Source organism: Pinus tabuliformis, chromosome 7, assembly GCF_031772625.1.
Source record: "Pinus tabuliformis cultivar Carrire ecotype Pingquan chromosome 7, CPIR1, whole genome shotgun sequence".
NCBI lineage: Eukaryota > Viridiplantae > Streptophyta > Pinopsida > Pinales > Pinaceae > Pinus > Pinus tabuliformis.
Window position 1 is genome coordinate 1559648245 of NC_142293.1, and position 72089 is coordinate 1559720333.

The 72089-nt window shown below is 37.5% G+C and overlaps 1 protein-coding gene and 4 pseudogenes across 1 annotated transcript; 2 read left to right on the plus strand and 3 right to left on the minus strand.

Annotated features, from left to right (window-relative positions):
* The window catches only part of LOC149253960 (13-hydroxylupanine O-tigloyltransferase pseudogene), a 564-nt pseudogene extending 530 nt beyond the window's left edge, over positions 1-34 (minus strand).
* A 3967-nt stretch (positions 35-4001) lies between these two features.
* Positions 4002-4853, plus strand: LOC149253961 (heat shock 70 kDa protein, mitochondrial-like; annotated as a pseudogene).
* Positions 4854-41392: 36539 nt separating this feature from the next.
* LOC149253962 (13-hydroxylupanine O-tigloyltransferase pseudogene) lies at positions 41393-41755 on the minus strand (annotated as a pseudogene).
* A 97-nt stretch (positions 41756-41852) lies between these two features.
* Positions 41853-49470, plus strand: LOC149253963 (glucan endo-1,3-beta-glucosidase 14 pseudogene; annotated as a pseudogene).
* Positions 49471-52858: 3388 nt separating this feature from the next.
* On the minus strand, positions 52859-54295 carry LOC149253964 (benzyl alcohol O-benzoyltransferase-like). The gene is made up of 2 exons (XM_089454642.1): positions 53864-54295; positions 52859-53773 (listed from the first exon to the last, which is right to left on the minus strand). Exons 1-2 carry the CDS (start codon positions 54293-54295, stop codon positions 52859-52861), a joined length of 1347 nt encoding a protein of 448 aa, XP_089310768.1.
* Between the last annotated feature and the right edge of the window lie 17794 nt (positions 54296-72089).

A 72089-nucleotide genomic window follows, 5' to 3' on the forward strand; every position in this document is an offset into this window, starting at 1 on the left:
GCTTTCTAGTGACCTTCATATTCAAAGCAACCATGAAAACAAAGGTATCGAGAATCAATGAAAAACTATTACGCAAGCACACAATCGAAGATCAACAGAGCAGGATGTAGTGCGTTGCAGACTTGTTTCGAGATGGGGAAGACGACAAAGCGAGTGTTTGGTGCGATATATATAACCGTAGGGAATGAGGTCCTTACAAATAGTTATGGGTCATTAGACTCTGAACTAGTGCTTGCAATACAGAACATTCATTCTAGTTTGGTTTCTTTACCCTTGGATGACAATATTAAGGTATCTACTCCACACCATATGGCTATCCTTTCAAGTTCCTTTCCTCCTTCGACCTCCACATTTGCTACTAGTTTGCTACCAATTATGAATCCTCCCCTCCAATTCTTGGATGATATAGGTGTTCTATTCATGTTGAATTCATATCCTTATTTTGCAAACAAAGACAATCCCAAAGAAGTTTCAATGGACTATGTGATGTTTGGGTAGTCTTTACGGGTTTTAGATCCAAAAGGGTTCACCTATAACAATATGTTAGATGCTCAAATTCATTCCATTTACTCTATTATGGTTGCTTTGGTTCACAATGACACTATCCCTATAACTGTCTCTGAGACTGGTTGGCCTTCTAAAGGAGACCTAGATGATATAGGATTGAATCCTAAGAATGTTAGAAATTATAACACCAGAGTCATCAAACATGTTACTTCCAATGAAGGAACTCCAATGAGGCCTATAGAGTCATAGATACCTTCATTTTTGCACTTTTTAATGAGAACCATAAACTAGGGCCAGCCACTGAGAGGAACTTTGGGCTGCTAAACCCGGATGGTTCAAAATTATATGATGTAGATTTGAGTTGTGGTTGGTGTGCATCTCCTCCTCCACCATATTTTCCTCCTACAAGCCCACCACCTAACATGATTTATTTATTCTCAAGACCACCAAAAGGTTCAAGGGGAGGCCTTGGCAGTGTTTTTTATTGCATTGCCAAACCAAGTTCTGATCCATCTGTTCCTCAAGAGTATTTTGATTTTTCTTGTGGGACGGGTAGTGAAAATCGTTCTTCAATTTGTCAAGGTGGACCTTACTATAATCCAAATATTGTTCATGCCCATGCTTCATATACAATGAATAGTTACTATCATATTCACAGCAGAAACTACTAGAATTGTGATTTCAAAGGCACTAGTATGGTCACATTTACCGATCCAGGTAAGGATTATTCCACTCATTTTATCTTCTAGGGAATGTCTTCCTTTAATTTTTCCTTTTTTTTTGGCTACTTGAAAAGTATGATGCATTATTTTTTTTTGTGCCTCATGCTTAATATGATTCCATACATTAAATTTCCATATATTGGGAATTGGACATGGAAGTATTCTTCTATATTCCAATTTATGCACTATAATCACCCTCATAATGTATAGTTCAAATTTTTAAACCAAAATCGCCATGAAGATACCAGTGTGCAGGTCACTAAAATTTTCAATATAAACTATTAAAATGAGGGCCTGACTGGTTAAATCATGTGTTGTTTTGGTTCAAGCTATGTATCTTGTCACTATCCTCAAGAATGAGCATCCAATAAAATTGGCAAGGTGCTTTCAGTAACTCAATCTCATCCATTCCTCTTGGATATCAAAGATTGTAAAAGCCAATCCTTTTTCCAGAACATTGGACTGATTGTAATACTCATTATCTGAATCATTTGCTCATTGTCATGGTGTACTTACAAATGATTTTGGAACCCTGAGGAATTTTAGCAGGTTATCCAAAACGTGATTTAAACTTAATTGTCACATGTACTAATAGAACCATTTGGAGCTTATTCGACATATTTATTTATAGTACCACTTCCTAGATATGAAATTCAGACAACTTATTCTGCTTCTCTAGTGAAGCTTTGTGTTTATGTTTTTGATGCGCTATAGGCTAAAAACAGGCTATTGCAACCCAGTGGATTAGATAATTTTGTATTTTTTTGAACGTATGGAGTAGAATGCTTATATTCCGTGAGGAATGAGAAGGAAATTTTGATGTGGTGTCAACTTTGTATATTTTAGAGGATACATGAATTGATATATACGTGATGTCTGTAATTGCAAGATATATTTATTGTACTGGCTAATGTTTGACACATTCTCCAAATGGGTAGTACGGCCTATATAGAATTGTAACCTTAATACAAATTAGGACTTCCATTTTTCTAGGAAACTAACTATTTAGTTTCACTTGTTAAACATGGCTTATAATTGAACTTCTTGTGTATTATCCATGTTTTTTATCAAATGAGTGGATCTACCCTGAAAGAGTGCTTGAATTCTTCATTGTATTTGTTTGTGGAGATTCTCTTTTATGTAAATTCCAAATGGTTAGTTAATTTTTTTATCAATTTAAACCATCAAATAAAAATTAGTTCATACTAACATGACTTGACTAATATGAAGATATGAATCAAAACTAGGTTTTTGTGATATGACTTAATTGATATGAATCCAATTCAATGATGGGTGACTTGTTGTGTTGATGAAATATAGTAGGGATGTTAAATTTAATGGGCCATTGTTGAATCACTAAACAAAACATTATTTCATCAACTTTACAACTAATGCACAATGATGTAATAATCTGCTTCTTCAATGGGTGGTTGCTTCAAAAATCTTGCTTTGAGTTTTCAATTTGGTTCCTTTGTTGGGGTTTTTCTATTCAATTTAAGAAGACTATAGTGGAAATTTTTAGGGAACCTATGGGTTTTATGCCATTCCCTTACATCCACAAGAACATATCTTTTAGTTATGCTTTATGTGTTCTACATGCGATTTTGGTTCTGAGGTATGCTACCCATTATATTGTAATGAAATTGGTTCATGTCATTGATTGAAAAAGATCATTGTAACATTCAACAAAGTTTTAGGGATAGATGACTAGAATTGGACACGACAAATCTTTATATGTATCTAAATTGGGTCATAGCAAAGCATTAATTATATGTTATTATGGAGTTGCTAACTTCCACTTTTTGGTTCATATTTATTCCTCATGGATGCAATAGGTACATCCCAAAAATGTTCTAACTACCTGTAAGCTACTGGTAGGGCAACAATGGATTTGTTTTTTTAACTTTACAAAGTGTTCAAACTATATTTGATCGTAAATAATGATTGATACTAAGATGGAGTATGGAATGCAATATTTGCATGTATCATGTGAATGTTAAGCTACTATCTATTTTGGTACTGGTATAAGACATTAGGATTTTGTTTTGTATCGGATGGGCATTTGTACATATCATGTGAATGATTGTAACATATTATCAATATTAAGACAGAGTAATAACCATGATTGAATGTTTTTTTCCCTGATGGGAAAAGGCATTTGTACTATTTAGCAAGATACATGCTAATCTTGATAGCTTATTCTATAGCATCACATATATACAAATGTTGGGATTTATTTACCAAATAATCTTTTGAATAGGAATTTTGATGTACGTAGTAGCCATGAACATTGAAAAGTCTAAGTATGGTTGTGGGTGGCCTTGATCAGAAAGTGAGGTAGCGAAACATTCATATGGAAAAGCATAAGTACAATAGTATGGATCAACACAGACATCATATAGTGCAACATATAGTTTCAACGCAAAGGCAATAAGTGCACAATAGTCAAATAACTAGATAACTATTTTATGAAAAGGATTGTTCATCACATAGAAGACACGTGTGCTCTATTTTTTCCATTTGTTTTCACTGTATCTCTTCAATTTTGCATTGTGCATTAGTCTACATTTATCTCTACACCTAGTTTTTCTTAAACTGGGAAAAAAAATTGTCGAGGGTTACCTTGGAAATATTGTCTAGAATGCAGTCATTACTATGCCTCTCTATTTTAGTGATGCTGAGTGCTAAGCAACGAAATATGTTGGTAAAATTACAGGATTGGATGCAAAAAGAATTAGCAATAAGCCTACTCTAACAACCCTTTCTTATGGCATGAATGAGAAGGAGGGCCTAGTTGCTATGTTTAATCTTGGTGGGGGTACTTTCGATGTAACAATGCTTGAAATATCCAATGGTGTATTCGAGGCGTGTTCTTCCCTTGAGATGTTAGGTTATTTTAAATTGATTATTTATTTCTTCTCCTTCTCTACTTTTTCACACAAATTATTGTAACCTTGTTAGCTTTTTCTTGCAAGTCAAGGCCACAAATGGTGATACTTTTTTGGCGAGTGAGGATTTTGATAATGCTCTCCTTGAGTATTTAGTTGTTGATTTCAAAAAGACAAAAAATTACTTATTCTAGGATAAGATAGCCTTACAAAGGCTTCAAGAGGCTGCAGAGAAGCCGAAGGTGGAGTTGTCATATTCTTCTTAGATAGATTAATCTACCATTTATCATGGAAGATGCATCTAGTATAGAGCATTTGAATGTTACATTAACTCATTTGAAGTTTGAAATCTTAGCAAATCACTTAATCGAGAGAACAAGAATCCCTTCCAAGAGTTGTAAAAAAAAAGAAGGGATTACGACATTGGAATTGAATGAAGTTATTCTTATGGGAGGAATGTACCGGGTGCCAAGGGTTCAAGAGATTGTTGTTTAGATTTTTGGAAATATGCCAAGTAAATGTGTTAATCCAAATGAGGCTATAACAATGGGTGCTGCCATCCAAAGCGGAATTTTGCAGGGTAATGTAAGGGAACTTCTTATACTGGATGTGACTCCACTTTCTCTTAGATTAGAAACACAACGCGATTTTCGCAAGGTTAATAAGCAGAAATATAACAATCCCAATGAGTAAGAGTCATATATTATCAACTGATGCAGATGGTCAAACTCAGTAGATAGACCATGATGTTATAAGAATTAAACCCATTCAAGGAGGAGAGTCTTCATCATTGGGAGGAGGCCGCAAACCTTTAGTTGTGGGCTTAGTATCAGCTATCCATAATTGTCATGTGTGGGTTCATCATGATGGATAGAGCAATAGTAGGAAATTTGTCGAAGTGAGAGACCACTTTAGGGTTCTTGTTGCGGGTCAATTCCTTTGCTTCTCTTGACACTCTCTTACAACTTGACTTCCTTATGTTAATGTTGTTGCTTGAAGGTTGAGAGTGTGTAGTGTGCTAGAGAATATCCTTGAGGTGACACTTTGTTTATTGTGCATTATCTAGTAGTCCATTAACTCATGTAAGTGGATTATTTCCATCCTCCCCTCCACATTTTTGCTTGGATATGCAAACTCAAATGTGCACAAATGAGAGACCCTTCTTGTTAAGTACATCAACAATATGCTAAAAATCACTTGATACACATATGTTTGTTGTGTTCCAAAGATATAAGATACCAATTCTAATCTAGTGTTGTGTTGTGTGAAAATATTTGGCCCAGGGTAGAGAATCTCCCAATACGGAAATATTTTAGGGAATATTAGATGAGAGCATGGAGGGGCTAACCTTAAAATGAGCATATTTTCAAAACTAAAACAAGTGCTTCAAGGTTTCATTCTTGCAACATAGTGGGCATTTAAGGTGTAGAATTAGTAGGTGTTCAAGCTCATGTTATTCTTCTCGAATTTATTCCTTATGGTGTTTCATTTGTAACATCCGGTGTAATTGTTAGTAATAATATATTTGATTTTAATGTCACGTCCAGAGACCAAATTGGTGTATGAGAGTCCCTTGTTTGTGGGACAAGGGATGAACCTCCCTTAACTGCTAAAGTCTTCAAAGGCATACATACTCTACCCCCCTCCTGGTTGTGACCTCTTACTAGGAAACACATGCTCTTAACCATTAGGCCACTCAAGTTGTATAATAATAAAGCTATAATTTAATTAGTTTTATGATTTTTTAATTTTAGCAATGTGAGATGTGTCATGTAATAAGTTTTTTGTTACCTATTATAGATTAATGTCTATGGGAATTTACCAACCGCTTAATTTATATGGTTGTGTTAGGTGGAAGGACTTAACCTCCAAGGAATATTCTAGAATATTAATAACAATATACACAAATCAAATCTTGAGATTTATCTCCAAAATAATTATGTGTTATTTTTTTCCCTTTTAATTAAATTGATTAATTAAAAAATGACATATAAACAAGTGAGTTATGGGTTTTTTGGGGCATTAGTATTAATAAGCCATGGTATTAACCCATGACATTGTAACAAATCCTATTTAAAATTTAAAAATCTCCATTGCAAACATCAACAACGGAGGAGGTAACTCTAGATATTGTTCTCGAGCAAAAATCATCTTCCACTAGTCTCTATTCTTTTTGTTAGTTGTATTTTTTTCTATCTTGTTATTTTCTATTGATGAAATGTGTTTGGATTATAGACTATAAATTGTTATAGTATTATTTTCTACCTTGATTTTTATATCTCCTAAATAATTTATTAATAATAATCTAATTTTAATTTTAAATTAAAAGAAAAAGATTTTATTTTTCATATGGTAAGCCCCTTGTTACTATGTATATTTTATATACAGTTTAAAATACAAAATACAAAATTAATAATAATGTAGTAGTATTAATTGATTTTTTTAAAATAAAAATACTATAAATTTATTTTGTTTCCCTAATTTAAATTATCTTAATTATTTTCTTCAATAATTTAATATTTAATTTCCATTTTTTGTATTTAAATTTCTCACCTACCACTCAGCTTAAGGAAAAATAATTTTTAATATTTTAATTTTCTATTTTTCATTCCCTTAAAACCAAAAAATAATATTTAGTTTTTCTAGTAATATATATATATATATATATATATATATATATATATATATATAATTTTTTTATATTTTATATAAGGAACTTAGGACTTTTAGGAGAATATTGAGTATGACAACAAAGACAAAGGCTAAAAAGAGAATAATAAAATTTATCCCAACTACCCAAAATATATCCAATTCTAATGTTGAATGGAGTATGACAACAAAGATAAAATCTAGGAAGAAAATAATAACATTTATCCCAACTACCCAAAATACATCTAATTCCAATGTTGAATGGAAAAACGATATACCCATTGCAATGAGGAATGCATCAGTTAAGCAGTAAATACATTTTGAAACGTAAAATGAGGCCCAAGAACAATGAAAGAAATATTGCTCATTGGATAGGATGAGCCGTGTGAACGAGGGGATATAAAAAACCCTCTTTTTTTCATCTTCACATCATAGAGGAGATGTTGCTTGCTTGAGGATTCTACTAGATCTTCTCACCGGGGTGACCACACTATGCTCCTCATCTCAACTACCCTCCTTTCGGATGATGTCCACATAAGTTATAAAGCTTTCATAAGAAGTTGAGTCTGTGGAAAAGTTTGGTGTAACTGCACATTCTTCATCAGTTGCAGAGGAAATGTTGTTTCCTATTCTTGACCTCCTTTGATATGTCCGAGAAATAGTGTCATATGCACTTGCTCTACTGACTATACTTATATCTGAGCTGCTCATCTTTGCTGGAAAATACTCAACAAGTAATTCCACATGCGGCGGAGAAAGCCCGAAATTTACTCGCTTCTCTATCCTCTTTCACCGGGATGATATAAAGTGCACCCTAGAATATGGGGAGTGGTAAATGTATCCTGGTTCTTTCATTGCTTTAATTGATTTCCCTCCAACTTCACTAGAGATCTTAGAATTTCTCCTAGAGGCAGAAACAAAATAAATAACAGCTAATGTAGTAGCTACTAGAATTGACAAACCTATAGTTGCACGAGGCAGAAGCTCTCTTACTGCGTTCTTTGGAAGGGTGGAAGCATTGACTCTAGAACCAATGAAGTCTTTTGTACCAGATGAAGGAGATTATTTAAGTTCTCTTTTTTCAACTTGGGAAATCATAGAGTCAATCCTCTCTATGAATTGAAATTCCTTCACAAGGTACTCACCATCTACATTTGAAGGAGAAGCACAGTAACTTTCATCTTCAACAATCACATTATCAAGTTTTTGGTTGTCCATGTCTAATGCCTCAGATTCTCACTTTACTTTTGAGTTTCTCTGTGAAACCAAAGGATCGAAAGGTTCACTGACTTCTGAATCTTCACCGACAACTCATACAAAATTCTGGTCATTGTTAGGAAGGACAGTAGTTTCAGGAATCTCATCAATGTTTGCTACTTCAGAGGCATGTTCATTGATATTACCTGCTTCTTTAGAACAAACCATAGGCAAAGATTCCTCAAAAGCAACAAATATATCTATTCTATATGAAGAACATGAGAACATAGATTCCTCAAAACCCTTTTCTCTACCATATATATCATTTTCATCATCTATGTCAGAGTAGGAGTATAAAGGTATGTCTAAACGAGGAAGGATTTCTAGAGAAGATAATGGCATGAAGTCTCCATGTTCATGTGATCTAACTTTATTATCTTTTTCTTGAATTATAGAGGATGATGGGTTCTCAGATGCACTGTGAAGATCAAATTCAAGCTTAATATTCTCCTCTAGAGCATGCTCTCCCTCCCTTGCATTGACTGTTTGGGTGGACTTCATTATGAACTGAAGAGGAAACAAACTAATCAAATCACTTCAGAGTGGCCTCTATGCTACTCCCCTTCTCCAATAAGGTCTAATCGGAGGAAAGGTTATGGTCCTTGATGTCCCTTTCTACAATAGTTTCCAAGCCATGATGATTACCCATTCCTTCAATACCACTTCTATGGGTATTCTCAAAGGCATTCTCCATGATTCTTTCCATCATAGAATTTGTTAGTGCCTTTAGCTTGGTTAAGGATGAATCAACCTAGAACTTAACATTCTCTATAATAACATCAAATTTTATCCTTGAATACTATAAAAGATAATGCTTCATATCTTTGATAGAATCACGTCTTAGAAATACTTCTATGTCTTTAACAACATTCACTACCGAGGCATGAAACTCACCAGTAGCCAATGTATTGTTTTTCATAGATGGTGGCAAACGATCAAGGCTTCTGGATCCCAACAAAGAAACTGAAGCAGACATAAAAAAAAACACAAACGACAATGACATTTTCAACCATCCAGAAGGCTTCTCCTCCTCATCTTCATCTTCATCATCATACATTGCCTACTCTTTTTCAAAAATTTTCAACCTGGGTTGAAAGGCGACACCACCAGCGTTGCAAGGATTTTCTTTAGATTTATCAACTGATTCTATTTCTTTTTCTTCAACCTCATGGATTTATCTACAATCAGTGGATAAACCTACAAAATCCATTTGGTCTCCCACGGACTATATTTCTTAATCTCTGTGACATTGGTAAGTCCACTTTCTGATCCAAATTCAAAAAACCCATGGTCCCCACAAGCTAGTCCCAAAACATCCAACTCTAGGTCTCTTTCTGGACGATAACAGAGAAATTGAGGACACAGAGATAGATAATTAATCATAGGATTATAGGGTGGAAGGATTGTGGGCTCGTCTCCAGGATCAGGAAACTGAGCCAATAAAGCTAATGACTCACCTTCCTCACTTAATTCAAGGTTAGGTTCCTTTTCCTTGTTGGGATTGGAAACAACCCCAGCTTCAAAAAGAACCTTGCAGGCTTTGCTTTTAGGCTGTGGCGTGGATTGAACCTCGTCCACCTCCATACAATCCACTGAAACTTCTTCATGCTCTAACATGGGGGCTACCTTGCATCATAAGCTCATATAGGGACAAATTTTGGGGTTTCAACATTGAGGGCGATTCCACCAGGACTTTGCTCGGTGATTGCGTTGAAGAAGTTGTATGCCCAATAGTCTCATTTGCCTCCATAAAAATCCTCTTTCTGGATTCAACAACCTTGGAAGCAGCTGAAAACATTGGGGCCATGAAGAATTTCATGCCTTTGGGTGTGGGCGACCTTAGGCTTGCAGATTTATGAGGCCGGATGTTGTCAATCCCATTGTTCTCTTTGATCTCCTCCGATTGCCTAGAATATGAATCCTTGAACAAATACGGTGCTCTCTAAGGATACTTTCTAGGGCTATTAGTCCAAGTGGAGACGCGAAGATTCTTCGCAGGAGCCTTGGGATGCACATTAACATTGAATCTCTTTCAGAGGCCATTGCCATTTCCTGGGCTTGTGAAGGTAGTCTTAGGCCTGTCCAGAGTAGGAGAAAGAGATTTGAATGGAGATGCTATAATTAGACTCTGAAATCGTTCTTTTCCTTCAATAGAAGCAACTTTCTCGCTTTCATACTGGACTTTACTATGCCGATAACTCGAATTATTTCCAAAGTAGGCAAGGCAGTCATACTACAATAGGAGAAATCTGGCATGTTAAATTTTGATGGAATAAAATGACGAAAATGGAGTGAGGGGATTGGCTAGGCTAAACAGTGTTTTCCCATCCAACGTCATAAAGAAAACGCATTTCGCAGTAAAAATATGATTCAACGAAAATTTGTTTTCAAGCCTAAAATAATTAGACAGCATATCAGGAAATAGGTCATATTAAATAAGAAGATGAGATTAAAAAATGGCTTCGAAGTGCATCAATTGACTTCTCACTTGTAATCTGATCCCTTGTTGCGCCAAGAGGTGCATTCTACAACCCAGTGTGACCTCGATGTGTAAGTATGTCACGTTCTCAAAAAATAATAAAAAAAAATTTAGCTAATGTCGGCACATTTTAAGTTATATATAGCTTTTTAATCTTATCAATGGACTAAGATTATTTATTAAAATATAGCTATGTATTTGAATGGACAGTAAATTATGTCATGATTTTAGTAATTCCTTTATGATATATGTGAATTTGTTTGGATCATAAATTTGCCTTCAACAAAAAAAATTACCACATTAAAATTCCAAATTAAGTAAAATTTTAAACGATTTTACTCTTTATTAAAATAAATGGCATTTCTTAAATCAAAGGGAAAAGATTAATTCAATATAAAAAAATTACCACATTAAAATTCCAAATTAAGTAAAATTTTAAACGATTTTACTCTTTATTAAAATAAATGGCATTTCTTAAATCAAAGGGAAAAGATTAATTCAATACAAAGAATTGAAAATCTTGCTCCAAAATCTTTTAATATTTAATATGTAAACCTAAACATTTAACATGTAATGTTTAACATTTAACATTTAACATTTTTAATCTAATATTGGCCGGATTTAAAAATCAATCTAATTATTATTATGTATAAACACAATAAAAATTTAAAATATAAATAAACTTGAGGTATGGTATATAAACAAAACCTCTTTTTATACTTACTCCAGAGGTACTCCATAAACCTCTTTATATTTACGAAAACTCAAAAAAAGTTTTATTTAGGTGAAGCTTATGGGCTAAATACCATTTTAATGCCATGGGCTAAATATCATTGTCCAAATACCATTTTTATAAAAAAGGTATGATAAATAAATAAATATAAAAGAGGTATGGTAAATAAATAGAAATATATCAATTGGATTAGAAATCAACATCTAATTATATACCAAACCTATGGGCCAAATACCACTGTAAATAAAAGAGGTATGGTCAATAAATAAAAATATAAATAAACCTCTTTTTATATTTACTCTATGATCCACTTTATGTTTATGTACACTCAAAAAAGAGGTTTTATTTAGGTGAATCCTATGGTCCAAATGCAAAAAACATTATTAACGGTTAATATTAATATTAAAAGTTTATTATTATTATTATTATTATTAAATCTAATATTTGTATTAATATATTATAATATTAATATTATTAAATTTAATAACTTTAGATTAATACAACATTAAATTTGTTATATATATATATATATATATATATGAACTTTGGATATATAGCGTGATAGAGGTGGAGAGATAGGGGGAGTCACAAGAGAGAGATGAAGATTGATTAAAGGAGAGAGGAGAGGAGGAATCAAGAGAGAGAAAAGGATAAGAGTGAGAGAGGTAGAGAAGGGTAAGATGGAGAGGGAGACATAAAGATGGAGAGGGGAGAGAGAGAGAGAAGGAGAGAGCGGGGGAGATAATGAGAGGATTGGTGGGTAGAGAAAGAGAGAGCAAAAGAGAGAGAGAGAGAGAGAGAGATGGGGGAAGAGAGAGGGAGGTAGGAAAGAAAGGGAGATAGAGGAAGGACAAGAGAGAGGAGGAGAGAGGGAGGGATAGAGAGATGGAGTTGGAGGGGGAGAGAGGGAGGGAAGAATAAAGACATAGAGAGCAAGAAGTGGAGAGAGAAAAGGAGTGACAAGGGAGAGATGGAGAGAGAGTGTGTATGTTTAGGGGTGAGATAAAGAGACAAAGAAGGAGAGAAGGAGAGAAGGGGGGGAGAAGGAGATAGGGATGGATAAATTAACCTAGTTGGAGAGAGTGAGAGAGAGAGAGAATGATGGGGGAAGAGAGAGGGAGGTAGGAGAGAAAGAGAGAGAGAGAGGAAGGATGAGAGCTAGGAGGAGAGCGATGGGGGAAGAGAGAGGATTGGAGGGAAAAGAGAGAGGATTGGAGGGAAAAGAGAGAGAGAGAGAGAGAGAGAGATGGGGGAAGAGAAAGAGAGGTAGGAGAGAAAGGGAGAGAGAAGAATGATGAGAGAGGGAGCGAGAGAGTTCCAGAGAGGGATGGATAGAGAGATGGAGTTGGATGAGGGGGCGAAGAGAGGGAAGAAGAAAGACATACATAGTGAGAAGTGGAGAGAGAGAGAGTGACAAGGGAGAGATGGAGAGAGTGTGTGTGTATGTTTGATGGTGAGAAAAAGAGACAATGAAGCAGAGATGGAGAGAAGGGGGGGGGGGGGAGGAGAGAGGATGAGAGAGGGAGGGATACAGTAACAGAGGTCGAGGGTAAAGTGAGAGAGAGAGAGGTCCGAGAGAAAGGGAGAGAGAGGATGTGTGAGAGTGGAGAGAGGGAGGGAAAGAGAGATGAAGTTGGAGGGGGGAAAAGAGGGAGGTAAGAAGAAATACATAGAGAGAGAAATGTGGAGAGAGAGAGGGAGTGATAAGGAAGATGGAGAGAGAAGGAGAGAGGACATCAAGAGGAAAGAGAGAGGAGTGGGGGATAGGGAGAGAAGGGAGAGGAAGAGGAATAGGGTGGGATAGATATATAGATTGGAGAAAGAGAGTATGTATTTGGGGTGATATAGAGAGACAAAGGGAGATAGAGATATTGATAGAAGGTGAAGAGAGGGAGGGATAGAGAGATTGATAAATATGGAGTGAGTGTGTGTGTGTGTTTGTTTGGGGGGGGTGAGATAGAGAGACAAGGCAGGGATGGAGGGGAGATATAAATACATATGGAGGGGGGAGAGAGGGAAGAAGATTTCTTACACTTGATGCATTGATTTCAGTGTGGATGGCGATTTCTAATCCTATTAGATTGCTTGCACTAGATGCATTGATTTTAGTGTAGATGTTGATTTCTAATGATATTTGATTGCTTGCAATAGATGCATTGATTTAAATGTAGATTATTTCTAATCCTATTTAATTTCTTGCACTAAATTCATATATTTTAATGTAGATGGTGATTTCTAATCCTATTTGATTTCTTGCACTGGATGCATTGATTTCAATGTAGATGCTAATTTCTAATTATATTTGATTGCTCGCACTAGATGGATTGATTTCAATGTAAATGATTTCTAATCCTATTTGATTGCTTTCACTAAATGCATTAGTTTAAACATAGATGGTGATTTCTAATCCTATTCGATTGCTTACACTAAATGCATTGATTTCAGTGTAGATGTTGGTTTCTAATCCTATTTGATTATTTGCACTAGATGCATTGATTTGAGAGTAGATATTGATTTCTAATCTTATTTTATTGTTTACATTAAATGCATTGATTTAAGTGTAGAAGTTGTTTTCTAATCTTATTTGATTGCTTGCATTAGATGCATTGATTTCGGTGTAAGCACAAAAAATTATTGGCAATGTACATTGATTTTTGTGTTATAGTAACTCAACTTATTAATATTGGAGAGCAAGAGAGACAAGGTATGATGTTTACTACAGCAACGCGAGCTAAAGATTTAAATAGTTTATGATTTCAATTGTCCTTTTCATATAATCGATATGAAAATATGACAAAACTAATAAGGGTGACAATAAGAATAGTAGAAGAAAATAGTTTGAGATTGATCACAATAAAGTCTATTTGTAATTAACTACATTCTTATTATTCACATTTTCTATCATTCAACACTATTACATTGTCACTTTGCATTCAAATTTTTTATTTCATCATTTTTCATCATTAAAGTTATTAACAATATTTATCATCTCAACAAACTGAGGTAACTAAGAAAATTTAAAATTAAAATAATCTCAGACATTTTTAGCATATTTAAAATGATTATATTAATATTACATGTATTTACATACTATTGATAAAATTAATCATATCTTTGATAAATTTTCCTTGGTCGCACACTAGATCCATCTTAACTTTGGATCTGTCAAATGTCTCGAGGTGTAAACATTCCTCACGTTTTTAACTCAAAAAAGAGGTTTGCATCTCGAGAGATTTGATCCCTCTCGGCACTTGATAAATCCGGCATGAAAACAAAGCTGTGGAGAATCAATGAAAGGATATTAAGCGAGCAGGCAATCGAAGATGGAAGAGACACCAAAGCCTGTGTTTGGTGAGATATATATAAATCGAAGCCCACCTTTTTCTACTGATATGACCAGTATAACGAATACCATCCGCCATGAAAGACTAAACATGAAAGATGTACAACAAAGGTGACGTCATATGTTTTTATGGAATTGGATTCTTAAATTTTTATTTTTATAATAGTTTTTATTTTATTTCTTTAAATTCAAGGAAATGGCATGGATATGATTTTTTCTAAATTTTCTAGAATATTAGTATAATATTTAGAGTGATATATAAGTCAAAAGTTAAAATTTATGAACATTTTTTTTAATTAAATTTATTAATTAAAAAAATTTCATGTTAAATACTATTATATAAATTCAATTATGGTTGTTTTTTTAAGTATGTGGTATTATAAGTCATAGTATTAGCACATAGTATTGTATATATGTCAAAATTTATATAGAATATTTGGAGTTATATACATAAGTCAAAAATTGAAATTTATTTTCAAAGTAATTATTATTTTATTAATTAAAAAATTCTCATGTGAAAGAGTATTATATAAAGTCAATTATGTGTGAGGTAAAAAAGCCATCGACATTGGCATGAGGTAGGTGGGATCTCTCAGAGCGAACCCTAACCAGACGCAATGGCTCCCTACGTCTCTCAAAATCTCGGTGAATCCATCTATCCAAAGCCCAATCCCGCACGAAGTTCAGATGCGCCGTCAAGAGAGGGGTTGCTGAACCGATTGCTGAATTTGGAGCTGCAAAAACGACCAGATCTGGAAACCTGGACGATTCCTCTACTTTCCGATCTTTCTAAATTGGAACCCTACACTGGACGAGCATTGATTGGAGTTAATGAGGCCGTTCGGTAAAGGAAGGATCTATGGATCGGGTGATCGACTGTTTGCTCAATGGCAGTAGAAAATGGAGATGAAATCGCCGGTATTTTGGATTTTCAAAAGTTGTTGCAGGTTTTTTATGTTTAGTAGTGAAGATCTAGCTGGTGAGTATGAAATTTATAAATATATACGAAAATTTCTTAAGCACAGATGGTCTTGGGTAACCCATTAACAATAGAGTGCCTCTGTGAGTTAATGAGTCATGTAGAAAGACAAAAATATAAGCTATTTTCGTTAAAAATAAGGTCCTGTAGCAAGACAAAAAGATAAGCTATTTTCGTGAAAAATAAATAATGTATCAAGACACGACGTACAACATTAACAGAGCTATAAGGAGAAGATCTAAGACAAAAACCATACTAAACATAATGAAAAAAACTCGATTATCAATCTTGTATAAATTGGTAAGGAAAAGATACCTTCTGATTTAATAAACAAAATATTGTACAAAAATAACCAGAAATGGGAACTTTCTATCTCACTATAGCCAGACATTTGCAATACATCCATCCAAAGATAAGTTACAAAAATACCCTCTACTAATTTTGATTCATTGATGCGATAATGCACAACTAACCGTTATATCCCTCTATAGTACCAGAATCATAGAGTTTCATCCTCATAATTATAAAATCCCCTCAAACGCTAAATACCAACACAAAATTCCTCTACCTAGGTGAGGTCGATAAAGCCCAGGTGGTAGTGAACTTCTCAACGAAGAAAAAATAATATAAGGTAGGAAGCAACACCTGCAAGTTCAATAAGATTGAGCCGTAAGTAACCAATGATGGCATCTTCCCCATTGGGCCAATGATGGCATCTTCCCCTAGAGGCAGAAACAAAATAAATAACAGCTAATGTAGTAGCTATTAGAATTAACAAACCTATAGTTTCATGAGGCAGAAGCTCTCTTACTGCGTTCTTTGGAAGGGTGGAAGCATTGACTCTAGAACCAATGAAGTCTTTTGTAGGAGATGAAGGAGATTCTTTAAGTTCTCTCTCTTCAACTCGGGAAATCATAGAGTTAGTGCTGTTTATGAATTGAAATTCCTTCACAAGGTACTTAGCATCTGCATTTGAAGGAGAAGGACAATAACTTTCATCTTCAACAATCACATTATCAAGTTTTTGGTTGTCCATGTCTAATGCTTCATATTCTCACTTTACTTCTGAGTTTCTCTGTGAAACCAAAGGATCGAAAGGTTCACTGACTTCTGAATCTTCACCGACAACTCATACAAACTTTTGGTCATTGCTAGGAAGGACAATAGTTTCAGTAATCTCATCAATGTTTTCTACTTCAGAGGCATGTTCATTGATATTATCTGCTTCTTCAGAACGAACCATAGGCAAAGATTCCTCAGAAGTAACAAATATATCTATTCTATATGAAGAACATGAGAACATAGGCTCCTCAAAACCCTTTTCTCTACCATATATATCATTTTCATCATCTATGTCAGAGTAGGAGGATAAAGGTATGTCTAAACGAGGAAGGATTTTTGGAGAAGATAACGACATGAAGTCTCCATGTTTATTTGCTCTAACTTTATTATCTTTTTCTTGCATTCTAGAGGATGATGGGTTCTCAGATGCACTGTGAAGATCAAATTCAAGCTTAGTATTCTCCTCTAGAGCATGCTCTCCCTCCCTTGCATTGACTGTTTGGGTGGACTGTTCATTATGAACTGAAGAGGCAACAAACTAATCAAATCACTTCAGAGTGGCCTCTATGCTACTCCCCTTCTCCAGTAAGGTCTAATCGGAGGAAAGGTTATGGTCCTTGATGTCCCTTTCCACAATAGTTTCCAAGCCATGATGATTACCCATTCCTTCAATACCACTTCTATGGGTATTTTCAAAGGCATTCTCCATGATTCTTTCCATCATAGAATTTGTTAGTGCCTTTAGCTTGGTTAAGGATGAATCAACCTAGAACTTAACATTCTCTATAATAACATCAAATTTTATCCTTGAATATTATAAAAGAGAATGCTTCATATCTCTGATAGAATCATGTCTCCAAAATGCTTCTACGTCTTTAACAACATTCACTACCGAGGCATCAAACTCACCAGTAGCCAATGTATTGTTTTGCAGAGATGGTGGCAGAAGATCGAGGCTTCCGGATCCCAACAAAGAAACTGAAGCAGACATCAAAACAAACACAAACGACAATGACATTTTCAACCATCCAGAAGGCTTCTCCTCCTCATCTTCATCTTCATCATCATACATTGCCTACTCTTTTTCAAAAATTTTCAACCTGGGTTGAAAGGCGACACCACTAGTGTTACAAGGATTTTCTTTAGATTTATCAACTGATACTATTTCTTTTTCTTCAACCTCATGGATTTATCTACAATCAGTGGATAAACCTACAAAATCCATTTGGTCTCCCACGGACTATATTTCTTAATCTCTGTGACATCTATAAGTCCACCTTCTTATACAAATTCAAAAAACCCATGGTCCCCACAAGCTAGTCCCAAAGCTTCCAACTCTAGGTCTCTTTCTGGACGATAACAGAGAAACTGAGGACACGGAGATAGATAATTAATCATAGGATTATAAGGTGGAAGGATTGTGAGCTCGTCGCTAGGATCAGGAAACTGAGCCAAAAAAGCTAATGACTCACCTTCCTCACTTAATTCAAGGTTAGGTTCCTTTTCCTTGTTGGGATTGGAAACAAACCCAGCTTCAAAAAGAACCTTGCAGGATTTGTTTTTAGGCTATGGCGTGGATTGAACCTCGTCCACCTCCATACAATCCACTAAAACTTCTTCACGCTCTAACATGGGGGCTATCTTCCACCATAAGCTCATATAGGGCCGAATTTTGGGGCTTCAACACTAAGGGTGATTCCACCAGGACTTTGCTCGGTGATTTCGTTGAAGAAGCTGTATGCCCAATAGCCTCATTTTCCTCCATAAAAATCCTCTTTTTGGGTTCAACAACCTTGGAAGCAGCTGAAAACATTGGGGCCATGAAGAATTTCATGCCTTTGGGTGTGGGCAACCTTAGGCTTGCAGATTTATGAGGCCGGATGTTGTCAATCCCATTGTTCTCTTTGATCTCCTCCGATTGCCTAGAATATGAATCCTTGAACAAATACGGTGCTCTCTGAGGATACTTTGTAGGGCTATTAGTCCAAGTGGAGGCGCGGAGATTCTTCGTAGGAGCCTTGGGATGCACATTAACATTGAATCTCTTTCATAGGCCATTGCCATTTCCTGGGCTTGTGAAGGCAGTCTTGGGCCAGTCCAGAGCAGGAGAAAGAGATCTGAATGGAGATGCCATAATTACACTCTGAAATCGTTCTGTTCCTTCAATAGAAGCAACTTTCTCGCTTTCATATTGGACTTTACTATGCGGATAACTCGAATTATTTCCAAAGTAGGCGAGGCAGTCATACTACAATAGGAGAAATCTGGCATGTTAAATTTTGATGGAATAAAATGACGAAAATAGAGTGAGGGGATTGGCTGGGCTAAACAGTGTTTTCCCAGCCAACATCATAAAGAAAACGCATTTCAGCGTAAAAATATGATTCAACGAAAAAAAAATTTCAAGCCTAAAATAATTAGACAGCATATCAGGAAATAGTTCATATTAAATAAGAAGATGAGATTAAAAATGGCTTCGAAGTACATCAATTGACTTCTCACTTGTAATCTGCTCCCTTGTTGCGCCAAGAGGTGCATTCTACAACCCAGTGTGACCCCGATGTGTAAGTATGTCACGTTCTCAAAAAATAATAAAAATATTTTTAGCTAATGTCGGCACATTTTAAATTATATATAGCTTTTTAATCTTATCAATGGACTAAGATTATTTATTAAAATATAGCTATGGATTTAAATGGACAGTAAATTATGTCATGCTTTTAATAATTCTTTATCATATATGTGAATTTGTTTGGATCATAAATTTACCTTCAACAAAAAAAATTACCACATTAAAATTCCAAATTAAGTAAAATTTTAAAGGATTTTACTCTTTATTAAAATAAATGTCATTTCTTAAATCAAAGGGAAAAGATTAATTCAATACAAAGAATCGAAAATCTTGCTCCAAAAGCTTTTAATAGTTAACATGTAAACCTAAACATTTAACATGTAATGTTTAACATTTAACATTTAACGTTTTTAATCTAATATTGGCCCGATTTAAAAATCAATCTAATTATTATTATGTATAAACACAATAAAAATTTAAAATATAAATAAACTTGAGGTATGGTAAATAAATAAAACCTCTTTTTATACTTACTCCAGAGGTACTCCATAAACCTCTTTATATTTACGAAAACTCAAAAAAAGTTTTATTTAGGTGAAGCTTATGGGCTAAATACCATTTTAATGCCATGGGCTAAATATCTTGGTACAAATACCATTTTTATAAAAAAGTTATGGTAAATAAATAAATATAAAAGAGGTATAAAGAGGTATGGTAAATAAATAGAAATATATCAAATGGATTAGAAATCAACATCTAATTATATACCAAGCCTATGGGCCAAATACCATTGTAAATAAAAGAGGTATGGTCAATAAATAAAAATATAAATAAACCTCTTTTTATATTTACTCTATGATCCACTTTATGTTTATGTACACTAAAAAAAGAGGTTTTATTTAGGTGAATCCTATGGTCCAAATACAAAAAAATATTATTAACGGTTAATATTAATATTAAAAATTTATTATTATTATTATTAAATCTAATATTTGTATTAATATATTATAATATTAATATTATTAAATTTAATAACTTTAGATTAATACAACATTAAATTTGTTATATATATATATATATATATATATGAACTTTGGATATATATGGGAGGGAAGAACAATGACATAGCGTGATAGAGGTGGAGAGATAGGGGGAGTCACAAGAGAGAGATGAAGATAAACTAAAGGAGAGGGGAGAGGAGGAAATCAAGAGAGAGAAAAGGATAAGAGTGAGAGAGGTAGAGAAGGGTAAGATGGAGAGGGAGACATAAAGATGGAGAGGGGAGAGAGAGAGAAGGAGAGAGGGAGGGAGATAATGAGAGGATTGATGGGTAGAGAAAGAGAGAGAGAGAGAGATGGGGGAAGAGAGAGGGAGGTAGGAGAGAAAGGGAGATAGAGGAAGGACAAGGGAGAGGAGGAGAGAGGGAGGGATAGAGAGATGGCGTTGGAGGGGGAGAGAGGGAGGGAAGAATAAAGACATAGAGAGCAAGAAGTGGAGAGAGAAAAGGAGCGACAAGGGAGAGATGGAGAGAGAGTGTGTATGTTTAGGGGTGAGATAAAGAGACAAATAAGGAGAGAAGGAGAGAAGGGGGGAGAAGTAGAGAGGGAGGGATAAAGTAACCTAGTTGGAGAGAGTGAGAGAGAGAGAATGATGGGGGAAGAGAGAGGGAGGTAGGAGAGAAAGAGAGAGATAGGAGGGATGAGAGATAGGAGGAGAGCGATGGGGGAATAAAGAGGATTGGAGGGAAGAGAGAGAGAGAGAGAGAGAGATGGGGGAAGAGAAAGAGAGGTAGGAGAGAAAGGGAGAGAGAAGAAGGATGAGAGAGAGGAGGAGAGAGGGAGCGAGAGAGGACCAGAGAGGGAGGGATAGAGAGATGGAGTTGGAAGAGGGGGTGGAGAGAGGGAAGAAGAAAGACATACATAGTGAGAAGTGGAGAGAGAGAGGGAGTGACAAGGGAGAGATGGAGAGAGAGTGTGTGTATGTTTGGTGGTGAGACAAAGAGACAATGAAGCAAAGATGGAGAGAAGGAGGGGGGGGGGGGGGGGGAGGAGAGAGGATGAGAGAGGGAGGGATACAGTAACAGAGGTCGAGGGTAAAGAGAGAGAGAGAGGTCGGAGAGAAATGGAGGGAGAGGATGTGTGAGAGTGAAGAGAGGGAGGGAAAGAGAGATGAAGTTGGAGGGGGGCAAAGAGGGAGGTAAGAATAAATACATAGAGAGAGAAGGGTGGAGAGAGAGAGGGAGTGATAAGGAAGATGGAGAGAGAAGGAGAGAGGACATCAAGAGGAAAGAGAGAGAAGTGGGGGAGAGGGAGAGAAGGGAGAGGAAGAGGAAGAGGGTGGGATAGATATATAGATTGGAGAAAGAGAGTATGTTTTTTGGGTGATATAGAGAGACAAAGGGAGATAGAGATATTGATAGAAGGTGCAGAGAGGGAGGGATAGAGAGATTGATAAATATGGAGTGAGAGTGTGTGTGTGTGTGTGTGTTTGGGGGGGTGAGATAGAGAGAGAAGGCAGGGATGGAGGGGAGATATAAATATATATGGAGGGGGGAGAGAGGGAAGAAGATTTCTTACACTTGATGCATTGATTTCAGTGTAGATGGCGATTTCTAATCCTGTTAGATTACTTGCACTAGATGCATTGATTTTAGTCTAGATGTTGATTTATAATGATATTTGATTGCTTGCACTAGATGCATTGATTTAAATGTAGATTATTTCTAATCCTATTTAATTCTTGCACTAAATTCATATATTTTAATGTAGATGGTGATTTCTAATCCTATTTGATTTCTTGCACTGGATGCATTGATTTCAATGTAGATGTTAATTTCTAATTATATTTGATTGCTCGCACTAGATGCATTGATTTCAATGTAAATGATTTATAATCCTATTTGATTTCTTTCACTAAATGCATTAGTTTAAACATAGATGGTGATTTCTAAACCTATTCGATTGCTTGCACTAAATACATTGATTTCAGTGTAGGTGTTGGTTTCTAATCCTATTTGATTGTTTGCACTAGATGCATTGATTTGAGAGTAGATATTGATTTCTAATCGTATTTTATTGTTTGCATTAGATGCATTGATTTAAGTGTAGAAGTTATTTTCTAATATTTTTTGATTGCTTGCATTAGATGCATTGATTTCGGTGTAAGCACAAAAAATTATTGGCAATGTACATTGATTTTTGTGTTATAGTAACTCATCTTATTAATATTGGAGAGCAAGAGAGACAAGGTATGATGTTTACTACAACAACGCGAGCTAAAGTTTTAAATAGTTTATGATTTCAATTGTCCTTTTCATATAATCGATATGAAAATATGACAAAACTAATAAGGGTGACAATAAGAATAGTAGAAGAAAATAGTTTGAGATTGATCACAATAAAGTCTATTTGTAATTAACTACATTCTTATTATTCACATTTTCTATCATTCAACACTATTACATTGTCACTTTGCATTCCGATTTTTTTATTTCATCATTTTTCATCATTAAAGTTATTAACAATATTTATCATCTCAACAAACTGAGGTAACTAAGAAAATTTAAAATTAAAATAATCTCAGACATTTTTAGCATATTTAAATGATTATATTAATATTACATGTATTTACATATTATTGATAAAATTAATCATATCTTTGATAAATTTTCCTTAGTCACACACTAGATCCATCTTAACTTCAAATCTATCAAATGTCTCGAGGTGCAAACATTTCCTCTCGTTTTTCACTCAAAAAAGAGGTTTGCATCTCGAGAGATTTGGTCCCTCTCGGCTCTTGATAAATCCGGCATGAAAACAAAGTTGTGGAGAATTAATGAAAGGCTATGAAGCGAGCACGCAATCAAAGATGGAAGAGATGTAGAATCCTGTGTTTGGTGAGATATATATATAAATCGAAGCCCGCCTTTTTCTACTGATGTGACCAGTATAACGAATACCATCCACCATGAAAGACTAAACATGAAAGATGTACAACAAAGGTGACGTCATATGTTTTTATGGAATTGGATTCTTAAATTTTTATTTTTATAATATATTTATATATATATATAATTCAAGGAAATGGTATGGATATGATTTTTTCTAAATTTTCTAGAATATTAGTATAATATTTAGAGTGATATATAAGTCAAAAGTTAAAATTTATGAACATTTTTTTTAATTAAATTTATTAATTAAAACAATTTCATGTAAAATACTATTATATAAATTCAATTATGGTTGTTTTTTTAAGTATGTGGTATTATAAGTCATAGTATTAGCACATAGTATTGTATATATGTCAAATTTTATATAGAATATTTGCAGTTATATACATAAGTCAAAAATTGAAATTTACTTTCAAAGTAATTATTATTTTATTAATTAAAAAATTCTCATGTGAAAGAGTATTATATAAAGTCAATTATGTGTGAGGTAGAAAAGCCATCGACATTGGCATGAGGTAGGTGGGATCTCTCGGAGCGAACCCTAACCAGACGCAATGGTTCCCTACGACTCTCAAAATCTCGATGAGTCCATATATCCAAAGGCTAATCCCGCACGAAGTTCAGATGCGCCGTCAAGAGAGGGGTTGTTGAACCGATTGCTGAATTTGGAGCTGCAAAAACGACCAGATCTGGAAACGTGGACGATTGCTCTGCTTTCCGATCTTTCTAAATTGGAACCCTGCACTGGACAAGCATTGATTGTAGTTAATGAAGCAGTTCGCCAAAGGAAGGATCTATGGATCGGGCGATCGACTGTCTGCTTAGCGGCAGTAGCAAACAGAGATGAAATCGCTGATATTTTGGATTTTCAGAAGTTGTTGCAGGTTTTTTTAGGATTTGAGCAGAACCAAAGTATGGATCTGGGAACAAATCAAATTTTTTTCCCACGGATCCCTTTTCAGGCGTAGAGGATCTCTGTAAGGCAAGTGAGATCCAAAGCTATGCTCAGGAAATTAAGGTTTTAAATAGATCGGATACGGATTTGGATGGCTCAAATCTGACAAGAATCGAACCACCCCAGATTACCAGGTTCGGTTTTCAAATATTTGTAAAGATGCCAAAAGGAAACACAACCGTGATCTAGACTTGTGACAGCGAGAGGGTTTCAGATTTGAAGAGCAACATCGCCAATCAGATTGGTTACCCGGCTGAGAAACAACACCTATTAAATGAGGGCAATCACTGCAGGAATGCAGAACCATGCAAGAATACAACATCAAGTCAGGCTCTACAATCATTCTCAATATGAGATTACGAGGAGGTGCAAAAAGCGCTAGAACTAGCTCACAAAGCAAAGGGTCTTTTAAGGAAGTAGTGAAGGGCAAAGGGAATGAACCCACAGCTGTCACTGAACCTCTGGGGCAGTACATTGTAGATCAAATGCCGGAGAGCCCATCTATCTCCATCAAAATACCAGAGGTAAATAATATATATTCAGATCTACAAAAAAATGCAGTTATTTGTAGATTCAATGGCTTTTGGCCTAGAGCTGATGCATTGTATCCATGGATCCACTACGTTTGCACAAAAAATTGCCAAATCTACCTATACCCTAAGGGGTTATTTGTAGTATGTTTTCACACAGAAGAAGAAAAGGAAATAGTTCTCAACCAAGGGCCATGGTTCTGGGGCAGTGCTGGACTTTTTATTACCCCTTGGTTCCTGATTTTGGTGGCAACAACATGGTGGTATCAAGGATGCCAGTATGGGTTAGGCTGCATAACCTTCCTTTACATTTTTGGCATTCAAAGGCTCTAATAGCTATTGGAAATACCTTGGGGAGAATGTTAAATATAGACGCAGAGGGACATCTAAAAGGAATATTTACTTTTGCCAGAATATGTGTCGAGATAGATCTCAGCGGAGGACTACCTGAAAGCATAATCCTGAACTTCAATAATACACAATGAAAACAACCCTTGGACTATGAGAATACAACTTTCAGATGTTGGGGATGTCAAAAAACATGTCATCTGTACAATTCATGTCCAAGCCTCAAGAAGAGCAAGCAACAACAAAGGAAGCCGAAAGGATGGCAGAACATAGATGTTGCATTTAAGAAGGTAGCTACAGCAAAGAAAGAAGAACATAATACAACAAAGGATAAAGAGATTAATGAGGAAAAGGAACAAGAACTCCAACTGGAAATAAGTTGTAATAAACGAAGTCACAGTTCTGAAGGATCAGATTCAAATAAGGAACAACCAATGAACACAGTGGAAAACCAGCTTGCCATTATTGACTCCACTCACAACATGGATGGTTGGCGAAAAGTGGAGAAGAAGAAGGGTAGGAAGACTTAGGCCAGCTGGTTTTTTTGTGGGCTGCACTCCGGATAATAGGAGCGACACTTTCTTTTTTTCTTTTAGGCAGGACTGTATCCTGCGGGCTGTATGATCTACTTTCATACAACCAAATTGAATGCTTAATGCATATACTATGTAACTTTTTATTTTAATAAAAAGTTTGATTTTTTTCTTTGGGAGAAAAAAAATAAAGTCAATTATGTGTTTTTCACATATGTGGTATTGATAAGTCATAGTATTAGCCCATCATATTGTAACAAAGACTATTTAGAAAGTTGAAATTTATGAACAAAGAAATTATTTCTTTTTTGTTTTTTTGATTAAATTTGTTAACTAAAAAAATTTCATGTGAAAGAGTATTATATAAAGTCAATTAAGGTTTTTCCAAGTATGTAATATTGATGAGCCATAGTATTAACCAATAGTAGTGTATCCATGTCAAATTTTCTAGAATATTTATAAGTATATACATAAGTCAAAAGATGAAATTTACCTTTAAAGTATTTTTTTTTTGTTTTTGTTTTATAAATTTATTAGTTAAAAAATTCTCATGTGAAATAGTATCATATAAAGTCAATTATGGTAATTATTTATTTATTTTTAATTATACTTATTAATTAAAAAATTCTCATGTTATATAGTGTCATATAAAGTCAATTATGGTTTTTTCAGGTATGTGGTATTGATAAGCCATAGTATTAGCCCATGGTATGGTAACAAAGACTATTTAGAAATTAAGAATCTTCATGATAAAGTGAGCGTAAACCCTTTATCTGTTGTGCATGTGATTAAGTGGATGGTAGAAATTTAATTTACATAATATTTTAAAATAGTTTTAATAATAGATATTTAATTTACAAAATATTTTAGAATATTTTTCAATGTAGTAATATATGAAAACTTGAGATTTATTTAAAAAATAGTTATACTCCTTCAACATTTTTAATTAAATTGATTAATTTAAAAAATGTCATATTCGTGTCATATAAATATGAGTTGTGTTTTTTTTGGCGTGTGGTATTACTAAGTCATGAGATTGACCTTTGATATTGTGACAAAGTCTATTTATCATAAGGTCTTTTATGATATAGTTTTAATAATAGATATTTAATTTACAAAATATTTTAGAATATTTTTTGATGTAGTAATAGATGAAAACTTGAGATTTATTTCAAAAGTAGTTATACTCCTTCAACATTTTTAATTAAATTGATTAATTAAAAAAATGTCATATTCGTGTCATATAAATATGAGTTGTGTTTTTTTTTGGCATGTGGTATTACTAAGTCATGAGATTGACCTTTGATATTGCCACAAAGTCTATTTATCATAAGGAATTATATATATATATATATTATGTTTCTAATTAATAACACAAATAATTTAAATTTAAATTATAATTTATTTAAGTTTTATGACTTTTTAAAATTTTGGCAATGTGAAATGTATCATGAGCTAAATGTTTTCATATTTATGGACATTTATCAACAATTTAATTTATATGGTTGCCTTAGTTTATCAAGAATATAAAATCATATATTTGAAATATAAATACTAATTGAGTCGAGAGGCTCATTCTACAACCCAAAGAGATGTGTAAGTACGCCCATGTTCAACTTGGAATGGACATGTGTCCCTTTAATATATATATATTTAAAAAAATGACAGATATAATAAAAAATAAAAATGAATATAAGTATTTAGTTTGTTTAAGAAGAAGTTATAACAATATATCACTCAATCTAGACAATATATAAAATATAGTGAAAAAACAAAAGTGGATATACGTCTTGGGTTTGTTTAATTAAATGTATAATCAAACATCAATAATCTCACTTTATGACCATACTAAGAAGTGGTAAAAATATTTCACTCTCACACTCAACCATAAATAAAATATTTTGATGTCTATATTAAACAACATAATCTTATATGATCAACTTTATATAGAAATAAAGTACTTAAAAGTTAAAAAAAACTATATATACATTATATAAGCCAATTGAATTTCCTTTTTAGTTTATTTTCTTATATATATAGGATCAAAGTGTAAACAATTTATTCAAATTTTACACTCTAAATATGGCCGCAACCATGAACATTGAAAATTCTAAATATGGCCGCAGGTGGCCTGTGACAGGAAAGTGAGGTAGAGGAACGTTCAGATGGAAAACCATAAGTACAATAGTATGGATAAACATAGACATCATATAGTGCAACATACAGTTTCGACACAAAGGAAATAAGTGCACAATAGTCAAATAGCTAAATAACTATTTTATGAAAAGGATTGTTCATCACATAGAAGACATGTGTGCTCTATTTTTTTCCATTCGTGTGACTGTAGTTCTTCACTTTTGCATTGTACATTGGTCTACATGCATCTCTACGCCTAGGTTTTCTTGACCTAGGAAAGAAACTATTGAGGGTTACCTTGGAAAAATTGTATCGAATGCAGTCATTACTATCCCTTCCTATTTTAATGATGCTTAGAACCAAGCAACGCAAGATGTTAGTGAAATTATAGAATTGGATGTCAAAGAATCATAAGTAACCCTATTGCAACATCCTTTTCTTATGGCATGAATGAGAAGGAGGGCCTAGTTGTTGTGTGTAATCTTTGTGGGGGAACTTTCGATGTACCTGTGGTTGAAATATCCAATGGTTTAAAGGTAAAGACCAGAAATGGTGATAATTTTTTTGGGGGTGAGGATTTTGATAATGCTCTGCTCTAGTATTTAGTTGTTGAGTTCAAAAAGACAAAAAAAGACTTATCTTAGGATAAGCTAGCCTTACAAAGGCTTCAAGAGGCTGTAGAGAAACCGCAGATGGAGTTGTCATCTTCTCGTAAGACAAATTAACCTACCGTTTATCGCGGAAGATGCATCTGGTACAAAGCATTTGAATGTGACATTAACTCGTTTGAAGTTTGAAATGTTAGCAAATCACTTAATTGAGAGAACAAGAATCCCTTGCAAGAATTATCCGAAAAGAGCAGGGATTATGACATTGGAAGTGGATGAATTTATTCTTATGGGAAGAATGTATTAGGTGCCAAGGGTTCAAGAGATTTTTGTTAAGATTTTTGGAAATATGTCGAGTAAATGTGTTAATCTAGACGAGGCTATAACAATGGGTGTTGCCATCCAAAGTGGAATTTTGCGGGCTAATGTAAAGGAACTTCTTTTATTGGATGTGACTTCTCTTTCTCTTGGATTAGAAACACTTTGCAGGGTTTTCATTAGGTTAACAAGCAGAAATACAACAATCCCAATGAATAAGAGTCATATATTCTCAACTGATGCAGATGGTCAAACTTGGTGGATATACCATGATGTTGGAAGAATTAAACCCATTCAATGAGGAGAGTCTTCATCCTTGGGAGGAGGCCCCAAACCTTCAGTTGTGGGCTTAGTATCAACTATCCATAATTTTCGTGCGTGGGTTCATCTTGATGGCCCGAGGAATAGTATGAAATTTGTCAAAGTGAGAGACCACTTTGGGGTTCTTATTGCGGGTCAATGCCTTTTCTTCTCTTGACACTCTCTTAAGACTTGACTTGCTTTATGTTAATGTCGTTTCTTGAAGGTTGAGAATGCGTAGTGTGCAAGAGAATATCCTTGAGGTGGTAATTTGTTCATTGTGCATTATCTAGTAGCCCAATAACTCATGTAGGTGGATTATTTCCATCTCTCCCTCCACATTTACACTTATATATGTAGAGTCAAATCTACACAAATGAGAGACCCTTATTGTTAAGTACATCAACAATATGCTAAAAACCACTTGATACACATATCTTTGTTGTGTTCCAAAGATATAAGATACTAATTCTAATCTAGTACTGTGTTGTGCGAGACTCCATGGCCCAGGGAAGAGAATCTCCCAATACATAAATGTTTGAGTGAATATTAGATGAGAGCAAGGAAGGGCTAACCTTAAAATGAGCATATTCTCAAAACTAGAACAAGTGCTTCAATGTTTCATTCTTGCCACATAGTGGGCATTTAAGGTATAGAATCAGAAGGTGTTCTAGCTCATGTTATTCTTCTCGAATTTATGCCTTACGGTGTTTCCTTTCCAACATCTAGTGCAATTGCTAGAAATAATATATTTGATTTTAAGGTCACGGCCATAGACCAAATTGGTGTATGAGAGCCCCTTGTTTGTGGGACAAGGGATCCACCTCCCTTAACTGCTAAAGTCCACGAAAGCATACATAATATACCCCCCTCTGATTGTGACCTCTTACTAGGAAACACATGCTCTTAACCATTAGGCCACTCAAGTTGTATAATAATAAAGTTATAATTTAATTAGTTTTATGATTTTTTAATTTTAGCAACATGAGATGTGTCATGTAATAAGTTTTTTGTTACCTATTATGGATTAATGTCTATGAGAATTTACCAACCACTTAATTTATATGGCTATGTCAGGTGGAAGGATTTAACCTCCAAGGAATATTCTAGAATATTTATAACAATATACACAAATCAAATGTTAAGATTTATCTCCAAAATAGTTTTGTGTTATTTTTTTCCCTTTTAATTAAATTGATTAATTAAAAAATGACATATAAACAAGTGAGTTATGGTTTTTTTGGGCATGTGGTACTAATAAGCCATGGTATTATCGCATAATATTGTAACAAATCTTATTTACAGATTAAGGACCTCCATTATAAACATCAACAACAAAGGAGGTAACTCTAGATATTGTTCTTGACCAAAAATCCTCTTCCACTAGTCTTTATTCTTTCTGTTAGTTGTATTTTTTTTATCTTATTATGTTCTATTGAGGGAATGTGTTTGTGTTATAAATTATAAATTGTTATAATATTATTTTCTACTGATAAGTTTTACCTCTCCTAAATAATTTATTAATAATAATCTAATTTTAATTTGGAATTAAAAAATGATTTCTCATACGTTAAGCCCCTTGTTACTATGTATAATGCAGTAGTATTAATTGATTTTTTTAAGATAAAATATTATAAATTTATTTTGTTTCCCTAATTTAGATTATCTTAATTATTTTCTTCAATATTTTTATATTTCGTTTCCATTAGTTATATTTAAATTTCTCGCCTATCCTTAATGCTAAGGAAAAAGAATTCTTAATATTTTATTTTAATTTGCTATTTTTTGTTCCTTTAAAATTTAAAAATAATATTTAGATTTTCTATATCTATATATATATATATATATATATATATATATATATATATATATATATATATATATATATATATATATATATATATATATATATATATATATAATTTTATATGAGTAATTTAGGACTTCCAAGAGAGTATGATAAAAAAGACAAAACCTAAGAAGAGAATAATAATATTTATCCCAACTATCCAAAATACATCCAATTTTTATAATGTTGAATGGAGTATGATAACAAAGATAAAAACTAGGAAGAGTATAATAACATTTATCCCAACTGAATTCGAGCGTGACCTAGCTCTGCAACAGCACGAGCACTCCTGTGAGGAGTTTGGGCAGCGTTGAAGGTCGCGGCCGCCTGCCGCATATCGGCTTGGCTGGGCCTTACTCGAGGTCGCCCACCTCCATGGAGGTGCTGGGCTCTCCTCAGGGGCCTCCCATCTCTCCTCCTCCGCCTTCTGCCTCTGAAGCTTTCAACTCTCTGCTCGCATCCTTGCCAAAGAAGAAGAAAGGCGAAGCTGCAAAGTTTGTGAAGAAACTGGAGGACATCCCCGAGATTTCTCTCCCGCCAGATGGGCTGATCCAAGTCGCTCTGTCTCTAGCAGATCGTGCCCTCGTTGGCCAGTTCACAGGGCTTTGGCCATCCCCTAAATCCACAGAGATCTGGGTCGCCAAGAACTGGGCACCCTTGATAAAAAACAGAGTAACCTCATACTTTCTCGGGAGAGGCTACTTTCTATTCGAGTTCACTGCAAAAGAGGACAAGGACCTGATTTTCCAAAATGGACCTTACTTCATGGGCCCTCAAGGATTGTATCTAAATAAATGGACGCCAGACTTCGATCCGGCAGTGGATGTTCCCACAGCAGTCCCGGTGTGGGTGAGACTCCCTAATCTCCCAGTGCATTGTTGGAATTGGGATTCGCCGAAGCACATAAGCAAAACCCTAGGTAAATTCATAGATCAGGCTAATAATAAAGACCAGTACGATTGCACCAGAATCTGCGTGGAGGTAGATCTAGAGGTGGGGCAACCGGAAGCCATCAAAATCATCGTAGGTCCCTGAACTCATGTGCAAAAACTTGACTACGAGCAGCTGCCCTTCAAATGTCGGAAATGCCACGTCTATGGGAATTTTGCCAGAGGCTTTCCATCTAATGGGGAGGAAGAGAAAGGGGAAGAAGAAGGGTGGAACCAAGTCAAGCGCACCAAGACCTCTCATAAGAAGATTGCAACTGCAAATGATAAAGGCCCTCAGACGGCCCCTGTTCAACAATCAACCATGGAAGGCCAAGAGAACAAATTCGAGCTCCTAAGATCTAAAACCGTGGCCTCCCAAGAGGTTGAGATCCCAAAGGAAATTTCTCCCACCAAAGCTGCCCCCTTCGTCTCGACCAAAGGTGGAAGGGAGCCCACCATAACAAAAGTAAATGATGAAGATCGTCTCCTGGAACTGTAGGGGTATGGGCACTAGAGCCAAGGAAGAAGCAATGAAAAGCTTAACAAGATTGGAAGCCCCGATATCCTCCTCATCCAGGAGACCAAAATGGAGGATACAACTTTCCTCCAAGCATGTAAAAAATTTTGGAATAAAAGCGGAGCGCAAGCTATCTCCGCTCGTGGAGCCTCGGGAGGACTTTGCTCCCTCTGGAATGCCAACAAGTTCTCAATAATCTCTGAGACTTTGAGCACCCATTGGATCTTCTTAAAGATGCAACATCTTGATACCAAAGAGATCATATGTCTTTTCAATGTGTATGTCCCTAACAATGCCGGGGAGAAGAAGATTTGCTGGGACTCCATAAAAAATCTAGCAGATCTAGAGAACCTGGAAAACATCATCATCGCTGGAGATCTCAATCTCACCCTTCTTTTGTTAGAAAAAAGAGGAGGCTGCATAGTAAGGGATTTAGCAAGGGAATGGGTGGAGGATCTCATGCAGGACTGGGACCTGCTAGACATCAAGCCTTCTTCCGGTAAGTACACTTGGTCAAATAAAAGAGTCGGTCCTAGTCATATAGCTGCAAGACTAGATAGATTTATTGTTCAAAGTTCCTTTCTTATTCTCGATCTAGAGGCTAGAATGCACATCCTCCACAACAGTGTTTCAGATCACAAGCCCATTAGACTTGAGCTGCTGGCTCTCAAGGATCTGGGCCCTATTCCTTTCATATTCAATCCTCTATGGATCAAAGAGGCAGATTTCATGCAAAAGGTTAGGGATTGCAGGAGGGAGCCAGTCAAGGGTTCCCCCTGGATTGAGTTCATCAAAGCATGAGTGAATTAACCTGAATGAGAAGGAGGGGAGAATTGGTAATAGTTTCTGAGCCCGGCACATCATGCAGCAGATCAGCCAAGTAGGGGAGGGCTGTTGTGGGGAAAAGTATCCGATGCGGATGACACTAACCCTTTCTAAAGGTGACAGACTTTAGCAACAACTGAATGACAAAGTTTTCATGTTCATCTTTATGAAAGCACAGAGAGAATGGAAATAGGGTCAACCAACCTGGTGTCTTGCGCTTAGTCGATCCTTGTCCTTCTCTCTTTGTATCCGATTCCCAGCTCTTTGCTCTCCAAGCCGATCCAGCTACACACAGAATCTGCACAACAAAAGGGAGCAAACTACGAGATACAAGCAATCATAACTGAAGCATGGATTAGGTTGCATCAAATACACATGTAAACACAAAAGCATCTATGTAAAACAAGTATATAGAAGAACACGCAAACTTTATTGATAGAAAGTAACAGGGTTCCAGAGGAAGTTACAACCAATGATGTTGGCTCCAATCCAGCAGCACCTCCTCGGCAGCAAGAACTCTCTTCTTCACCTCTAGTAAAACAATCACCCAATAATCCTGGCAGTATACCAACAGCACCTCCTTGCTTATACAAAATTCCAGCCCCCTTAGACCTCATAGAAGAGCTCTATATATAGGAGGGAAGAGGAAAGGATGAGTCAGCTGGAGGCTGGCATATAGCTGACTAGTGTCCTCTCCATCTTCAGTTAATCTTCAGTTCCTGTGTCCACTTGGAGATCCTTGCTTACACATGGTGATCAAGTACCTCTTACTCATCACAGGGCGAATCTCATGACCCAAGTGTCAGTTTGGAAGCTTCCTGGGCAACTGACACCTTGCAGGATGACTGTGCCACTTGGCCAATCTCGCCCAGCGCAGGTAGCCTTCATTGTTTTTGACTTCCAGCGCAGGTACAGAGTGGGACAGTTGCAATACAGCGCAGAAGCTCAGTTAAGCAGCTGACATGATCCAAAATAAGCCTGTTCTGAAGTGTTTTCAGGTGGAGAACTGATTGGAAGTGCTGTTGATTGATGACCTTGTTCTTTTAGGGGTAAGAACAACATGTTTAGGGACTGAGGATCCCTGTAATTATCGACATTCCCTGCTCCTTGACGCGAGGCACAAAAATGTCTATAACAGTTGCCCCCTAAAGTATGAGGCCGTTAATCGGGTGAAATGCTTTAGCTAGAGGGTCCGAAGTTCGTTCCAGTGCTGAGGAGAGTGCCCTGTAATACAATACAATACAATACATTATCTTTCATTCATCATTATTCTCATGATCTAGCTGAGGCGGGTATTCCCATGCTCAGCTTTCTATAAATACATTTTGGTACATATGACAGACGATCGTCTGAAGACAGACTGATAATCTTCCGCTAAAATTATCATCCTTTGAGGAGGATGATCATCTGCTGCAATGATGTACATGGCAAATGCTTTTATATTTCCTGAATATATATCGCAGCCCGGATGGATGAAACTAGATTCGGGGTCTTCAAACTCGTTCGATCTTCACTCTAAGTACAAGTCGATCCATGTGAGAATTACGCTGAAGTCGAACATGGAAAGACATCGCTTGATTACCGGTCAATAATGAAAACCGTTAACAAGCGCGAGAGGAATCACCAATAATGACAATGACCCTCAAGGTACGGCAGTACAATTTACGTGGCGTGAATAAAGGACTTGGCGTCGAACGCCACGCAAAATCTTCTGGTCGAAGGTCATTGATGTATACCTGTCGCCGGAAGTGAGAAACTTGCCATTGAGGCATGCAAGCTTCAAAGTACTGATGGGGGTGTTCCTAGATCGACTTCTTGGATAATGAGCTGAAGTCGACAAGAAGTGATCCGTCAAAGGAGGGCCTTGATGAATCCCACATCAATGACACGGAACGGAGCTAATGATTTAGTGGAGGTGAAACAAACTGTGACATATGATTCAGGGTGGCGATCATGAAATGGATGAAGGAAAATGTATGGTAGTGGATGGGACACGGTTGACACTTTCTGAATGACCCCTCTTGAACATATAACGACACTGATGTGATGGATCGGTAGCATTACCCTGACTGGATGGTGTGGCGAGGACCATGGTGATGAAACCGGTGAATGAGACAACCCAACCCGATGTGATACGGAAGAAAAGTGTCATGTTCAAGAGTGACTTGCTACCTCTAAACTTTGATGTTCTCCCAATTTTTCCCCAGTCATTTCTGACCAGTACCTCTTTATTTTTGTCAAGCTTGAGGAGGATAACATATGCTTGTTCTATAACCTGCCCTTCGGGCAAGCCTATCGCTAAGATTTAACGAGCCTAGCGATAGGGAAACTCGTTCTCGTCTAAAGACAAGTTTGTCGCTATTTAATTATTTTAACGAGCCTAACGACAAAGAAAACTCGGTCCTTTTCACTTTTAGAGAGTCTAAAAAGGTACAGAAAGTCAACTCCATAATTCCTTTTTCGTCAGCAAATCCCTTAAGTCCGAAAAAGTATAAAACAATACAGAAGGGATGGCGGTTCGGTACTTTTAACGAGCCGAACAAGACAAGCGCTCGATCCTTTTGTGCAATAATCCCTCAGGTCCAAAAAGATTAAAATTTAGAGGAGGGATAGCGTTCCGGTTATTTAACGAGCTGGAAGGCCAAAACTCGGCAAACTTTTCATATTTTACGAGTCAGTGAAAAGAGCTGAAAGAAGACTCGTCTTTTGAGGAACGAGTGATAAACAGGGATAGCTACAGATTCCAGGTACAGGTTGGAATTTCCAATCTCGGCAGTGTCACCAGGATGGCTCGGTGAAATCACTCTTCGCAGCTGTTTCTCAAAAGAGGTAAACACACAAATGGAAGTGAATGATCGGCCAAATCAACAGTGGAGGTGATGGATGAAAACACGATCAAGGTTCTTATGGCTGATGAATTTACAATCTCAAAAGGTTATTTACCGGTTCATTTTTTCCATGAACTTGAACTCTGGGGGAAACTTTTGCTCACACTTTTCTATTTTTTAACGAGCATAAATTCAGTCATAAAACTGCTCGATTTTCGCGTTTATTTTTTAACGAGCATGAACTATATGCTAAAACTGCTCGATATACCAGTCATAAGAAGAACGCCTCCTCTAAGGATCCATTTTTTATAGAGCTTGGGCCTTACCACAGCTATGCTCCATTTTTGGCAAATTTTACTTTTGCCCCACAGGCTTTCTTCATGCAAGGTTGGAAACGGCTAATCCTACGAGTTTAACGGGTTAGACCTACAGGTTTAAAGGAAGGACCTAAAAATTTAAAAAATCAATAGTCGTCCCTTGCTTGCATTCCAAAAGTTTGCATACCCCCAGGTATAGGATAGAATTTCGAGGCTGCCCCTCCTCTCCCCTACTTTTGTTTTTCTCTGGGTGTTCTTACTTATTTGTCATCTTGCTAATCTAATGCTAACGATACTTGTCTTCTCGTTATTTTAAGGGGTCTTACGCAGTATTCAGACTTCCTGTCGGCCCACTTTTAACAAACAGCTATGTGACAATAGAAGAACACTACTCAAAGATAAAACATTGGTATTATTGAGGGAGGCTTGCCTCTTTCTTATTATCCGAAGAGTGGTTCTATTCGCTGCCGCAAATCAATCTCTTTCTTCGGCGGTGTCTATCATTGGGTTGTCCAAAGATGGTTACCCTCTGTTACAACAATATGGTCTCCTTCTTAGTTTACTGCCCCTGCTTATCCTTCAAAACATATGTTTCGATGGGCGAGGCTTGAATTTAAAGATGGTGACTACTTGTTACAATAAGGGAATTCCTACTTGGGCATTGCCCACTTTTTTAGACAAAGGTGAATGACTCTTTTGCCAAACACATAACTTTAACAAAAAAACACTATTCCAGAACAACCCCACTTCCTTCCACGGACGGGGTACGGACTAGTCATGTTCTTCTGCGGAAATTCTTCCTTATATCCGGAGTTTCCTCTGCCCGAAGCAGACCAGGGTGCATGCCCCCTGGGTCCTAGTCTTTCTTTCCGAATCACTCGCATTCATCGGGAAGGAGGACTGGGGGCGGAGGCGAATCTTGAGTGAACAGACCATTTAGGATTGGTATTTGACTATTTGCGATGCGAGATCCCGGAAATGAAAGTTGGTCTACGAGCTTGACCACCCTTCCTTCGTGTGGAAAACACATTACTCTAAAGAGTGAGGAGACTATCGCTCCCATGCAATAAATATAGTCGCGTCCAAGGAGTAGGTTATAATCCAAGGGTCCTTGAACTACCAACACGTTCATCCTGACGGTCTTCCCTTTCAATGTAACAGGTACATCGGGGAGGATCCCTAATGGTCGACTGGTTCCTTTATCAAAACCTGAGAGATTTCTCAACTCAGGTAAAAGCGCTGGGGAACCCAGTGCTTTCCAAGCAACAGAGGAAAGGATACTCACAGACGCCCCTTCATCAATGATAGTACCGGCCATAACCATTCTATAGATCTGGACAATGATTCTGAATGGAACACTGGCTGGTAACCGGGGTCTGCCTAGTTGATTCCAATCAAAGGATACAACCAGGTTGCTTGGTGGTGGGACCGAATATACGGCCGGATACGACTCAGATGATGTTCCTTCCTGCGATAAAGGAATGGGCGCATTGCCCGGATGCTCGTCGGAGTCGGTGCTGATAAAGAGAACCTGGATGGTGTCATCCTTGTTCTCATCAGTGAGGGTGTCACATGAAGACGACACTTCGGTGACGGTGTCATTTGAAGACGGGTCTTCAATGACGGAGTCATTGGACGATAGAACCTTTGAAGGAAGAACCGGGTCAACTGCCGTTTCGACCTTTAGACTTTCGTCTGGTCTAGATTCGGTAGGTTCATTCTCAATGACTGACACATCAGCTGACCACTTGAGTGGTTCAACTGGATTTTCAACTATCGAGGGATTAGGCGCGAGTTTTCGGTATCCAGGCAGAAGTTGCACCGGTGACACCGGGCGATCTTCCAAAACTCTCTTGGCCTCATCTAAGAATGGACATTTGTGGATGGCATGGTGACCTTCACACAATAGACAGGATGATCTTGGTCCCCTTCTTCGTCCTTCACTCTCGCTAGTTGAGGGAATGCAATCAACTTGACAACCAGAGGTTGATGCTACCGGATTGTGCAACCTCGGGGACCAGTCCCTTAGTATCCGGGGAATACAAGGACAATCACGATGGAAATGGATCCCTTTGCAAATGACACATGGCGATTTAGGCCCGGTCGGTGCAGTGTGTGGGTTTTTGTCAGTTTTCTTCTGCTTGCCCCCAGTCGCCTTCGCCAGAGGCTCCTTCTGCTTCTTCCCTTTCTTCTTCTTTTCCTTCTTCTCCTTGGGAGGCTGACTTTTGCCGGCTCTACCCTGCGAAGATGAAGGATCAGAGGAAGTATCACAAGATGTAGAAGGCTGGTGGGTAGTTCTAGATTGTTCTGACAGTTGATTCGACTGCTCAGGATTAGTGGCGATTTGGACAACATTAGTTGAAAAGAGCCAAACAGGAAGGCCGATTGTCAATCCTGGAAGTGACAATGTAGCCATATGAGGCGCACCAACATCTCCCCAAGAGGAGAAGGGATTTGGACTTCCGCCAAGGTTACTTCCTTGGTTGGTGGGCTCCATACTTTTCAACTGAAAGATCAACGTGGGAATAACAGGTGATTATGTTCCGCTTTAAAATAAGTTTTATTTACGACGCTTTTAGACACAAACTTGCTTTTTCATGTTTTAAGAGTCGAGAAAAAGCTAAAGATGACTCTAGTCGCCTTCGATGTATTAACGAGCCCAAAGTGACAAATGCTCGGTTGGACCTTTTCAGTTATAGAGTTTGAAAAGGGCCAAAAGAAACTGCTCTGGAGATCTAGGCAGAGGGTGTGCCAAACCTTTCGCGAAACCACAGAATACGTTTTACGGTACGGGTGGTCGATCTTCGTGAATGCTGTGTTCACTGCATCGCGATTAGTAGGGCGGCCGACACGGTTTCCTAAGGATAAAGGATAAAAGCCTATAGGGGTCTCCCAATATACGCGACGGTACGCGGGAGCTCAAATCCGTGTTAGTGCCACCGACTCTCAGGAGGAATCACCCACCTTCGTAGAGATCGACAGTCACTATGTTTAACGACGCCGGAACACGTCTCTACCTAGACCTCTAGATGTTTGCGTTAAATTCCAAAGCGTTATTATGTAAATTGAGTTTATTTTAATGTTGATCTTTCTTAACAGTTTGCCTTTCAGGTTCGCCACGAGATGTATATATACAACTTCCTATATGCAATCTAAGAATGAGAAGCAAAATCTTTTCAATCTTTCAACTTTGAAAACCTTAATCTACTTGAGGAAAGAGCAAGACACAACTTTTTCCACAGATCAAAGAACACACACTAAAATGCACATTTTCCTAAATCGTCAAGCATACAATCAAATGCAAAATGCACAATGCATGTATTTCTTTTCGTTATCCTTAATGTTGATGCTTAACAAAAGGAAACGGTTGTATGATTTTTGAATCAACTTTCAAGTAGAAATAAACAAGCTTGTCCACAATCAAAAGAACACCTTATGAAAGACTTGTTTTAAATACAGGAAAAGTATAGATTCAAACCATAAAGTGAGAAGCAAACCAATCCAAAACAGCTATGAACAGCAATAACACTAACTCATAAGATCGCAATCTAAGAGGCCACAGCTACTAGGTTCGCTTTTCACAATGGGAAATTGTAACTGAAACAAGAAATACTGAAAGAACGTTTACAATTTCATCACACAACTGAGGCGGAATAATGTCAAGGAGATGAGGTCTACAGCAAATACAATAACCAGCAAGCAATCAGCCAAAAACAAGTGCAAACAGGGCCAAGACACAAAGGAAGAGCCGAGCTAGACTAAGGCCAACTGGACCAGCGCAGGCACTAGTTCACCAGTTTCACTCTCAGCGCAGTTCCCGAAGGGACTACCTGCGCTGTAATGCAGACTGCCAGTGGACAGCCTGCACTGACTTACGAGAGTTACGTCTGCTAAGAATTCCGGGTCATAAAAAGCTCAAAAATGTACTGTTTTGACTGAAATAAAATGCTATGGGTTAAGTACAGGCTAAGGGATGATCAAGAGGATAAAGATCTATCACTAAGAGTAAGGATTCATCTGTAGATTAGCTCTTTAAATCTTGAATTTGCTCAGCAAAGGAGCAAGAGTAGCAAAACCCTCTACTTCGCTTTTGATAGAGTCAAAAGCTTTTCGATTCGGTACTCCTTTCTTCAAGAAATGAATAGCAAAATACTACAACAACAAGATACTAGGATCTCCCTAGCGGAGTCGCCAGTTTGTTGTGGGGAAAAGTATCCGATGCGGATGACACTAACCCTTTCTAAAGGTGACAGACTTTAGCAACAACTGAATGACAAAGTTTTCATGTTCATCTTTATGAAAGCACAGAGAGAATGGAAATAGGGTCAACCAACCTGGTGTCTTGTGCTTAGTCGATCCTTGTCCTTCTCTCTTTGTATCCGATTCCCAGCTCTTTGCTCTCCAAGCCGATCCAGCTACACACAGAATCTGCACAACAAAAGGGAGCAAACTACGAGATACAAGCAATCATAACTGAAGCATGGATTAGGTTGCATCAAATACACATGTAAACACAAAAGCATCTATGTAAAACAAGTATATAGAAGAACACGCAAACTTTATTGATAGAAAGTAATAGGGTTCCAGAGGAAGTTACAACCAATGATGTTGGCTCCAATCCAGCAGCACCTCCTCGGCAGCAAGAACTCTCTTCTTCACCTCTAGTAAAACAATCACCCAATAATCCTGGCAGTATACCAACAGCACCTCCTTGCTTATACAAAATTCCAGCCCCCTTAGACCTCATAGAAGAGCTCTATATATAGGAGGGAAGAGGAAAGGATGAGTCAGCTGGAGGCTGGCATATAGCTGACTAGTGTCCTCTCCATCTTCAGTTAATCTTCAGTTCCTGTGTCCACTTGGAGATCCTTGCTTACACATGGTGATCAAGTACCTCTTACTCATCACAGGGCGAATCTCATGACCCAAGTGTCAGTTTGGAAGCTTCCTGGGCAACTGACACCTTGCAGGATGACTGTGCCACTTGGCCAATCTCGCCCAGCGCAGGTAGCCTTCATTGTTTTTGACTTCCAGCGCAGGTACAGAGTGGGACAGTTGCAATACAGCGCAGAAGCTCAGTTAAGCAGCTGACATGATCCAAAATAAGCCTGTTCTGAAGTGTTTTCAGGTGGAGAACTGATTGGAAGTGCTGTTGATTGATGACCTTGTTCTTTTAGGGGTAAGAACAACATGTTTAGGGACTGAGGATCCCTGTAATTATCGACATTCCCTGCTCCTTGACGCGAGGCACAAAAATGTCTATAACAAGGGCAGGTGCAGGTCTTTGAATTCCTCCATGGAAACATCGTCATCAGCTTCTACAAACAACACGCCTTCGCTGGTGGATTTCACGAGGAGCTTATCGAAGGGCGCTTCTCTCAATCTTCCGGAAAAAGGATAGTAAAATACCAAAACCTTCACCAACGCTTCTCTGATAAGTTTGGTGGTATCCTCACTTTTTTTCGACGGATTGAAGCGATAGAATTGGACAACGGGAATATGAAATATGACAGACAGTTGATCATCTATATTGGAAAGGTATAGCAACCCTTTTGGAGTAGGCAGGGAAGGAACGACGAGGACAGATGGCTTTCTGGCGACCTTGATGTTCAGAGCAACCATGAAAACAAAGGTATCAAGAATCAATGAAAACTATGACGCAAACACGCAATCGAAGATAAACAGAGCAGGATGTAGTGCGTTGCATACTTATTTCGAGATGGGGAAGATGACGAAGCGAGCGTTTGGTGAGATATATATAAATTGAAGCCTTTTCTCAGGTGATGTGACCAGTACAACATGGTCTCATATGTTTACCATTTTGGAACAAGGTTTTTGTTGGGTTGTGTTATATTCTTTCCACGTAGTTAATAGGGGGTTTGAAGGGCACCCGTAACCCCACTTTATGGGGTCCGGGGCAGCGCTCCGGAATTTTTTTGTTTTGGACCATATGTTAGGTTGGGCGGACCCACCTATGGTTTTGTGCATGATTTTCGCACATGTTTTTGGACGCGATGGTTTTCGGTCCATGGTATTGGATGCAATTATTTTCGGTCCATGGTATTGGATGCTTCGGCATGTGTAAATATGTATTGTAACATTGAAAGGAACATAATGAAAAATCAAGCTGGTAGTCCCAGTTTTGGGATCCAGGGAAAAATCTTTGTGCATATGTGTTTTATGGGTTATGCTCTCACATTGTTTATTTTCTTTGTTTAAGAATTCGTATGCAGGTAATTTCTGTACAGGGTTAAAACCTACATTTGGTATCAGAGTTGTTTTGGCTTCAAGGGGACGCATTTTTTGCTTAGGGGTTTCGCTCGGGCCTGTGGTAGACCCTGTTCAGTGGGAGATCTGCGAGATCGATTCTGGTGGTGAAAGAAGATGGCGAGCAGTGGAAAGATAGAGATTGAGAAGTTCAATGGTCATAATTTTGAGTTGTGGAAACTCAAGATGGAGGATCTGTTGGTGGATAAAGATGAGTGGATCGCGGTAGATCCGGTTACTAAACCATTGGGAGTGACCGATGAAGAATGGAAGAAGTTGGATCGGAAGGCAAAGAGCACAATACGATTGTGTGTCTCGGATTCAGTATTGTTGAGTGTATCAGGGGAAGCTACGGCAAAGGCTTTGTGGGTCAAGTTAGGGACTTTGTACCAATCTAAGTCTCTGGTGAATAAACTGTTCCTGCGAAAAAAGTTGTATAACCTGAGGATGAAAGATGGAGACTCGGTGATAGAGCATCTGAATGCGTTTAATACTGTGGTAAGTCAGTTATTATCTATTGATATTAAAATTTCAGATGAAGATAAGTGCATCAGTCTGTTGTGTTCTCTACCAGATTCGTGGGATAGTCTGGTTATTGCAATAGGTAGCAATGCAACTGCTTTGCAGTTTGATGAAATAGTCTCAGCCTTGCTGATGGAGGAGATGAGACGGAAAAATATGGACAACCAGAATGGTGATGCCTTGTCTGTACGAGGACGGTCCCAGAACAAAAACAAAAATAAGTCATCGAGTGGGAGATCTAAATCTAGAGGGAGATCTAAATCTCCAGGAAAACCTACAAAGGTGGTGTGCTGGAAATGCGGAAAGGAAGGGCACTTCAAAAGGGATTGTAAATCTAAAGCTCCTGATAAAGGAAAGGGATTTGATGATGCTCCTTCTGCAGAGGCGAAAACCACTTCAGATGAAGGTGGGGATGTGTACTTGACTTCCTCAAGTACACATGTAGATCATGATGCATGGTTGATTGACTCAGGTGCATCCTTTCACTTCACTCCCCATAGAGAGTGGTTCTGCGAGTATGAGAAATACAATGGTGGTGACGTCTTCTCAGGAGATGATAGGAAGGCTAGAATCATTGGTCGGGGAAAAGTAAAGTTGAAGTTGCAAGGTGGAAGGGTTAGAACACTTCCGGGTGTTCTACATATTCCCGCATTGGCCAGAAATCTGATTTCTGTATGCAAGTTGGATGATGCAGGTGTAAAGACAGTGTTCGAGAAAGATACCTGCAAGATGGTTCGAGGAGCACTGATATTAATGCGGGGAGTTCGGATTGGAACTCTGTACAAGCTGCAAGGTAGCACTGTTGTTGATGGGTGAAATAGTTCTATGGTTCCTGAAAATGGAGTAGAGAATCTAGTGGTCTCTCGAGAGAAGACCATGTTGTGGCATCAAAGGCTTGGACATATTGGAGAGAAGGGCCTTCGAATACTTCATGGTAAAGGTATGGTAGAAGGTATGAATAATAGCTCTCTGGATTTTGATTTCTGTGAAAATTGTGTATATGGGAAGCAGAATCGGGTGAGTTTCCCCTCTGGAGGTAAGAGGACGAAACAGATATTAGAGCTTGTGCACAGTGATGTGTTTGGACCTGTGAAGGTTCCATCACTGGGTAAGTTTGTGTACTATGTATCATTCATAGATGACTTCTCAAGGAATACATGGATATATTTTCTTAAGAAGAAATCTGAAGTCTTTGACAGGTTTAAAAAATTTAAGGCTCTAGTGGAAAATCATACAGAGAAGAAGATAAAGGTGATGATGACAGATAATGGTGGAGAATTTTGCAGCAAGGAATTTGAAGAATTTTGTAAGAAGTGTGGTATAGCACGGCAAAAGACTACTCCATATACACCTCAGCAAAATGGAGTCGCAGAAAGAATGAACAAGACGTTAATGGAAAGGGCAAGAAGCATGCTCAATGGTGCCGGGTTAGGACAGGAATTTTGGGCAGAGGCGGTGGATACTGCATGTTACCTGATCAACAGATCACCTTCATCAGCGTTGGAGGATAAGACTCTACAAGAAGTATGGACTGGTAAGAAACCCTCTCTTTCACATCTAAGGGTATTTGGATGTGATGCATATGTACATGTTCCAAAGGAGAAACGAACCAAGTTGGATAGTAAATCTGAAAAGTGCATCTTTATCGGGTATAAGGATGGTTTAAAGGGTTATAAGCTTTGGAACCCAGTCACACGGAAGGTTGTGTACAGCCAAGATGTGTTGTTCAGAGAGGTAAAAGATGTTATTCAACATGAAGTCCAACCAAAGGAACCTGAGAAGATAGAGTTTGAGCCAAAGGAAGAAGAATCAGACTCTGCAGCAGAGGAGGAATTAGAAGATGAAGAGCCACAAACTCCGGCTATGAGAAGATCAGTTCGAGAAAGAAGGCAGCCAGAAAGGCATATTCCATCTGCTTTCAGTTCAAATTTTGCTTTGTCTGTTACTGATACTGATCCCAGAACTGTGAAGGAAGCAGTGGATTCAAAGGATGGAAAACTCTGGAAAGAGGCCATGGTCGATGAAATGGCATCTTTGAACAAAAATGAGGCTTGGGATCTGGTGGAGTTGCTGGCTGGAAGGAAACCCATTGGCAGCAAATGGATGTTCAAGAAGAAGACAAATGCAGAAGGAAAGGTGGAGAAATACAAAGCTCGATTGGTAGCAAAAGGTTATTCCCAGGTGTCGGGAATTGATTTTGGTGATATTTTTTCTCCTGCTGCCAAGGTAACTTCTATTAGATTACTTTTATCTGTTGTTGCTGCTTTTGATTTTGAGGTAGAACAGATGGATGTGAAGAGAGCATTTCTTCACGGGGATTTGGAAGAGGAAATCTACATGAAGCAACCTGAAGGCTTTGCGGTGAAGGGTAAGAAAGAACTGGTATGCAAGTTAAAGAAGTCTCTGTATGGGTTAAAACAGTCACCAAGGATGTGGTATCAGAAATTTGATACATTTATACGGGGACTTGGCTTCACCAGAAGCAAAGCAGATCATTGTGTGTATTTTAAATTAATTGGTGACCGTATTATTTATCTGGTCTTGTATGTGGATGATATGTTGCTGGTTGGAAATGACAAAGAAATTATCCAGGATTTGAAGACCCAATTGTCCTCCAAATTCGACATGAAAGATCTTGGTGCTGCAAACTATATTTTGGGCATGGAAATTAAAAGAGATCGGTCAAAGAGGAAGCTCTGGTTAAACCAGAGGAAGTATGTCGAGACAATACTCCAGAGGTTTAATATGCAGGATAGTAAATCGGTGAAGGTTCCTATTCCTGTAGGTGTGAGGTTATCTACTGAAAAGTGTCCCAAGACACAAGAAGAGGAAGAGGACATGTCTCGTGTTCCATATGCAAGTGCAGTGGGTAGCCTGATGTATGCAATGGTCTGTACTAGACCAGACATTGCACATGCAGTGGGATTATTGAGCAGGTTTATGTCAAAACCTGGGAAGGAGCACTGGATAGCAGTGAAGCGGGTTTTCAGGTATTTGCGTGGCACTAGTGATTATGGTTTGTGCTACCAAGGAAGACCAGGATTGGACAGAGTTTTGGATATTCATGGCTTTGTTGATGCAGACTCGGCTGGAGATCTGGATTAGAGAAGATCTACAAGTGGGTATGTGTTTAACCTATTTGGAGGTGCAGTCAATTGGATGAGTAAGAAACAATCTGTAGTGGCAGCCACTCATGCAAGCAAGGAAGTAGTTTGGTTGCAGAGATTGTGCTCAAGTATGGGGTTAGTACAGGGAGCTATAAGAATAGACTGTGACAGCCAAAGTGCAATTTTCTTGGCAAAGAACCCTGCTTATCATTCAAAGACAAAGCACATTGATGTTCAGTATCAATTTGTGAGGGATATGATAGAAGACAGAAAGGTGTTGCTGGTAAAGGTGGACACTTTGAATAATACTGCAGATGCATTGACAAAATCTGTGAGCTCTGAGAAGTTCTCTTGGTGTAGAGAAGCAATGGGAATCTCAGGGCTGAAAAAATGACTAAGCTCTCATGTGGCCCCCTGTGGAAAGAAAACAACAAGTGGGAGATTGTTGGGTTGTGTTATATTCTGTCCACGTAGTTAATAGGGGGTTTGAAGGGCATGCAAAGGACCTCCCATCCCCATGGGAGATGACTCACCTATTGAGGTCACCGGAAAAGGTAGAGTGGAACTTTTACACGAAATCTTTGAAGATTTGCTTCATGTTCCAAAACTTTCGGTAAATCTGCTTTCAGTTTATCAGATCACTCATTCCGGCATCGGAAAGAGAGTGGAATTCACTCTAGATGCAATGAACATATATGACCTACAGAGCATCTCCAAAATTGCAACCAGTGAGGTAAACAATGTTGGGTTGTGTTATATTCTTTCCACGTAGTTAATAGGGGGTTTGAAGGGCACCCGTAACCCCACTTTATGGGGTCTGGGGAAGCGCCCCAGAAAATTTTGGTTTTGGACCATATGTTAGGTTGGGTGGACCCACCTATGGTTTTGTGCATGATTTTCGCACATGTTTTTTGGACGCGATGGTTTTCGGTCCATGGTATTGGATGCTTCGGCATGTATAAATATGTATTGTAACATTGAAAGGAACATAATGAAAAATCAAGCTGGTAGTCCCGGTTTTGGGATCCAGGGAAAAATCTCTATGCATATGTGTTTTATGGGTTATGCTCTCGCATTGTTTATTTTCTTTGTTTAAGAATTCGTATGCAAGTAATTTTTATACAGGGTTAAAACCTACAGTTTTTAAAATTGTAATTTAATTATTAATAATTTTATTGATACCATTGTTTTTAATTTTATAATAGAGTTTTTAAAATTTCAATTTAAATATTAATATTTATTAAGTAGGGATTTAATTTTTATTAAAGGTTTTAGAATGTTTGTAATAATATGGGGTGGATTAGACAATATCTTGGTCTCGGATTTAAAAGAAAATTTAAGAAAAAGAAGTTGGTATGGCGTAATGTACAAATATATCAAGAATGGATCATTCTAAGCCAATAAGGGTAGTAGTCTAAAGGTGCATTGAAGGTATCACGATTGTATCTTTGTTCAAGATGGATTGTCATAGACTGCATTTATATAAAACTCTACTAGTTGTTGCTTATATTTCGATTCTTTTGATTTCAACAGGTAATAAATCGATCTAAGAACTTCATTATCCATTGAATATATATACAAACTCTGTGTTTTGAAGCATCAGTGGCTACATGTTGTGTTAATGTGGGTTTCTGAAATTTGAAGGGTTCCTGCATCAATTAAAGCCAAAAATTGGGTTAATGTGGGTTATGGTTGCATGTTTTTTGGTATTTCACATTGCAGGGGAAAATGAGTCGAAGGAATCATCACAACCAAACACTGGAATTGGTGTAAACTATGGAACAAAAAGGAATAAATTTCCATCACCGAAGCAGGTAGCCAAGATGCTTGGAAACATGATTGTCAATAGATTCAAGATCTACAACTCATATTCCTCTATACTGTAAGCATTTTCCAACACAGGCATTGCAGTTGTTGTGGGTCTTGAGAATGAGAAAGTCCATAGGATAAGTGAAAGTCCAACTACAAGCTAAGCTTGGGTGGCTTAGAGGATTTCTCCTTATTACCCTTCAACCTTAATATTTATGATAACCGTAGGGAATGAGGTCCTTACAAATAATTATGGGTCATTAGACTCTGAACTAGTGCTTGCAATACAGAACATTCATTCTAGTTTGGTTTCCTTACACTTGGATGACAATATTAAGGTATCTACTCCACACCATATGGCTATCCTTTCAAGTTCCTTTCCTCCTTCGGCCTCCACATTTGCTACTAGTTTGCTACCAATTATGAATCCTCCCCTCCAATTCTTGGATGATATAGGTGTTCTATTCATGTTGAATTCATATCCTTATTTTGCAAACAAAGATAATCCCAAAGAAGTTTCAATGGACTATGTGATGTTTGGGTAGTCTTTAGTTTCAGATCCAAAAGGGTTCACCTATAACAATATGCTAGATGCTCAAATTCATTCGATTTACTTTGTCATGGTTGTGTTGGTTCACAATGGCACTATCCCTGTAACTGTCTCTGAGACTAGTTGGCCTTCCAAAGGAGACCCAGATGATATAGGATTGAATCCTAAGAATGCTAGAAATTATAACACCAGAGTCATCAAACATGTTACTTCCAATGAAGGAACTCCAATGAGGCCTATAGAGTCATAGATACCTTTATTTTTGCACTTTTTAATGAGAACCATAAACTAGGGCCAACCACTGAGAGGAACTTTGGGCTGCTAAACCCGGATGGTTCAAAATTATATGATGTAGATTTGAGTTGTGGTTGGTTTGCATCTCCTCCTCCACCATATTTTCCTCCTGCAATCCCACCACCTAACATGATTTATTTATTCTCAAGACCACCAAAAGGTTCAAGGGGAGGCCTTGGCAGTGTTTTTTATTGCATTGCCAAACCAAGTTCTGATCCATCTGTTCTTCAAGAGTCTTTTGATTTTTCTTGTGGGATGGGTAGTGAAAATCGTGCTTCAATTCATCAAGGTGGACCTTACTATAATCCAAATATTGTTCATGCCCGTGCTTCATATACAATGAATAGTTATTATCAGATTCAGAGTAGAAACTACTAGAATTGTAATTTCAAAGGCACTAGTATGGTCACATTTACCGATCCAGGTAAGGATTATTCCACTCATTTTCTCTTCTAGGGAATGTCTTCCGTTAATTTTTCCTTTTTTTTTGGCTACTTGAAAATTATGATGCATTATTTGTTTTTGTGCCTCATACTTAATATGATTCCATACATTAAATTTCCATATATTGGGAATTGGACATGGAAGTATTCTTCTATATTCCAATTTATGCACCATAATCACCCTCATAATGTATAGTTCAAATTTTTAAACCAAAATCGCCATGAAGATACCAGTGTGCCAGTCACTAAAATTTCAATATAAACTATTAAAATGAGGGCCTGACTGGTTAAATCATGTGTTGTTTTGGTTCATGCTATGGATCTTGTCACTATCCTCAAGAATGAGCATCCAATAAAATTGGCAAGTTGCTTTCAGTAACTCAATCTCATCCATTCCTCTTGGATATCAAATATTGTAAAAGCCAATCCTTTTTCCAAAACATTGATCTGATTGTAATACCCATTATCTGAATCAGTTGCTCGTTGTGATGGTGTACTTACAAATGATTTTGGAACCCTGAGGAATTTTAGCAGGTTATCCAAAATGTGATTTAAACTTATTCGTCACATGTACTAATAGAACCATTGGGAGCTTATTCGACATATTTATTTATAATACCACTTCCTAGATATGAAATTTAGACAACTTATTATGCTTCTCTAGTGAAGCTTTGTGTTTATGTTTTTCATGCGCTATAGGCTAAGCACAGGCTATCGCAACCCAGTGGATTGGATAATTTTGTATTGTTTTGAACGTATGGAGTAGAATGCTTATATTCGGTGAGGAATGAGAAGGAAATTTTGATGTGGTGTCAACTTTGTATATTTTAGAGGATACATGAATTGATATATATGTGATGTCTGTAATTGCAAGATATATTTATTGTACTGGCTAATGTTTGACACATTCTCCAAATGGGTAGTACTGCCTATATAGAATTGTAACCTTAATATAGATTAGGACTTCCATTTTTATGGGAAACTAACTATTTAGTTTCACTTGTTAAACATGGCTTATAATTGAAATTCTTGTGTATTATCCATGTTTTTTATCAAATGAGTGGATCTACCCTGAAAGAATGCTTGAATTATTCATTGTATTTGTTTGTGGAGATTCTATTTTATGTAAATTCCAAATGGTTAGTTTAATTTGTTATCAATTTAAGCCATCCAATAAAAATAGTTCATACTAACATGACTTGACTAATATGAAGATATTGAATCAAAACTAGGTTTTTGTGATATGACTTAATTGATATGAATCCAATTCAATGATGGGTGACTTGTTGCGTTGATGAAATCTAGTAGGGATGTCAAATTTAATGGGCCATTGTTGAATCACTGAACAAAACATTATTTCATCAACTTTCTAACTAATGCACAATGATGTAATAATCTGCTTCTTCAATGGGTGGTTGCTTCAAAAATCTTGCTTTGAGTTTTCAATTTGGTTCCTTTGTTGGGGTTTTTCTCTTCAATTTAAGAAGACTATAGTGGAAATTTTTAGGGAACCTATGGGTTTTATGCCATTCCCTTACATCCACAAGAACATATGTTTTAGTTATGCTTTATGTGTTCTACATGCGATTTTGGTTCTGAGGTATGCTACCCATGATATTGTAATGAAATTGGTTCATGTCATTGATTGAAAAAGATCATTGTAACATTCAACAAAGTTTTAGGGATAGATGACTAGAATTGGACACGACAAATCTTTATATGTATCTAAATTGGGTCATAGTAAAGCATTAATCATATGTTATTATGGAGTTGCTAACTTCCACTTTTTGGTTCATCTTTATTCCTCATGGATGCAATAGGTACATCCCAAAAATGCTCTAACTACCTGTAAGCTACTGGTAGGGCAACAATGGATTTGTTTTTTTAACTTTACAAAGTGTTCAAACTATATTTGATCGTAAATAATGATTGATACTAAGATGGAGTATGGAATGCGATATTTGCATGTATCACGTGAATGTTAAGCTACTATCTATTTTGGTACTGGTATAAGACATTAGGATTTTGTTTTGTATCGGATGGGCATTTTTACATATCATGTGAATGATTGTAACATATTATCAATATTAAGACAGAGTAATAATCATGATTGAATTATTTTTTCCCTGTTGGGCAAAGGCATTTGTACTATTTAGCAAGATACATGCTAATCTTGATAGCTTATTCTATAGCATCACATATATACATATGTTGGGATTTATTTACCGAATAAGCTTTTGAATAGGAATTTTGATGTACGTAGTAGCCATGACCATTGAAAAGTCTAAGTATGGTTGTGGGTGGCCTATGATCAGAAAGTGAGGTAGCGAAACATTCATATGGAAAAGCATAAGTACAATAGTATGGATCAACACAGACATCATATAGTGCAGCATATAGTTTCAACGCAAAGGCAATAAGTGCACAATAGTCAAATAACTAGATAACTATTTTATGAAAAGGATTGTTCATCACATAGAAGACATGTGTGCTCTATTTTTTCCATTTGTTTTCATCGTATCTCTTCAATTTTGCATTGTGCATTAGTCTACATCTATCTCTACACCTAGTTTTTCTTGACTTGGGAAAAAAATTGTCGAGGGTTACCTTGGAAATATTGTCTAGAATGAAGTCATTACTATGCCTCTCTATTTTAGTGATGCTTAGTGCTAAGCAACGAAATATGTTGGTAAACTTACAAGATTGGATGTAAAAAGAATTAGCAATAAGCCTATTCTAACAACCCTTTCTTATGGCATGAATGAGAAGGAGGGCCTAGTTGTTGTGTTGAATCTTAGTGGGAGTATTTTCGATGTAACAATGCTTGAAATATCCAATGGTGTATTCGAGGCATGTTCCTTCTCTTGAGATGTTAGGTTATTTTACATTCATTATTTATTTCTTCTCATTCTCTACTTTATCACCCAAATTATTGTAACCTTGTTAGCTTTTTATTATAGGTAAAGGCCACAAATGGTGATAATTTTTTGGGAGTGAGGATTTTGATAATGGTCTGCTCCAGTATTTATTTGTTGAGCTCAAAAAGAAAAAAAAATAAAAAAATGACTTATCCTAGGATAAGCTAGCCTTACAAAGGCGAAGGTGGAGTTGATAGATTAATCTACCATTTATCACGAGTATAAAGCATTTGAATGTTACATTAACTCATTTGAAGTTTGAAATCTTAGCAGATCACTTAATCGAGAGAACAAGAATCCCTTCGAAGAGTTGTAAAAAACAAGCATGGATTACCACATTGGAATTGGATGAAGTTATTCTTATGGGAGGAATGTACCCGGTGCCAAGGGTTCAAGAGATTGTTGTTGAGATTTTTGGAAAGACGCCAAGTAAATGTGTTAATCCAGACGAGGCTATAACAATGGGTGCTGCCATCCAAAGTGGAATTTTGCGGGCTGATGTAATGGAACTTCTTTTACTCGATGTAACTCCACTTTCTCTTAGATTAGCAACACGGCGGGGTTTTCGCGAGGTTAATGAGAAGAAATATAACAATCTCAATGAATAAGAATCATATATTCTCAACTGATGAAACGAATCCCAATGACCTTTGTACCGTACACGACTCAAGAAGTTGCAGTGTGCCAATTTACTTCACAGAAATACAAGGACACTCTTGCGCAGTGTGCCGATTTTATTCACGTAAGAGCAACTTAATATTAGATTTTATTCAATTAACAGCAATTTAATATAATTAAGCTTAGAGATTGCTATTTTATAGGGAGGATCGTAGATATGGGACTGCGTTCTCGATAGCTTCATTGATTTCTGCTTCAAATATATGCACAGCAGCCGGCGGCAAACATACTGGAACCACTATGCCTTCCACCCCACTTCTGTTACGATAAGGGATGAGGAAGCTTGTCAAGCCCGCCATTGCCGCTGGTCCCACTCCACCTTGTGCTGGCCCGCCGTAGGCTGCTTTTCCCCACCCCAAATCCACATCTCCAAACCCGATCTTAGTACAGTCCGAGACCGCATAGGTGCCCACCACTGTGAAGATAGGGCGCCCTCTCAACTCCATCAAATCTATCACTGATCGCATGTACTCGCCATTCACGCTCATTTTCGCTTGGCGGATCAACTTCACAGCGAAGGACAACGGTTTGGTTGCCAGCTCTCCTGCGGTCGTCTTAGCGCACGCGAAAAGGATCGCATTACCGTAGAAGTTTTCGGGAATCGGCGGGTCGAATCTCGCTCGGCCATCCAGCATGAATATGAACCGAATTTCCTGTTCAGAGGGCAGTTGGAGAGCCCTCGTTCTGGAACGCCACAAACAGGCCGATAGAACTTCAAAGGTCGGGCACTTGCCTTGCCCTACTGCTTGTCTCTTCAGCGACTCGATCTCCTTCGGTCCGAAAAAGAATGATCTCTGCCCCATCTCCTTCACGTTCGCCATCTGCCCGTCTTTGTCTTCGATTTGATCATATTCGTAGTGGGGGAATTTAACTGTGGGATTCGTCCGCGGTCGGAGGATTTCTCTTTCCCAGACTGGACAAACCGAAGGCCTCGCAGCCCCTCTCGCCATTTCGCCGAGAGCTTTCAAGAATTGAACGAGGCCAAGCGCGTCGCTCATGGTGTGATTCAAACTAAACGCGAAAATGAACCCTCCGCATCTCAACCGCGTTACCTGAAATATAGTGATAAGCAACACGTTAAAAAAACATAATTTCGACTGGAATATGAATTGCGTTCATCAAAAAATGAGTTATCAATTAACCTGAATGAGGAGGAGGGGAGAATTGGTAATAGTTTCAGAGCTCGGCACATCATGCAGCAGATCAGCCAAGCAGGGGAAAGGCGGGTGCAGGTCTCCGAATTCCTCCATGGAAACGTCGGCATCAGCTTCCACAAACAGCACGCCTTCGCTCGTGCAGTCCACGACGAGCTTACCGAACGGCGCTTCTCTCAATCTTCCGGCAAAAGGATAGTAAAACACCAAAACCTTCGCCAGCGCCTCTCTGATAACTTTGGCGGGATCCTCACCTTTTTTCGACGGATCGAACCGATAGAATTGAAGGTTGGGAATATGAAATCTGAGAGACAGTTGATCATCTAGATTGGAAAGGTATAGCAACCCTTTGGGAGTAGGCAGGAGAGGATCGACAAGGATAGCCGGCTTTCTGGTGACCTTCATATTCAGAGCAGCCATGAAAACAAAGCTGTGGAGAATCAATGAAAGGCTATGAAGCGAGCACGCAATCGAAGATGGATGAGACGCTGAAGCCTGTGTTTGGTGAGATATATATAAATCGAAGCCCGCCTTTTTCTACTGCTGTGACCAGTATAACGAATACCAGCCGCCATGAAAGACTAAACATGAAAGATGTAAAACAAAGGTGACGTCATATGTTTTTATGGAATTGGATTCTTAAATTTTTATTTTTATAATATTTTTTTTTTTAAATTCAAGCAAATGGTATTATAAGTCATAGTATTAGTAAATAGTATTGTATACAGGTTAAATTTTATATAGAATATTTGTAAATTGAAATTTATTTTCAAAGTAATTATTTTTTATTAATTGAGTATTATATAAAGTCAATTATGTGTTTTTCAGATATGTGGTATTGACAAGTCATAGTATTAGCCCATCATATTGTAACAAAAACTATTTAGAAAGTTGGAATTTATAAACAAAGTAATTTTTTTTTTTGTTTTTTAATTAAATTTGTTAACTAAAAAAATTTCATGTGAAAGAGTATTATATAAAGTCAATTAAGGTTTTTCCAAGTATATAATATTGATAAGCCATAGTATTAACCAATAGTAGTGTATCCATGTCAATTTTCTAGAATATTTATAAGTATATACATAAGTCAAAAGTTGAAATTTACCTTTCAAGTAATTTTTTTTGTTTTTGTTTTATAAATTTATTAATTAAAAAATTCTCATGTGAAATAGTATCATATAAAGTCAATTATGGTAATTATTTATTTACTTTTAATTATACTTATTAATTAAAAATTTCTCATGTTAAATAGTGTCATATAAAGTCAATTAGGGTTTTTTCAGGTATGTGGTATTGATAAGCCATAGTATTAGCCCATGGTATTGTAACAAAGACTATTTAGAAATTAAGAATCTCCTTGATAAAGTAAGGGTAAGTCTTTAATTTGTTGTGCAAGTGATTAAGTGGATGGTAGAAATTTAATTTACATAATATTTTAAAATAGTTTTAATAATAGATATTTAATTTACAAAATATTTTAGTAGATGAAAACTTGAGATTTATTTCAAAAATAGTTATACTCTTTCAATATTTTTAATTAAATTGATTAATTTTAAAAATGTCATATTCATGTCATATAAATATGAGTTGTGTTTCTTTTGGCATGTAGTATTACTAAGTCATGAGATTGGCCTTTGATATTGCGACAAAGTCTATTTATCGTAATAAATTTTATGATATAGTTTTAATAATAGATATTTAATTTACAAAATGTTTTAGAATATTTTTCGATGTACTAATAGGTGAAAACTTGAGATTTATTTCAGAAATAGTTATACTCCTTCAACATTTTTAATTAAATTGATAATTAAAAAAATGTCATATTCATGTCATACAAATATGAGTTATGTTTTTTTTGCAATGAGGTATTACTAAGTCATGAGATTGACTTTTGATATTGCGACAAAGTCTATTTATACAAACATCAATAATCTCACTCTAAGAAATGGTAAAAATATTTAACTTTCACTCTCAACCATAAATAATATATTTTGATGTCAATATTAAACAACATAATCTTATATGATCAACTTTATATAGAAATAAAGTAGTAAAAAGTTTAAAAAGAAATATATATATATATATATATATATATATGAATTAATTGAATTTCCTTTTTAGTTTATTTTTTTTATATATATAAGATCAACGTGTAGACATTTTATTCAAATTTTGAACTCTAACATAAGTTTTCATCTCAAGAGATTTGATCCCTCTCAGTTCTTACTAGATCCATGATTAAGATGGATCTTGTTAATAACAATTTATGTTAACCACTTTTAATGATAACCTTAATCACGTTTCTAACAAGATCTAAGAGGGATCAAAACTTTTGAGTTGAAAACTTCGTAAAATTTGAATAAAATATTTTCATTTTGATCTTCTAGTATATATAGAGAGAGACCATTTGTAATTTCACCTTGTAATTTTTCATTGTTTATGTTGCATTTTTGAATGTATAAAATGGATCAAAATTTACATGGGCATAGTAGTGAGATTGCTTAAAATGTTTCACCTACTACTATAGATCCATTTTAAGCACAAATTTAAAATCAGTAGAGAGGGATCAAATTTCTTCAGGTGAAAACTTAGTTTAGAGTGCAACAAACAATGTGTAGTTTTTCATTGTATTTTTGAATGCTATAGAGATTGTAAAATATGTACATTGAAATGATTTTTTATTATTAATATATTTTTAAGTATATGTCAATATTAATTCATATTAAAATATTGTATTCACAACCCGCATTGCATATTTTATTCTATACAATTTTATATATTTTTTAAGATGTCAACTCCAAGTTGAGCACTGACATACTTACACATCATCATACTGCGATGCAGAATGACCCAATTTTATATATTTTTTAAGATGTCAACTCCAAGTTGAGCACTGACATACTTACACATCATCATACGACCCACTTTTATATATATTTTAAGATGTCAACTCCAAGTTTAGCACTGACATACTTACACATCATCATACTGCGATGCAGAATGGCAGAATGACCCAATTTTATATATTTTTTAAGATGTCAACTCCAAGTTGAGCACTGACATACTTACACATCATCATACTGCGATGCAGAATGACCCAATTTTATATATTTTTTAAGATGTCAACTCCAAGTTGAGCACTGACATACTTACACATCATCATACGACCCACTTTTATATATATTTTAAGATGTCAACTCCAAGTTTAGCACTGACATACTTACACATCATCATACTGCGATGCAGAATGGCAGAATGACCCAATTTTATATATTTTTTAAGATGTCAACTCCAAGTTGAGCACTGACATACTTACACATCATCATACTGCGATGCAGAATGACCCCCTCTCGACTCAATAATTTATTTATTTATTATTTTATTTTATTTTTTCAGTTGCTTTATATAATGTATATATAGTTTTTGATGCAGAATGGCAGAATGACCCAATTTTATATATTTTTTAAGATGTCAACTCCAAGTTGAGCACTGACATACTTACACATCATCATACTGCGATGCAGAATGACCCCCTCTCGACTCAATAATTTATTTATTTATTATTTTATTTTATTTTTTCAGTTGCTTTATATAATGTATATATAGTTTTTAACGCTATATACAGTTTTTACCGATCCTTCATAGTATGGACATAGAATGAGATTATTGATGTTTATTATACTTTTAATCAAACAAACCAAACACATATATTTATTTTAGATATCATGTTTTGGGATTCAACTGGGTTAAGTAAGTCATGACCATTTCCATGAGAGGTAGTCATAACTGACTAATTTCTCATCATTTTGAATAGTCCACTTAACACTCATTGCATCAGGTGATGCTCACAGGGGTGAAGAAGTGGGATTGAAACTAGCAAAAATAAATCACAAATCATCACTCATATATTCATTTTTATTTTTTTATTATTATTATATATATATATATGGAAAATAAATAATTTAAAATAAAAACTAGTACAACCACATTATTAAAAATACTTGATGTAGCTTTTTAAATTTAAAAAAACAAAAATAATGCTTACCTTAACAATAACAAATTAAAAAATAGTCATAAAAATATTTGTATATCTTTCACAAATAAATACTTCAATTTCCAGTTTAATTTCACAAAGAGATAATGTAATTAGTGTAATTTCACAGAGAGATAATGTAATTAATGCACAATTTCCTCATTATTTAATATGGAGCGGAAAAGTGGTATTTAAAATATTATGCTAAGAAGCTAATAGACAATAATGACCTTTGTAGTGGAATCTGGTGATACAATTTTAGGTGAGATTGTGAATTTTTGTTGTTCAAAATACTCGACCTTGGGATTCTTAAAAAATTGTAGATTAAACAACTTGATCTTGTGATTCTTAAAAATCTCCGCTTAATATTGAGTAAAATTAATCGTAAAAAAATACAAAAATAATTTAACTTCCTTTTGTTAGGATATTCCGACACATACACATAGGAAATACTTAAGTATAACTCGGTCTAGTGTAGAGTTAGGTAAAATGTGTTTCTCTACTATGTACTTTTGTAACTTACAATCCGACAGTCACGATATGTAGTGATCCGATGGTTCATTCTCTCTCCTCGGTATTACCGACACTTGATTCGTGGCTTAACACCCGATTGGTCCATGATCTCTATTTAAAGAGCATGGGGGGTCATTTTTAGGGTAATCGTTCATGAGAGAAGCTTATGTAAATTTTCATTATTTTATTAATAAATTGTTAAACACACATGGGTAGCAAGAGAAAATATGAAAGATAAAACATGCAATACATTTTTTATTAACATGAGATATACATTTATAGTACAATATGTGACTCTTGGGTTTCAGATCCCAAGGTCTCTTCGACTGCTTTGGTCTATTCGGTTTCCACACTAACCCATTTAGGATTAGGTGTCCAACATTCCCCCCCTTAATCTGAAGGGTTATGTATGAGTCCAAGAAGAGAGCTGTAATACAAAATGTGCAAAAAATGCATAGCAGCAATAGGCTGAATGTGCTCTATGAAATGTTGGTATAAAGGGCGGTGGTTTAAGGATGACCACCAACACTAGAACGCTTAGTGCAGTTCCCGGAACTCTTCCAAAACTGGCAAGAAACTAAAGTTTTCTGCTAGAGGAAGTGATCTGATTGTTTTAAAGAGGGAAATCTTCAACCATAAAAGGGAGGTCTCACCCCGCATAAAAGGTAAAACTTCAACCTGAAAAGGGAAGTCTCAACCTGTGATGGTTTAAGGATAACCAACAACTCTGGAATGCTTAATGCAATTCCTGGAACTCTTCCAAAGCTGGCAAGAAGCTGGTGTCTTCTGCTAGAGGAAGTGTTCTCAATTGTGTTCCTGGAATTCTTCTAAAGTTGGCAAGAAGATGAAGTCTTCTGCTAGAGGAAGTGTCCCAGATTGCCAACTGAAGGCATGTTCACGGGCATCTTTGTCTCTGGCTACAACTCTGAAACTGGTGTGGCAGGTTGTGGCTCAGGCTCGCTTGATGTGGCTTTGAAGCTTGTAGATGACCATCATTTCCCCCCCTGTCAGATACAAGGTGAGAAGATGGAGAAAACTCAACTGCAAGACTGTTCAATACTCTAGAACAAGTTCTAACATGCGTTTGGAATATCTTCTTGGCTGTTGATGCCCATTGCCAAGAAGCGATCCATCCAAGATGAATCTTTGTTCTTGCAGGGTGTTTGTTGCTGAAGCATCTGTGTGAAGAATGACTGGTTTTATAACAGTTCTTACATGGATGAAGATCAAAACAGTGATCTTTCAAATGGCCAACTCGGTCACAGTGTTGGAATTTCATGATCTGTTGTTGTTGTTGCTGTGGAAGAGGGGCAGAATCTGGAACAACTGAAGCTGAACTGTCATGAGGAGCAGGTGAACTGTCATGAATGAATCCAGCACTCTGAAGCTGAATGAGCTTTGAGTAGTCTGGAATATGAAAGGACAAGTCCTTGTCATATCCAAGACCAGTTCTGTGCTTGTTGTGGACAAGCTGTTCCCAAGGTCCGATGATGGGCTTGGGAAGTTCAGACTGAGTTTCTGCATCTGCATGTACAATTGCTGCTTTATTGGGTACTGGATCTGAATGAACTTGAACAATATTGACTTGCTGTTTATGGGAGTCTGCTTCATTGTTCTGAACAGAAACAGGTTCAGAATGACTCCTTCATTTTAATTCTTCTTATTGTAGTTGTGCTTCAAGCTGCAAAAAATCAATTTTCTCTTGTGCATATTGTAGACATGTCTGAATTTCTGAGAGAGAGCCTTTGCTGATTAGGAATGTGTCATCAAGAGTAGATTGTATAAGAGTTTTCATGAACTCTAATACTTCACTGATTCTGGCCATTTTCCTTCAAGACTGCATATGTTGACCCTTATTTTCGTCTTTAAGAGTCTTGGAGCAGTTGTTTTTCTTTTCACCGATCTTTTTCTGTTTATGCTCGGGGCTCTTCAGCAAAGCCTTCCACATGAAGCTTCAATTCAACGCACATTTGTTTGCTCCATTACATGGAAATTTCACTATTTTACAAATAACTCTTCTGCCCACAAATACTCTTGTTATGAACTTTTGTAATTAAAAGGTGTCTCTATCGTTAACACCCGGGGACGACCTTTGAGACTGCTGCAACAATTAATTTGTGAAATGAAGCCCTTATGACTACTTTTCTTCGGATATAAACTACTTTTCTTCGAATATAAATAAAACATTAAGAAGAGAGTCCAAAGGTGCAATAAACTTATGGTTCTTGGAATATAATAAATTCAAACTGTTCTGAGTAGCTCCTTCCAATGTATGTTTTTGACAAAAATCAGTTGGCTTTATATTCTCAGCTTCATGAAATATGTACTTTTGTCCAAAGCCAGGCCCTTAAAATTATTGGAAAAATTGCTAATATTAGAAACAATGCCCCAAGTTGAGGATTTGAAATGCCGATCTTTCTGGAAGATGAACAGAAAGATGAATACTGTGGCAAATTTTTCAAGAAACCAAAGGAGGCTCGGCACGGCAGTCACAATTCGTTTGAGTGCCCAATAATCCCACGCAAAGAAGAGTTTATCAATCCGAAAATTTAAGGTGCCTGTCGTAGCTGGATTTTCGTTGTGGAAGTCCGTGGAAAACCTGTGCTTGCGCAGTTGTCTGTTTCAACTGGATTTTCGCTGTGACAATCCTGTAGTTACATAGTTTACAATCCAAATGGATGACCGGTCAGATAACAACGTTCTTCAAAGCAAGGCAGCAACATTTATATGGAGCAAAGAGCGTTCAATTGACATATCAGCGCCACTCTGCCAAAGCTTTTGGTATCATTGCAGAGAAAAAGAGTAGGAGATGGCTCGTTGGCAATGCGGTCAACGGGTCAATATAAAATCGTTGGATGGAGGTGAAATTCGTTGTGACAATCAGCGTTTCAAAGGCCACGACTTACAAATCAGCGGCAGCTCCACCAACTCGAGTGGAGAATATGAATGAACAGTCGCATACAATCACTTTACGTCGTTCTACTAGGAAAAGAAAAGTTTCTTTCAATCTAGAAGATTATGATATAGATACTACAGACACAGAGGATGCAGATTTGATGAGACGCAACAACAGCACATCTCCACGCAGAGATATCAAAACCACGGTAGCCACGCATATCAGATTCATTAATAAGACAGTAATTTAAAAACTACGCATTGATACTTTTTCATCCACATTCTCACACATTGGAATTTTACGCTTCCACTGCGCTTATTTAAAACAGCATTCAAACTTATTTAAAACAGCAGCTCTACGTTTTTATTCTTGTGAAACAGATTCCACTTTGTTTTGTTGCCCACGAAATCACGCATCATACATGTACGCGCTGTGACCATCTCCAACAGAAGAAGAAGAAAATGCTGAAACTCAAAGGTTTGGGTACTCAAATTCTGCGCGGCGCTGCTACCAGGCGCTTACAACCTCTCTGCACGCCCTTCAGTTCCAGCCACTGGTATTCCAAGGTTGTGATAGCTAGTTTTAATAATGAATTTTCTGAGACCTCCAGCTTATCTTCGAGTCTGGGCCACTATGCATGACAGTGGGAGGAGGCTAGAGTTGTGTTGGGTACTTCACCAGTAGATAGCAGGTACTTCACTATTATAAGCTGCAACGCAGTCAATAGCACAAAAAATAAGGACTAACGACACTATACCGCAACAACAATGAGTGTCCCAATGCCGATACTGAACATTACGTTGTTATAAGGGCAAAACATAACTGAACAAACTGCCGACCAGAGAAATTCCCTAGGAAACAGCTCAATTAACCTTTTTTTTTCCAATATGCAACATACCAAATACGCCTTTCATTCATACGGTTTTCAATAAATACCATACCAATTTTTCATACACAGTTTCCAATATACACCATACGCCTTTCACTATATGGAGCTCAACACAATGTGCAGTCTTCAAAAAAGGGAGCATACGGCAAGTTTGAAAACAACACAATCACGGTTATCGGCCATCCAAACTTGTTTAATCACATAATGCAGCGATGTTAGCGTATCTCAAATTAGTCAACGCATCATTCAGTGCATCAACATGCATAGTTCACACAAACCAATGTTCATTTGGCAATTCGAACCAATTTTAAGGCAGAGACAGTCCAATGCTCAACTGAATGCACAATATTCCCTTTCTTTTAAATCAATGGAATAGAATGTCAACCATATGATTCTCGATCATTTGCATTCACTATGTTCCCACAGAGGATGGCTCGAATATATAACATTCAACGCAGAATGGAGGCACGAGACTTGGGCTCGCATCTGACCAAAACGACCTTTGTTGTCGATGCCACTCATCATGAGATATCTCAGCAAGAGATATATTAATTGAACAATGAAAGATACACACTCATCGTTGCGTCAAAAATTGAAAAAGGAATAGCACAGGTCAACAATTCAAACCGGATTTCATCGTGATAGGGGTTTCGTCTAGCATTTATTTAACATTGCTTTCATTGTTTCATTCAACTACTACATTGCGCAGATATATCACGTGCATGCAGTATTCAATGTTGCCTTCCAGCGAAATTATCAAACGCAGAGAATAAGTGGAGAATCACAGGTGAATAACAGACAGAGAGGAGCGTTTTGTATGCAGAGAGCAGCGTTTTGTATGCAAGTGGAGCAGCAACAGGAAAAGCATTTAGGCCAGTGGAAACGTCAGAGAAGGAGAATAATGATGCGTTCAGGCCAGTGGAAGCGTCAGACTAGCGCTCAAGTGTTTCAGTGTCAGGTCAGAATGACAGCGCAGAAGAGCAGGGTGCAGGTTTTACAAATGGTATATGGCAAACAGACAAACATTCATGGACAGATGCGTTATATGGCAGAGGGCGAGGACTGCTCACAATAGAGGAATGGTAGCGCTGATAGAGGTAACATCCTCTATTCTAAGAAATGCTCAGAAAAGTATAATCAATAGGAGAGCATTGGTTTACAAAGGCCACAGAAACATGTGGCTCACACTAATTATGCGGGGCAGGAATAAACCTGGCTTTGATACCATGTTAAACACAAATGGGCAGCAAGAGAAAATATGAAAGATAAAACATGCAATACATTTTTTATTAACATGAGATATACATTTATAGTACAATATGTGACTCTTGGGTTTCAGATCCCAAGGTCTCTTGGACTGTTTTGGTCTATTCGGCTTCCACACTAACCCATTTAGGATTAGGTGTCCAACATTATGCCTGAAGTGGCCGCGTTGGCTCAGGCCGTGGACTGTTTCCCTCTTTGAGGGTTTTAACCACATCAACAATACTGGTGTATTGATCTGTGATCTGTTTGTGAGCGGTGTCATTTGGTGTTCTGTCTGAGGAACTTACCCTGTAAATTCCTACATGGTATCAGAGCTATTTGAGGGCCGCATCCATTGGTAATCCAAATCTGAAGCCGGTAGAACTGCATCCAATTACCATTTCCTATATCTACTATTTCTGACTGCTCTATTGTGTTAGGAGCATCTGTTCCAGTGAGGAACCCCTTTCGTTTCACGCGAAAAGGTTTCTGGTAGCCCTAGCTATGTCATTTTTAAGATCTGGAGGTATATAGTGTTTATTTGTAGTTTCTAGTTATTTTCTCTCTGTTTATTTCGGTTTATTTAGCTCTTTGTTTTTTTAATTATTGGATCTATACCTTTCATTTCTGAATATTCTCTTTGCCCCGCGACTCTGTGCATCTGGACAAATCAGAAACAGAGAGGAATGATTTTTCTCATGCGTATGCTCTTTTCTGCCGCGCCTTAATGTGATCTCAGAAAATCAGAAACATTGAGGAAAATATATAGTTTCTGCCTAAAGCTAACTTCAAGTCGGAAGGTTTGTTTTTTTTCTTGTATGTTCGTGTTGGGTTTTGTGTTTTTTGTTTTTTAGGGAAAAAAGAGCTTTTACAAGTAAGCACGCAGCCCAAAGCTTCAGTGACTTTGAAAAAAAAAAAACCCTTCCTCTTTTCCAAAATTTAGTAACCTTTTAATCTGGCTCACTTGGTCCAAAGCTACTTTATGAGAATAGAGGTCTTGAGTTCAAGTCTTTCTTGGTCCAAAGCTACTTTATTAGATTAAGTTTGGAAAGGGGGTAGATTTTTTTAATATAACATTATCATTCATTTCCACACATTCCCACACTTCGTCAGTATCTTCAACAACTTTTCTTCAAAAAGCCATAACTTCTTCATCCGGAAGCCATTTTCAGAGCCGTTTTTTTTAATCAGCCTATTTTTTCGAGATCTTTCCATTGGAACACTTATTTTCAGCATATACAGCTTCAGTTTCTATTAAAAATGGAAAGTCCATGCCAAGTTATTCTTGACAGCACCAACTACTTCCAATGGTGGTCCTACATTGTGGATTTACTTAGAAGTAAAGGTCTTTACCGAATAGCCTCAGGTCAAGAAACCAAACCGAAAGATGAAGATAAGGCAGCCAAATGGGAAAATAGGAAAGATCAAGCACGTGGGTTGATAGGGATGTCTATTTCTCCAGACCTTAGATTCCATATCACAGAACTTGATACTCCTAATGAAGCAATGAAACAGATCACTAAAGTTTTTGGAATTAAAAATGAACTTAGAGCCCATCAACTTGAAAATGAGTTGCTTACATTGGACCCCAATAATTTTCCTTCCATTGAAGAATTTCTGTCTAAGTTCAAGACCCTTAGACTTCTCTTGGAAGGTGTTAAGGTTAAGAAAGAAGATGGTAACCTTATATATTCCATTCTTACTAAGTTGGGACCAGCCTACTCTGTATTTGTTTCCGCCTTCCATTCTACAAGAGAAGCCTTCATTTCTCAAGGACAAGCCTACAAGTCCCCTTCCTTTGATTCCTTTTGTGATTCTTTAATAAGATAATAGGAAAAACTCTTACACCTTGGTCTTCTTAATCTTGGAAACTCTTCTAAGAAAGCCTTAGTCGTCCAGCAACAACCAAATTCAAAGAATCCTAGAAGTCGTATCCTAAAAAGAATGGTCCTAAACCAAACAATGGTCCTAAGCAATTTCAGCCTCAAAATGAAAAAATCATTTCAACAAAATGATAAAGCAAATAAAAACAAAGGGAAGAAGATTGATAGACATTGCCACTTTTGTAATTGAGATGGCCACTTAGAATCCAAATGCTTTAAGAAGATGTAAGCCTTGGAAGCAACAATGAAGAAGCATAACATCCATTTTGAGCACTCTTCAACTTCAACTTCATCTTCAGGAATAACACTTTCTGCATGTGGTTGTCAAACATCTCGGTTTGGATATGCACTAAATGTATCTTCTTCTTCTAATTCTCATGAGTGGCTCACTGATTATGGAGCTTCTTATCACATGGCCAAAAACAAAGCCATGCTTTCTTCTTTAAATGATTGTAACACCAAAAATATATATGTTGGTGATGATATATTTCTTAGTGTTGTAGGAACTGGAATTGTTCATATAGACAATGGTCAATTTAATGATGTATTATGTGTTCCAACCTTATCCTGCAACCTTTTATCTGTATATCAGATAACTCATTCAGGTGAAGGTAAAATCGTTGAATTTTCACCTCACGATGTTGTAATTAAGGACCTAAGAGATCTAGACAGATTTTAGCCACTAGCATTGCTGATGATTCTAAAGGGAGCGATAGTTTAAGAAGAATACCCAGGTGCCAAAATGAACTCTATCCACCTTGTTCTTTCCCTTGCTGCCTCTTTCAAATGGGAAGTCCATCAGATGGATGTTAAATCTGCCTTCTTGCATGGGGACTTGCATGAAGTGTTGAGATTGCAACAAGATGATGAAGCTTAGTGAAAAGAGTCGCCTTCACTAAGTGGGCCCGCAGGCTCTTTTTGGCGCAAGTCTATTTTTAGACTATGTCTATTTTTAGACATATGGATCATGTCTATGTTTATGGATGATTGATCAAGTTGGGAAAAATAGATGGACTTCTATTTTTGATGAAAGTGTGAGTGATCACAGTGTGAGTGATCAAAGTCTATTTTTACACTGGCTGTCAAAAATAGAAAAGTCAAATATTATTATCTCACAATAATATTTGGACTATAAACTTAATCTTATTCTCTTGGAGCACTTCAGTTTGAGCTACAGAAGTGGCACATGCAGCTGTCAGAAGGAAATACGCTTTTCTTATGAGTCAGTTGAGTTGTTGCATGCATGACTTCAGTTAGAACTCAATCAGTTGAGTTTGGTGGAGTTGATTGTGGAGTTGATGGAGTTGTGTTTAGTTTAGCTTTGTTAAACTGGTTGTATTTAGTCTAACTGGCAAATAGAATAGAGATGAGTTGAGTGAATTAGTTATTAATTAATTCACAAGTTATTAACTCATAATACAACTAATGAATACATCAGTTAACTCAGTTGCATGTCAATGCATGTTCAGTTCAACATGGACAGGTGGTAGAGAATCAGATTGCTATCAGTTGTGACTATAGTTGTGCATCAAAGCTTGCACAATCAAGGGATTGAGTATGCCAATGAGTTTGCTCACGTATTTGGCCCACATTTTAGCCTTTTCTCACATCCACAAAGAGTGAGTGACTATTTTGCAGGTGAAAAACGAGTTTGGGAAGCCATTCTCATCAGTTCTTGAGCAGGTATTGAGCAGTGGAGGCAGGCAAGCAGTGGAAGAGATTTGGAGATCAGATCTGAGCTGTATTGTGTGTAACAGAGGTGGAGATACTTGTGAGAAGTATTATGTTGTGTAATGTTACATGACTCAATCATTAATATACAGATAGTTGGAGTTTTTAGCGCGATGCTTTCCCCGGGATACATACTGTGTTAATGTGTGAATGCTCTTGATGTTTTATTGTTATTGATGCTGCTATATTGTTGATCAACGTAGAGGAGCTTATGTATTGTGTATGTTTTCTGCAATAGTACATGATCAGGATAATCTCCATTGAATAGGTGTTAAATTATTCAAAATTTCTACATGGTATCGGAGCTGTTGATCATCAGATCTACTATTCAGGAAGTGTTTACATTCTATTTCTCTAGGCAGAGCCTGTAATCGGGCCAGGTAGCCTCTGGATTCATCCTTCCTTTGGAAGGTGAAATATCCGGTAAAAGCCCATACAATCAATCTCTGTACGAGAAATATTGTGTTCTCACGAATCTTAGATCCGAGGCGGTTGAGTTGGTTGCTGGTGGAATTCGAATTTGCAGCAGTGTTTTCTTGGTGACAACGCAGCAATGTCTTTCAACGGGTTGCGATTGGAGTATGCTCTTGAGGGCAGCTCAAACTATATTGCATGGAAGGACAGGATGGAGGCAGTATTGGATGATAACGGGTTGAAGGAGTTCATAGATACGGATATTCCAAAGCCTACTGATGCTACTCAAGCTGATGCTTGGCAAAAGAAGATCGCAAAATGTCGAAGTATTCTGTTGGAGGGCGTGAAGGATCACATTGTGTCCAGCCTCCATGGAAAGGCTACTCCATATTTGATGTGGAAATCATTAACAGAATTATTCCAAAGCAAGAGCGATCAGAGGAAGCTGGCACTCAAAGATAAACTCAGAAACATCAAATGCGAGAAGGGTGACAGTATTCCCAAGTATCTCACGAAGTTCACTCAGTGTCGAGATGAGCTGGGAAGTGTGGGGGTTACTATCGATGATGAGGACTTGGTGAGCTTGGCTCTCCTTGGTCTTCCGAAGAGTTGGCATTCCTATCAGGACTCTGTCAATGGTCGAGAGAAGTTGCGAGGATGGGAAAGACTATGGTCAGATCTTGTGCAGGAGGAGATCAGGCGGAGTACCAGGGACGGATCTTCGTCAAAGGGAGATGATGAAGAGAATTGCGCTTTGGCTGCCAAAGCAAAGAAAGGGAAGAGCAAGAAAGCTTCTCAGTTTGGTGCGAAAGGCAAGAAGCAGGATATGTCCAAGGTGAAGTGTTTTCACTGTCACCAGCATGGACACTATGCCACAAATTGTCCGCAGAAGAAGAAGAACAAGCAAGCTGCTGGATCTGCAGGGGGAGAGGCCTTAGCTTCTCAGTTTGAGCTTGATTTTTCATTGATCGCATGCTTGGTTTCAAGTGTGATGGGATGAGTGTGGTTCTTGGACAGTGGTGCGTCTTTTCACATGATGGGAGATAGAGATTTGTTCTCTAATCTGGAGGACAAAGATCTTGGAGTGCACATTGAGATGGGCGATGATGGTAGATACAGTGCGACCGGTATCGGTACCATTTCCTTTGAGAGGGAGTCTGGTAAACCCTTTTCATTGAAGGAAGTCATGCATGTTCCAGGATTGAAGAAGAATCTCATCTCAGTGGCGATGTTAGAAGACAAAGGGTATGATGTTGTTTTCAGCGAGGCAAAGGCCTTCCTGCGCAGCAAGACAACTAGTGAGACCCGGAAGATAGGGTTTCGAGTGAGGAACCTTTATCAGTTGCATGTAGATGGATGCGCAGTAATGGCAGGCAAGGCAGAAGGATTGGTGAGCCGGGATGATGGCGAGTTGTGGCACAGGAGATTGGATCACCTTCACCATGGAGCCTTGAAGATACTGTAGCAGATCACTACAACGCTTCCTAAAGGCACACTTGCGCAGTCAGATCAGTGCAAGGGGTGTACTTTGGGGAAGTTTGTGAAAGCCACCTTTCACGAGAAGGATAGTCGCGCCACGACGATCCTTGAGAGAATTCACACAGACGTGTGTGGACCTTTCTCAGTTGCTTCGATAGCAAAACACAGGTATTATGTGATTTTTGTTGATGATTTCTCTCGTAAGTGCTGGATCTTCTTCATGCAGAAGAAGAGCGAGACATATTCAAAGTTCTGTGAATTCAAAGCACTGGTCGAGAAGGAGTCGAGGAAGAAGGTGAAGGCTCTTAGGAGCGATAATGGTGGTGAATACATCTCGGACGAGTTCAAGGATTTCTGCAAGGCAGAAGGGATTCGTAGAGAGCTCATAGCTCCCCATAACCCACAGCAGAACGGGGTAGCTGAGCGGAAGAATAGAACGATTGTGGGTGCTGCACGGGTAATGTTGCATGATCAGGGCCTACCCCTTCACTTGTGGGTGGAAGCATGCAATACAGCAGTTTATGTGCAGAACCGTTGTCCTCATAGGATACTTGGCATGAGTACACCTGAGGAGACTTATTCTGGTAAGAAGCCTGATCTTTCTCATTTGAGGATTTTTGGTGCTAACGTTTACATGCATGTGACGAAGGATGCCAGAAAGAAGTTGGAGCCGACTGTAGAGGTTGGGATATTTGTGGGGTACACTGATACGCCCCACAACTATCGTGTGTATTTGCCAGACAGTGGTAAAATTGTTGTGCGACGGGATATAAAATTTCAGGAGGAGAAAGCCATGAAGTGTTCGCTTGAGAGGGAGCTACACTTGCATGCAGATGAGGAGCTATTAGTTCCTAAGGACGAGCTTCAGGACGCGGATCAACCACAGGACGAGGTTCATGGAGTGGAAGAGACCACTCATGCAGCGCCAACCATCAGAGGGCGAAAGCGCTTGACAGAAGCTGAGCGACTGGCTCAAGATGCAGAGAAAGTTGTAGGACCACCTACAGCCCAACGCAGGCAAAGACAGTCACCTGATCGCTACACTGGATACATGGCTCTTATGAGCAAGTGTGTTGTGACTGAGCCATCCTCTTTCGAGGAAGCTGTGGAGGATCCCGCATGGGTAGACGCCATGGTGGAAGAGTATGATTCTATTGTCAGAAACAATGCATGGGAGATTGTTCCTAGACCGGAAGGGAAATCAGTGGTGGGTTCGAGATGGATCTACAAGGTCAAGCAGGTAGCTGACGGGAGTGTGGAGAAGTACAAGGCAAGATTTGTTGCCCGAGGCTTTTCACAGATTGAGGGGATCGATTATGAGGAGACCTTTGCACCTGTCGCAAGGTATTCTTCCATACGGACGATTCTTGCTCTCTCAGCACAGATGGGATGGCACATTCATCAGACGGATGTGAAGACTGCGTTCCTCAATGGAGTCATTGAGAAGGAGGTGTACATTGAGCAACCCGAAGGCTTTGAAGTCTTCAGCAGCGAGTCGCATGTGTGCAGGCTCAAGATAGCGCTGTATGGGTTGAAGCAAGCACCACGTGCTTGGTACACATGGATAGACAGCTATTTCACAGGACTTGGATTCTCCAAGAGCGAGGCGGATCCTAACCTATACCAGATTGTGGTGGAGGGTAAGTTGCTTATCATTGTACTGTATGTTGATGATTTGATTCTAACGGGTGATGAGCTGTTGATACTGTCATTCAAGAAGGATCTTGCTACAGAGTTTGAGATGAAGGATTTGGGCCTCCTTCACTATTTCCTAGGATTGGAAATATGGCAGCGTAGTGGTGGACTGTTTGTTTCTCAGGGCAAGTATGCTCGGGAGATACTGGAGAAGTTCAACATGCATGGCTGCAAGCCTGTTGATACTCCTCTTCCTGGAGGTTGGAGGAAGGAGGATGCCACTTCGGGAGAAGAAGTGGATGCCACTGTTTATCGATAGCTGGTGGGGTCGCTGATGTATTTGGTCAATACACGACCTGATATATGCTATGCAGTTAACCAGCTTTCACAAGCTATGGTTAAGCCTACCAAGCTCTTCTGGAAGGCGGGCAAGCATGTATTGCGCTACTTGAGAGGCACATCGGGATATGGTTTGTGGTACAGACAGGAGGATGAGGTGAAGCTATGTGGCTTCACGGATGCAGATTGGGCAGGGAGCCCAACAGACAGAAAGAGCACATCAGGAGGGGTCTTCAGTATTGGATCGATAGCAGTTTCTTGGTACAGCAGGAAACAAAGATCCGTGGCACTCAGTTCAGCGAAGGCCGAGTATATGGCAGCAAGTTTGGCTGCATGCGAGGCTATATGGATGAGGAAGATCCTAGTTGGTTTGTTCGGTTCTCATTTGGATCCTATTGTGATTTACTGTGATAACCAGAGTTGCATTAAACTCTCGGCTAATCCTGTATTTCATGATAGATCTAAACATATTGACATCAGGTACCATCATATCAGAGATTGTGTGCAGCGGAGGATCATGTTACTTTCGTACATTCCAACGGAGGATCAGGATGCTGATATTCTGACGAAGGCTCTCACTAGGAGCAAATTCGAGTACCACCAAGGCAGGATAGGGGTTGTTGATAATCCATATCTTGTCGAGAGGGAGTGTTGAGATTGCAACAAGATGATGGAGCTTAGTGAAAAGAGTCGCCTTCACTAAGTGGGCCCGCAGGGTATTTTTGGCGCAAGTCTATTTTTAGACTATGTCTATTTTTCGACATATGGATCATGTCTATGTTTATGGATGATTGATCAAGTTGGGAAAAATAGATGGACTTCTATTTTTGATGAAAGTGTGAGTGATCACAGTGTGAGTGATCAAAGTCTATTTTTAGACTGGCTGTCAAAAATAGAAAAGTCAAATATTATTATCTCACAATAATATTTGGACTATAAACTTAATCTTATTCTCTTGGAGCACTTCAGTTTGAGCTACAGAAGTGGCACATGTAGCTGTCAGAAGGAAATACACTTTTCTTATGAGTCAGTTGAGTTGTTGCATGCATGACTTCAATTAGAACTCAATCAGTTGAGTTTGGTGGAGTTGATTGTGGAGTTGATGGAGTTGTGTTTAGTTTAGCTTTGTTAAACTGGTTGTATTTAGTCTAACTGGA

Excerpts from the sequence above, each read along its gene's own strand:
- LOC149253964 (XM_089454642.1), bottom strand. The coding sequence starts at position 54,295 with ATGGCTGCTCTGAATATGAAGGTCACCAGAAAGCCGGCTATCCTTGTC. Across the intron at positions 53,774-53,863 it reads CTCCCCTCCTCCTCATTCAG|GTAACGCGGTTGAGATGCGG; the intron begins GTTAATTGATAA and ends ACTATATTTCAG.